The 70,794-nt window shown below is 52.3% G+C and overlaps 2 protein-coding genes across 4 annotated transcripts; one reads left to right on the forward strand and one right to left on the reverse strand.

The window, feature by feature from the left end:
• Positions 1-13,201: 13,201 nt before the first annotated feature.
• Positions 13,202-17,100, forward strand: LOC541969 (R2R3 Myb transcription factor MYB-IF35). Of its 2 annotated transcripts, none has more exons than XM_023301942.2 (3): positions 13,202-13,543; positions 13,627-13,756; positions 15,921-17,100. In XM_023301942.2, exons 1-3 carry the CDS (start codon positions 13,411-13,413, stop codon positions 16,720-16,722), a joined length of 1,065 nt encoding a protein of 354 aa, XP_023157710.1. In that variant the 5' UTR covers positions 13,202-13,410; the 3' UTR covers positions 16,723-17,100. The 2 variants fall into 2 exon arrangements, with proteins under 2 accessions (XP_023157710.1, NP_001105092.1); NM_001111622.1 differs by having other exon boundaries at positions 13,411-13,543; positions 15,948-16,722.
• Positions 17,101-17,656: 556 nt separating this feature from the next.
• Positions 17,657-20,120, reverse strand: LOC103650103 (uncharacterized). Of its 2 annotated transcripts, none has more exons than XM_008675760.2 (2): positions 19,181-20,120; positions 17,657-17,899 (listed from the first exon to the last, which is right to left on the reverse strand). In XM_008675760.2, the coding sequence occupies exons 1-2, from the start codon at positions 20,048-20,050 to the stop codon at positions 17,834-17,836; spliced, it is 936 nt and encodes a 311-aa protein (XP_008673982.1). In that variant the 5' UTR covers positions 20,051-20,120; the 3' UTR covers positions 17,657-17,833. The 2 variants fall into 2 exon arrangements, with proteins under 2 accessions (XP_008673982.1, XP_008673983.1); XM_008675761.3 differs by having other exon boundaries at positions 17,663-17,875.
• Positions 20,121-70,794: the final 50,674 nt, after the last annotated feature.

Consider the following 70,794-nt stretch of genomic DNA (forward strand, 5'->3'; position numbering starts at 1 on the left):
TTTTGCCATGAAGTGATCGTTCCTGGTCGAAGGGAGGAATACCAGGTTTGAGCAACACTCCTGACAGCCATAACAAAAGATTTGGCCATGACTGCAGCATTGCCACCATACGAAGATACTGTTGCTTCGTAGCTCATCAAAAGCTGCTTCGGGTCTGAGTGGCCATCGAATATGGGAAGCTGGGGCGGCTTGTAGGACGGAGGCCAAGGTGTAGCCTGCAGCTCAGTGGACAGAGGAGAAGCATCATCAAAAACAAAATTCCCATGATGGAAATTGTCATACCAATCATCTTCGTTGAGGAAACCCTCCTGATGAAGGTCTTGGTGCTGAGGCCTTCGGTGTTGCTCATCCTGAGTAAGATGACGAACTTCTTCAGAGGCTTCGTCTATCTGCCTTTGCAGTTCAGCTAGCCTGGCCATCTTTTCCTTCTTCCTCTGCACCTGTTGATGAAGCATCTCCATGTCTCTGATTTCTTGGTCTATCTCATCCTCTGGCGGTGTCGGGCTAACAGCCTTCCTTTTCTGGCTTCGGGCCTCCCGAAGGGAGACTGTCTCCTGATTGTGGTCCAGCGGTTGCAGAGCTGCAGCCCCAGTTGCTGAAGCTTTCTTCGGCGCCATAGCGAAGGTTTGTGATCACCGGAGGTGTTCAAAAACTCAAAGAGTGGAAGTGAGTTCACCGGAGGTGGGCGCCAATGTTGGGACTTGTTCTCAAATGCTATGAGTTAAGAACAAGGCAACACAGAAAATGTTAACCGATAAAGTCCTTCGTCCTTCGAAGCATTATTTCCCTTAGGATATAATGATTTTCGGACGAAGGTTATGAAGGACGTACCTTCATAAACACGGCATATAATGGCGAAGAATGAATCATAAGGAATATGAAGGATAACATAGATAATTATATATGTATTATTAACTTATTTTTGCATTATTATTATGAAGAAACAGAAATGACATCGAATTACAAATGTACCTTCAGCTTGGAAGGAGATGAAAGTACAGGTGTGACGCAAAAGCAAATGCCAAATCAGCGTGAACAGTACGGGGGTACTGTTCACCTATTTATAGGCACGGGACACAGCCCATATAAAATTACATTCATGCCCTTTACATTTGGTAGTAATTCTATAGTAATCCACCGAGGTCTGAACAACCTTTTCATCTTTAAGTCGGTTTCTTTTTCTGCTACCACGCCGAAGCTTTCCTGCTCACATCTTCGGCGTTGTATCAACCTTCGTATTACTTTGGGCTTCTCCTACTGTGATATCGACTCGAGTCCGAAGATACCTGTTCACACATTATACTCCAGAAACACTGTTAAATCCTGTTTTTGAGGACCTTTGTAAGCCGAAGGCCCCCAACAGGCGCGACGGTCAATACGGCCAAAAATGGGCCGGCAGTATTGGCGGTGGCAGGCGGGCAGGAGCAGCGGTCACGTCGTCAGCCAAGCTTACGTCCCATCCAGGGACAGCGAGAGAAACCTCTCTCACGGCGTGAAGAAGGCGCGCCCGTGTTCCGTTCCTCGAACGGCTCGCGCACGCACAACGGCCGCCCCGCGAACCACTCGCCCCGTCGCATTAACTCCGCGGTGGGACAGGCGGCGCCTCTAGCAGGGGAAGCGAGCGACGCTTCACCTTCGCCATAACGACCGCGTCAAAAAAGGTACGCCACGTCATTCGATTTCGTATCCTTTTCCTTTTCCTCTTTCTCTCTCTTACAACAGGGACCGGGAAAGGGGGATACCCCGAAAAGGATCCTTCTCCGTGAAGGAAACAGGCTCCGAGCCTCCCTACTGATCAGAGGTTCAAAGGCTGGCCCCTCGGAGGGGTTTAACAGCCGCCTCAGAGCGCGTGGGCTCCACACCCACTACTGGTCAGAGGTTCGAAGGCCGGTCCCTAGAAAGGGTTCAACGGCCGCCTCAGGCCACTCGGGCTCCGCGCCCACTACTGATCAGGGGTTCGTAGGCTGGCCCTCGAAGGGTTCACAGCCGCCTCAGACATAGAGCGAGGGATGACCCTGGGTACGTTCGATACAAAACCAAGGCTTGGGCTACGCTCCCGAGGTACCCTAGGACATTTCCGAGACCAGCGGGAATGATCTTGTAACGGAATCCCATCAGAGGGAGGCATCGAGCCCTCGAACCCCGTCGACAGGGGACCGGGTCCGGCAGATCACCCACAGGTACTTTTGAGCGCGCCTCCGGGCCTCTAGCCGACCCCTAACAAATGGGGCACGAGCGTCCACTCGGATTACCCGCCAGCAGCTCACCGGAGACACCATGTTCGGCGCCCTCCGAGGGCAACATGGCGCTTTCCCCCCCCCCCCTCCTCCTTGTGGAAAGTCGACGCAGGGGCGTATGTAAAAAAGTCGAGTCTGCCCTTGACCGTCCTCTCGCCCTGTGCAGAGGCTCGGGGGCTGCTCTCGCAAACCTGGCTCCGGCCAAACTGTTGACAGCGTCAACATACCAGCCCGAGGACTTGGGACTCGACCGTGCACCCGGGCTACGGCCAGCTCGCATGAGGGAACGACCAGGCCAGCCGAAGCATTGCGCGAGGCATTAAGACCTCGGGGGAGTCAAACCACTCCTCCGAGGCCTCGGGGGCTACACCCGGCGGGTGCGCTCGCGCGCACCCACCGGAACAAAACGCAACCGAGAAAGGCTGGTCTCCTTGCAAAAAAAGTGCGACAAAAGCCTCCAAGCGAGTGTTAACACTCCCTTCGAGGCTCGGGGGCTACTGTCGGGGACCATAATTAGGGGTACCCTCAAGACTCCAAATTCTCAGCTGGTAACCCCCATCAGCACAAAGCTGCAAAGGCCTGATGGGTGCGACTAAGTCAGGGATCGATCCATTCGACGGACTCGATCACGCCTCGCCCGAGCCCAGCCTCGGGCAAGGGCAGCCGACCCTGGAGGATCTACGTCTCGCCCGAGGCCCCCCTCCAGCGACGAACATACTTCCGGCTCGCCCGAGGCCCAGTCTTCGCCAAGAAGCAACCCTGGCCAAATCGCCACGCCAACCGACCAAATCGCAGGGGCATTTAATGCAAAGGTGGCCTGACACCTTTATCCTGACGCACGTCCTCCAGTCGACAGAGCCGAAGTGACCACAGTCACTTCGCCTCTCCACTGACCGGCCTGACAGAAGGACAGTGTCGCCTGCGCCGCTCCGACTGCTGTGCCACTCGACAGAGTGAGGCTGACAGGCAGCCAGGCCCGGCCTCGGGCACCATAGAAAACTCCGCTCCGCCCGACCCAGGGCTCGGACTCGGGCTCAGCCCCGGAAGACAGCGAACTCCGCTCCGCCCGACCCAGGGCTCGGACTCGGGCTCAGCCCCGGAAGACGGCGAACTCCACTTCGCCCGACCCAGGGCTCGGACTCGGGCTCAGCCCCGGAAGACGGCGAACTCCGCTCCGCCCGACCCAGGGCTCGGACTCGGGCTCAGCCCCGGAAGACGGCGAACTCCGCTCCGCCCGACCAAGGGCTCGGACTCGGGCTCGGCCCCGGAAGACGGCGAACTCCGCTCCGCCCGACCTAGGGCTCGGACTCGGGCTCAGCCCCGGAAGACGACGAACTCCGCTTCGCCCGACCCCAGGGCTCGGACTCGGGCTCAGCCCCTGAAGACGACGAACTCCGCTTCGCCCGATCCCAGGGCTCAGACTCAACCCTGGCCTCCGCCGACGGTCTCCGCCTCGCCCGACCCAGGGGCTCGGACTCGACCTCGGCCTCGGAAGACAGACTCGACCTCGACCTCGGAGGAGCCTCCTCATCGCCCAACCTAGGGCACGGACCGACCGCGTCAACAGGAGGCGCCATCATTACCCTACCCCAAGCTGACTTAGGCTACGGGGAACAAGACCGGCGTCCTATCTGGCTCGCTCCGCCAAACAAGTAATGATGGCGCCCCGCACGCTCTATGACGACGGTGGCTCTCAGCCCCCTTACGGAAGCAAGAGGACGTCAGCAAGGACTCGACAGCCCCGACAGCTGTCCTTCCGCTAGGCTCCAGCGCTCCTCCGACGGCCACGACACCACATGAACCGGGTGCCAAAACCTCTCCGGCTGCCACGATGGCGTGTACTTAGGGCGCTAGCTCTCCTCCGGTAGACACGTTAGCACTCTGCTACACCCCCCACTGTACACCTGGATCCTTTCCTTGCGCCTATAAAAGGGAGGACCAGGGCCCTCTTAGAAAGGGTTGGCCGCGCAGGGAAGAGGACGGGACAGGCGCTTGCGTGAGGCCGCTCGCTCCCCTCCCGCGTGAACGCTTGTAACCCCCTACTGCAAGCGCACCCGACCTGGGCGCGGGACAAACATGAAGGCCGCGGGATTTCCACCTCTCTCTCTCGCTCCGGCTGCCTTTTTTTCCCCCTTCGCACTCCGTCTCGCGCCGACCCATCTGGGCTGGGGCACGCGACGATATTTCACTCGTCGGCCCAGGGACCCCCCGGTCTCGAAACGCCGACACGTCCGGAGCCATGCAGTGAAGGAACCGTTCGTGCAGCGAAGTCGCGGACCGTCCGTGCCACCGCAGAGGGCACCGCCAGGCGGTACACCCCTAGTTTTTGGTGCCAGATCGGCGTCAACACACTTTTTGGTAACTCCGCTAGGGAATAAGAGGGACAAGAGGTGTGACCTAGCAAAGATCGATCATAGATGGTCGGTTCAAATTATCACACAGATGCTTCCCTGGCCCCCCAGCAACATCGTAAAGTCGTCGATTGAAAAATTGTTTGCGGAAGAACTAAAGAAACTGGATGACTACAAGAGACAGTTGATGGCGGAGGTCGAGGCGAATTTCTTGCTGATCTCAAAGTTGACCGACACAAGAAGCTCGTCCGACAGACGAAGGAGTGTGACCTGGCATCTCTTTGACCCGTTGCGCCTGCACGCAATGTAAGTGAAACAGACAATGTCCAATCTCTGAGGGTTTATGTAGATGAACAACGGGTGCAAGTAAAGTAGTTAATAGGGGATATGCAGAATGATTTCAAAAGGACGACACGCGTATTTGAAAAATCTATTATCCCCGATTTCCTGTCGCACAATTTTCATATTAGAGGCACTACGTAGGATTCATCGGCTGCAAATAGGCACAGTCCTAGCCGCTTTATGGAATGCCGATGAATTCCTATACCGAACAACCACGGTCTCCACCACATGCGTGGGAAAAATCTACACCCTACGCACGGCCAGACCGTCCCGTCTTGAGTCCGAACTATCCAACCCTACACACGGACCATCCGAGCATACCACTGGACCGTCTGGATATTATATCAAACCTTCCGAGATAGGGTATGCAGCGCGAATTATTATCAACAACCCGCCTACTCATCCCCGCATAACTTCTCTCTACCTCAAAATCGTGGTACGATTCCATCAACACATGGTTACGAGTCCTTTTCGGTCCCCAGAAGGCTGAAAAAATCTAACGTCCAACACGGGGCACCTAATCACCCCGTGTAATAAGAAGCACACACGACCGGGCCCGAACCATCCATGCACGAACGTGAGGGCATTTTGGTAAGCCGTTGATGAGCATTAGGACTGCAGAGATGTCCAAATGCTGAGAGATCCGAAGACATGCACGGGTCATCATGCATGTACATTCGCAGGGGTGATGACTGATGAAGGTATGCATGGTTGCTTAATTAGAAGGGGAATTTGGATCCATACCATTAAAAGATCACCACTTTGGATCCATACCATTACTATCTCACTTACATGTGGGTCCACATGAGTCAATGACATGTGGGGTCCATGGTATATATCTAAAGTTTAGATCTTTTAATGGTATAGATCCAATTGTTCCTTAGAAAAAAATGGGACTATTGTCTTACATATATATTGATGACTGTTGATGTAAAATCATGCATAGGGCTCGCTCTTGTTTTATCTTCTGGCTCCCAAGCTAGTATTTCTTTCTTTTTTTAAAAAAAAGAGGAATAACAGCAGGATCAAGTGATGCAGAAGAAACCGTGCTCTCTATATGCTCTCGCTGGACTACTACGATGGCGACCACACATCCCTCTCGAACAGAGAGAGATTAATCAGCAAACCACATGGGATCGTCGATGCACCTGACAGCTGGAGCTGCGGCTGCAGTGCTTAAATCTAGAGAACAACCGTCTAAAACTCACTGATCGATTAGATGAAGGGAGGGAGGGCGGCTAATAAGAAACAGGGGTCACTGCCAAGAGAGTTGGCGACAGGTAGGAAATGCATGTCTACCACCCTTTCTCCAATCAAGTAGCAATCCGGCATTAAGGCGGGAATTCAATTCGTAATATTTGGGATCTTCTCGGGACCGCTAGCTAGCTATCTTTCGTCGAGCTCGCTTAATCAGCTGGGCCACAACCAGAAATGCGTGCCCAGAAGAAGAAGAAAAACCCCTGTTGAAACCGTGTAACGTACTTTACCACATACAACTATCTGTCTTAACTTATGATCCACAGCATTTTTTTTTGCGTCTTTTGCTCCCTGCCAGATGGTAAGGGCACGCGTGGCGTATCTCGTACGTAGTCATAATAATCCCATAAAAAAGCAGTTATTTTCCATCACGGAAAAAACATTTGATGATGTGGATTCCACTGCGACCGTGCATAGCATAATATGAGTTGTCAAAGTGTATTACTTATATATATATTCGTATTACTCCCTCCATCCCAAATTAAAAAGTGTTTTATTTAATTAATGGATTCATACAATACTTGAAGTATGAGTTTTATATATGTGTATAGGTTCATCTTCACTCATTTGAGTATAGACATAAAAATCAAGAGCTAAAACGAGTACTATTATGGAACGGAGAGAGTAGAAATTTGAAGCCACGATTTACGGAGGCTTAGTTTGAGGTAATACAAGCTAAATTTTCCCTCCCGAATCCAAGTCAAACATATATATATCTCTACTACTTATTAAGCCGGTAAGGGTAGCCTGCCATTTTCTGTTCTGCCTTTTTTCATTTCCTGTTTTGCCCTCATCTCTGGGTTCTGTCCGGCAGTAGCGGAGGGCAAAGAAAAATGTGTATGGCTCAAAAAATGAAATCTGCAAGAATTGTGAATTGAACTCAAGACCTGGTGCTAGATTAGAGACAACATATCCACCACACCACGTCTTATTTTGATGTTATAGTAGAAGATATGAGAGTTATTAAAAGTAAGGTATGGCTGATGCCACACTAAGCCATAATGGCTCCTCCGCTGTTGTTGTCTGGCAAACCATCACATTCTGTGACGTGGGACGTCGAGCAACTCCTGACTTGGGGCACTCCGGTCCCATGTGACAAAATCCCCCATTCCCATTCAGCCATTCCTATCGTGCAAGCCATCACACACTCCGGACGTTGGGCCCACATTGCAGACTATGGGCGCCCACATGACAGCCACCCTTAGTTTTGCACACACCGGACCCACGTCTGCTCGCGCAAAAAGTTGCCTCAATTTGACACTGGCAGGAGCATTTGACCACGATTGCTTTCTCTGAAGAAGGAAGGCTTATAAGCCGGTAGAAGCTATGTTGGTTGGTCGGTATGGTCATAAAAATGTGCAAGCCGTGACGACGACATAGGTCGCGTGGGCTGTGTTTCTTTGGTGCGGCCCAAGTAGCTGCCAGGAGGCCGCACGCTTCTTACCCTGACCCAGCTTGGCTTTAGGGTCAGTCTCCCTTGCTTTCTCTGCCCAGCGAGCCCTCGCCCTCTAGCTCTTCCTGCTAGCGCCGTCTCCGTCCCGTGCTCTCCTGTTCATCATCGATCTCAGCCATCTCAGGAGCACCAGCTCACTCCCAGATGCCCGCGCAAAGGAATCCCCCATGATCTCCCTCCAAACTACCCACTCCCTCCACGATCTCCCCCTCTAGCTCATGATCCCTCCGCCCGCCCCCACCCCCCGCCTGCCACACCCACGGGCGCAACAAGCCAACAACCCACACTCGGCCCCGCTACCCCGATCCATCGCCATAAATCCGCTACCTCCTCCTTGAGTCCTACTTGATTGCTCCATGCTCGACCGGTCGACCGGACGAAAGGGCAGCTCCGACCGTGACCACAGCGCGATGTGCGACGAGTGAGGGCGGTGGCGGGGGTTGCGACCAACGACGGAGAGCCACACAAAGAAGCCCGTCAGCGATGTTTTCCTCAAGGTTCGCTCGCTCATTCCTTCCTTCCTTGTGCTATTGGCGTGTGATCCTAGATAGCGCTCTCTTGATTTCATCCTTATCCACGTGAATCCTGGATCACACTGCATGCAGATCGGATTACTGGAAGGCCAGACCAGCTGCTCGCATTCACTGGTGCACGGTGTGGGAGCTGAGAGCTCCGTTCCTATGGTCGGGCTCCACCTCTCTTGGGCCCTTGTGCAGATACGCAGAGGTAGTGTCCCCTAATTTGTTTGTCATGTCCCCTAATTTGTTTGTCAGAGCTACTTGAGGATGTCAATGAGGTATGGCTCCGCTGGTTCATCAGTATTCAGTAATTATAAGGCATTATGGGTTAGCATGCTCTCTCTCCTACTAAGCTAGCTAAATGTGGTTATCAGGTCTCAATAAGTATCCATTTTTAAAAGTATAAATTGTTATAGCCATACACGCAAGTCTTTATTTTGGAAATAACCAAAGGTTCTGAACCTGCATTGTGCTAACTCGTCAATCATTCCTGAAATGCGATTCCTTTTTTCATTCAGAGTTCGGTTGGACAAATTAAGATGGATTGAGATCTTAGTTGTTAAGGTAGAAGCAAAAGCACCACCACTGAATCCTATACTTTAAACGATGATAGCAGCAGTTGCGGTCTTCGATATCTTAGTGTGTTACTTGGTGATAGCAGCAGCTGTGATCTCCAATATTCTAGGGCATGTTTGCCTCCCTCTTCTAAACTTAGAGATCTAAAAGCTTTAGAATGTTTTAGCTTTCTTTTGATGTCCAAGTCTCTAATGTAAGGTGGGCTAAAGGTTAAAGCCAACTTTAGACCACCTGATGCATATAAGAAAGAAGGGTCCACATGCACCATTCTCTGTGGATAGCAAAATCGAGCTCGATGTCCTTGAAGATTGATCGAGATAATATTAGTCAGTACTGAATTTAATTTTAATGACAAGTTTGTAATGGGTAGGATAATAAGGGATATGTTACAGGTTGTTGGTTTCTTGGATGAATATGCTGCTGCATAGGGTTAGGCCTGAAAGGAGAAACAAAACATGATTGGTTTTTGTAGCTCTCCTCCCCTCATCTCTCCATGGGATTGGAATATATATAACTTTGTGAGTTTATATGGAAAGCAATAGATATTGTTTATTTCCTCTCTTCTCTCCTCTCCTCTCCTCTCTATGCCATATTACTGCTTTTAAACTAAGGCGACACTGCTAGAGGCACTATTATATGTCAAGTTCATATATTGAGAATTTGAACTCTAGCCTATTGATGATGATAATTGTTCATTGTCTGAAATTCCTCTATTTGACCTCTATATATGTCTGAAATTCCTAAACAACATTATGTCCATGTTTGTGTGTTAATATTTTTTGGTCATTATGTCATGAGTTTGTGTTAATAATCTGAATACTAAAGCATGTGGTAGGCACCATTATGTCTAAAATTCCTATACACATTGCTTATGATTGTTTGAGGATTACACCTGTCTTGAGTTTTTATATTAATAATCTGAATAGTAAGGTTCGTTGTACCTTGTAACACCTGAGTTTAGTTGTTGGCTCTGAATTTTGAAAAAAAGATTTTTTTTACCAAATACAACATCAGATGTAATTTTACTACTGTGATTAAGTTATATCACATATTCACGAGAAATTTGCTATTTTGCCACTCTCAATTTTGGCTGCCTGTTATTATGCCATCCCGTGTCTATGACTGGTGGGACCGTCTGTGTCTATGATTTGTGGGTCCGATGGCATACTGGCGAAGCCCACAAATGATAATGGCAAAATTGCCAATGGCTCCATATTCACAGTAGTATTATTGTGTTCTTCAAGCAAGTCAATTACAGTGAGCTTTTAGTCATGAATTTACAGTAGTCTATGAAAGATCATTCTTGAATTTTTGCCTTTAAATTGTCTTGTTAAATCTTGTATACTACACTACTAGGTGAGTGCTCGTGCGTCACAGACCCGAGTTTCTCTTCAACGTCATCCCGGACGGCTCGTGGATGTCGTCCTCTATCTCATAACAGTATAACACATATTTGTATATATAAGTTATCGATCTATTATATGATCCCGTTGCAACGCACGAGCACTGAGCTAGTAGTTACAAGAAGCTCCAGCTACCCTGGGTCGCACCCAACAACCAGGTGCATGCGGTTTGGTGCCTCCTCCTGCCATGCACCAGGTCAAACCTCCCCTCCAATCGGATTCACCCCCACACGCTGCGTATTTGTTTCTACTTGCATGCACGAAAATTTTGAAAGACATACACACAAATTTAGGAAATAGATTGACATGCATGGAAATAAAAAAATCTGATCTGAATGCTTTATTTCGTCCATAAATATAAGATCTCTATAACAACCATGCAGCTAGACTCGTTATAAACATTTTATGATATTTACTCATACTAAGTATGCTACACTATGTAGTTATTTATGCAATGCGGTACGCTGCGTAGAAAATCAGTTTACTGCTGCATGTGCACAAATTTAAAATGGCAAGAATGTGTATTGAGAGGAAATGGATTGACATACATGGAAACAAAAAATCTTATTTAAATGCTTTATTCCCCCGTAAATATAGGATATCTACAATAGTAATGCAACTAAGTTCGTTGGAACTGGTTTATGACATATACTGATACTAATTATGGTACACGGTGTAGACATTTATGCATTGTAGTACACCGTGTAAAAAATATGTTTCCTGCTCTATGCGCACAAATTTAGGATGGCAAGAATGTGAGTTGAAAGGAAATTGATAGGCATGCATGCAAACAAAAAATCTGATTTAAATATTTTATTTCGTTCATAAAAGTAGGATCTCTACAACAGCCATGGAGCTAGGATCGTTGGAACCAGTTGATGCCATATACTGATACTAATTATGCTACACGGTATAGATATTTATGCAGTGTGGAACATCGCGTAAAAAATCTGTTTCTTGCTGCATGCGCACAAATTTATGATGACGAGTATGTGCGTTGAAAGAAAATAGATTGACATGCATGGAAACAAAAAAAATCTGATTTTAATACTTAATTTCCTTCATAAATATAGGATCTCTCTAATAGCATGCATTTAGCCTCGTTAGAACCAGTTTATGATATATACTGATACTAATTATAGTACATGGTGAAGGTATTTATGCACTACGGTACACTGTGTAAAAAACTGTTTTTTGTTGCATGCCACGAATTTAGGATGTCAAGAATGTGATTTTAAATTAAATGGATTGACATGCATGGAAACAAAAAAAAATGATTTTCAATTATGCTTTATTTCGTCCATAAATATATGATCTCTCCAACAGTCATGTAGTTAGGCTCGTTAGAACCAGTTTATGATATATACTGATACTAATTATGCTACATGTCGAAGATATTTATGCATTGCGGTACACTACGTAAAAATCAATAAACATTAACATAAAATGTGAATAAAAATACCATAATCATACAAAAGATGGAAGAAGAGATACGAACTCATAATATATCATAAAAGTCTATTGAAGGCATAAATATATATAAAAATAGCATAAATCAGGGCCGTCGATCCGCCACCGTTCGCGCCTAGAGAAGTCCGTCGTCGTCGCGGGAGGTGGGATGCCAGCTTGCGCCACTCCGGGACGCGCGCGCCTCTGGGATCCGTCGTCGCGTGCGCACCTCCCTCAGGGCCACCATCGCGCCTCGCGCAACCGTCGTCGCCACCGAGCCTAGGGTGCGCCGCCGCCGCTCATACGCTTCGAGAGCGTCGCCACCGGTCACCCGCCTCAGGGCGCCACCGCCGCTGGCCACCGGGATCGCTGCTGCTCGCACGTCCGAGGAAATCGCCGCCGCCGCCATTGCTAAAATCTAATCACTGGCAGCCTAGAGGTGTTTTTATAGTCGTCCGAACCTGATGCGACTGAACTGGATGACACCGTTGATCGAGTCAGTGCTTCCTCTAGTTATTGTAAGCACATGGCTCCAAATATACAAACTATATATATAACCAAACAAACAAGATTTTGTGCTGCTGTTGGTCACTGAAAGATGCCACAAGGCCATCATGCATGGGGGGACGCACATCCGCACATGTAGACTGCCTCTGCCCTCTCTGCGTGCATGCATGGGTTTGCAGAATCAGAGAAAGCACGTGGGGAAAACTGCACTCCGTCCGGGCCCAGCCAGCAATCACCCCAAATCGTAAAAACGAGGCATCAAAAGGCCGCACATATTCTGTTTCTGGGCACGTGAAAAAGCTGTCCGGCTTTCCGGAGCAAAAGAGAAGGGGAAAAAAAGCGAAAGGGGAGCAAGCATGCAAGTGACTGGAGTGAGTAGGAGATTTGTAATTCGGTAAATCCAAGCTCTGCTGCTGGTACAGCCTAGCTAACTGATTGATTAGCTAGTGTCCGGAATGTGACACAAGTTGCACATGCACCTACGCACAAGAAGGGCTAGGATCTTGTGTCACACGTATAGGGGCATGTGGTTTCTCTGCCCTTTTGTTTGAGGCCTTCGCTTTTACCCTTTTTGCCATACTGAACAAGACATGAGAAGACGCATCGTATCGTGTATGCATTAAAAAAAATAACAAAAAAGCTTACAGTTTTATTTGATTACTCGTGTTTCCTAGGTGAAGTTGGAAACTACTACAGGTAGACATTGAGAGCGAGGATACCGACGAGAATTGAAAGAGCTAAAATGTTTATACTATTTAGTTTTAAATAGAAAGATAATTTTAGCTCACTCCGATCCCTTCCGATGTTCTTAGCTTCAAACAAACCGAATATTCTTACTTGTAGACAAACCGCTAGGGCCTAGGGCGACGAAAACCCCTCCAATTACGAGCGTGTCTCTCGTGGACCTCCGGGGGTGCACGTAACGACGGGGTGCCCCCCCCCCCCCCCCCCCCCCCGGTCTTCTGTGACATTCCACGTGTCAGGCCCAGGGCCATGAATTCTCTGCGCAGACGAGCCGCGCCCACGACTTTTTGTTGTTACGTGCCCCCGGTGAAACGTCCCACGCACCTTTCCTGGTGTGCCATGTGTATGTATATAATGTGTGTAAAAGGTAGTATATGCACGGCACGGACGACACCAGCAGCAGAGCCCCGAGCAATCCCTTCTCGCCCTTTTCACTTTTCAGATCCAGCCAGCCAGCCAGCCATCCCACTCCGCACCGCATTCCTCGCAGTGGCAGAGCTTGCAGCGGTGGTCTCTTCCCCTTCCTCCTGTCTCCTCCTCGCTCGATCTCCTCTCCCAAGCAGCGAGAAGCGGATGGGGAGGGCGCCGTGCTGCGAGAAGGTGGGGCTGAAGAAGGGGAGGTGGACCAAGGAGGAGGACGAGGTCCTGGCGAGGTACATCAAGGAGCACGGGGAAGGATCGTGGAGGTCACTGCCCAAGAATGCCGGTACGGATCGAAGTGGCGAGTTTGTTATATTAGCTAGCTCTGTGTGTTGGCAATAGGGGGGCTGAGGCTGGTTTTGCTGGCAGGGCTGCTGCGGTGCGGGAAGAGCTGCAGGCTGCGGTGGATCAACTACCTGCGGGCGGGTCTCAAGAGGGGGAACATCTCGGAGGAGGAGGAGGACATGATCATCAAGCTCCACGCCACGCTTGGCAACAGGTACCTGTCCATGCCTATCTATCTATCTACTATCTGGCATTCGATTCCTTCAACCTCGAGCTGCTTGGGCCGTGTCCACAGTCCATCTTTTCTCTTTGATTAATTCCTGCGCTTAATCAACTCCATCCATGCTCTGGGCCGCTTCAGGGTTCAGAGTTCTTGCACGGTACGTAGTAGGGGGACGAAAAACCCTGTGCGCTTTATTATGCCACCGACCGACAGTGGCGAATCTAGGTCCAATTTACTTGATATTTTTTTTTTTCTCTCTCTCTCTCCATCTGGTGCAAAGTGAGAACGGGAGGGCATGTGCCAAGAAGCTCTGTTCCCCCCTTCCACTGAAAGAGAAGGAACCAAAATCAAATGGCAGAGGAACACGGAGTTGCCAAAACCAGGCCGCGCGTAGATGCCCCTCCCCCTCCCTTCAATTGTTCATTCAGATAGAGCCTGTTTGACTAGTATGCTATCTTTGTTCCATCAAAAAAAATATAGATGGTTGAAATGTAGTTTTAGAGACTAGAAGAGGTGCGGAAAAGGTCGCGGTTTTAGCAATGCCATTCCAGGATGTCCAGTTAGTGTCGTGGTGCACCCGCCGTCTTGCCGGCCGGCTAGGTAGAAACGTGGTCAAGACACATTTCTTTCTAGACGGAGACGGAAGAGGAGGAAGCCGCCCCCCCGTGTGCTTTCATGGACAGGATGGTCGAGCAAGCAAAAACCCTGCACACTGGACGGTCACCTTTGTCAATGGCCACTTTTTGTCATGGGGCGAGTGAGTGCACGGTACTTTTCTACGTCCGCCCTCGTTGGCCTCGTGCGCGCACGTAGAATGTGCCGCCATCGCCATGGAAAAGAAGAGGGCAGCCGCAGCGCAGGGAATTATTTCTTCGGTTTCTCTTTCCTCCGCGCCTCAATCGTTGGTCATTCCCATTGGCGGATTAAAAACAATCCTAAGGGCTAGTTTAGAAACCTCGTTTTCCCATGAGATTTTTATTTTTTTAAGGAAAATTATTCATTTTCTCTTATAAAAATAGGAATCCCTTAGAAAAATAGTGTTCCCAAAACACTATTTTCTAAGGGTTTTTCGTTTTTCCAAGATAAATTAGTTCATTTTTTTTGAAAAATTGGAAATTTCATGGAAAAATGGTGTTGGCAAACTAGTCCTAAATCTGCAACTTTAATAATCCTTCGTTCTGTCATTATTAGTACCCCTACTCGTTTTAGCTCTGTTTTTTTTTAATTTGAGATATAGACATAAAAAGAACCTAAATTCAGACGTCTAAACAAATTTTACCGAGTTGCAAAATGAATGAATCAGGACCCCCCTAAATTTAGCTCTGCTGCAGGCCGCTGGCAAGGCATGTAGGGCAGGGCAGTCGTTTGCCACGCGGTCCGGCTCGCTTAACACGTGGTTTGAATATATATTTTTTACTCAGACACGCGATAGAAAAAAGATGCCGGAGTTAGGGAGAGAAAAAGAAAGGGGAATATTCCTTGTCCAGCGAAGAGCTAGGCCACACCCACACGATATGGACTGCACTGCACGTACTGGGATATTCGGTATCCTGGTCACCCCGGCATTATTTGGACAATATATATATGTAGGGGCGGGTCCGCGATCCCAAAGTCGGACGCGCTACGTGTTATTTGGACGCCTGGAACCTCTCTCGTTTCTCACGTGGGACTATCGTACCCCTACTCTACGTGTATCTATATCGTGCTCGTCACATGACACGCACACCACTTGTCGGTAGACAGACATCGGCCCCCAAGAACCGAAGTGCTACGCCCTCTCCCCGACCACTGCACACTGGTGCCTGTCGCACTGTATGAGAGATGCGTGGCTCGGCAAATTCGGAGCGGATTAATGTCGTCACCAAGAAACTAGAAACCACTTGCGTTCGTCACCTTTCATGGACCGCAGCAGCTGCAGCAATCCTGCCAACGGAAACGCGCGCACATGGTGCATTAGTTCGCGCTGGACGCCGCTGCGATCCTTCATTTCGTTTCGTTTATTTACTATACTCGCGCGCGCCGCAGCTAGCTATGGTTGTTAGATCACCAGCACGCGTATTGATTGCCACATGTGCCTGCCGCCTGGACTGGACCTGCAGTGCAGCTCCTGTCCTGTGCACGCCTCTCCTGCTGTTCTAGTCTCATCAACCTCAAGTTTCATTCTTCTTTCTTCTCCCCGCAGGTGGTCCCTGATCGCCGGTCACTTGCCCGGTCGAACAGACAACGAGATCAAAAACTACTGGAACTCGCACCTGAGCAGGCGGGCGGCCGACTTCCGCGACGGCGTCGTCGTCGACATCGACCTCAGCAAGCTGCCCGGCGGCGGGAAACGGCGCGGCGGCCGGGCCAGCCGGGGCGCCGTCGTGGCCGCGGCCAAGGAGAAGAAGGCCAAGGAGAAGGACGACAGGGGCAATAGCAAGGTCGCAGAAGCGGAGCAGCAGCTCAGGGACACGGAGGACGACGACGGCGGCAGCGTCTCCACGCCGAGGCCTCAGTCTGATGACTGCGGCACCGCCCAGAGCGAAGAGGAGCAAGCGCAGGCCAGCGCCAGCGGCCTGACATCCGATGGGCATGGGCCCGAGGAGGAGGAGGAGGAGGACCCGCTGGCTCTGAGCGAGGAGATGGTGAGTGCGCTTCTGGCCCCGGAAAGCCCAAAGCTGGAGGTGGGCCCCGATGGCTCGTGCATGGACAGCTACAGTGGCCCTCCGTCAGGGGAAAGCGGCTGTGGGTCCAGTGGGCCTTCTGGCGACGTGGCCCAGGACCTGGACCTAGACGACGACAAGGCCATCATGGACTGGGACTTGATGGGGCTGGACATCTCGACCGCCGGTGACATGTGGGACCAGCTGGTGTGGGACTACGACGAAACGTTGGTCACGGAACCGGAAGGAGGGGAGGAAGGGCACCAGCAGCAGGACGATGTCATGTCAGACCTCTTCTTCCTGGACAATCTCTAGGAGGTGCGAGGATAGCATGGGCATGGCTGCCGTGATGCTTTATGCTTTTTAATTTGATCCGGTACTTGTAGGTTTTTGGGTGTGTTCAGTTCAGAGATGAGTGGCGGTGTCAGAGACGAGATAAGGGGAGTGCTCCAGTGACATCTTTGTTTGCTGGCCGGATCTCACGAACCCGTAGAATGGCAAGAATGTAGAAAAATAAGCACGCAATATCACTTGGAAACCTTTCATCAGTAGAGCCTGTCTAACATCTACAGACGGAGAAATGCAAAAAAAAAAAAAAAAGGTTGCTGGGATTGCCATAGTCTGCTAATCCTTAGGTCTTTTCTTTTGACAAACACGATTGCTTTATTAATTGATTCAAGTCATGATTACAATCGCCGAGAGCCTCAACTCCCAGAGCCAGACTGGAAGTGTTTCCATCATTCCTTGTATATCTACTGGAGAAAACGGATAGATTTTATACAAGTTAGGCTGCATAGCTCAGGCTCGTAGCAAGCCAAAAATCCATCTCAACCTATTTCAATAAACTCCAATCTACATGGAACAATTCACAAAATTAAAATAACCGAACAAGGTCTAAGTGCAGTAACATTGATTTCACCTTCACGTTGGACAAAAACAACTTGCTGGGAAAGCATGTTGAGAAGAAGTTTTTTTTAAAAGCGGCCAATACGCTGGTTTTTCATTAAGGTCCCATTTGTTTCGTTGAAATTGAATTCTACTCTAATAATCATAATTTAAACATAAACTAATTAAGTTAATATATTTGAATACATAATATATTTGTATATTGTCCTAAATCATATAAGAAAGATAGTTATATACTATATTTATTTTATAGAGAAACAGGTATAAAAGTAACATGTAAATCTATAGAATCAATTGTACATTAGAAAATAACATGTAAATCTATAGAATCAATTTTCATCTCTCACCCTTTGAATTTGAGATAGACTTATATATAAACCTTAGAAAGACGTGCAATGTCACATTCTAAAAAAATAGCTTAGATTCCAATTGCTCAAAAAGTTGAGAAGGGAAGAATTTGGAAATATAATAGGTGGAATTACTCATTTTCGATCACCGCCTACAAAATAGGGTGAAGCCATTATCGTTGTTGAATCTGGGAGAACTGTGGTATCCTGAATTCCTGATTACAACCAAGAACATGACCCTGCATGAGTAGATGACAGGGAAATACTAAATAAAACCTACAGTGAAAGAAGAGAGACAATTTCACTTGATTTTGGACCTTTCAAAGGGACGCCTAGCAGCGGTGAATCTAGAGAAAACAGTTTTCACCATGACCAAGTTGCGGGGATTAACATTACCAGGTACACACTCATTTGCTGACTGTTTGGCTGGATTTCTCAAATTGGCACAAACTTCAGAATGTTCCACAGCCTAATGTTTCTAATCTCCTGGTTCCTACTTCCTACCAATGTTCATCTTTGTTGATACTTTAGAATTAGCAAGGCTGGCATGGACTACCCATTATCGTTCGTGAAACAGGGAAAACAACCATTCAGATTACAACTGACAAGATGAACACAAAAACATATGTGTTGGGAGGTATCTCTGAAATTTATCAAACAGCAGAAATTTTAATACAACTCAAACTTCTCAGCAGATCGGACTAAATTAATGTTTGTACATCGAAACTAACAGTGCAATGGACTGCAAGGGTCAACATTGCAAGTAGGCCCTACTCATCTGTTGAATGTTTCGTGTTGGATTTTCCTAATCAGTCTAGCCAGATCATCTCACGGAATCAAATCAGCATATAATCCATAACATAATAGAATTGTTAAGGATGTAATGAACTACCTCTTATCATTCGTGAAACAGGGGGGACTCTAGATTTCAGGTTATAACTGACAACACCATTCATGATGAGCACATGAACATGTGTTGGAAAACACTTCTAAAATGTTTCACTAATCGGTCTAGTCAGTTCATCTCACACAATAAACATAGCACAGAATTCAGAACGGAGATGCTTTTGTCCATATTTCAGAATGAACATGCGTATCATGGACTACCCATTATTTTTAGGGAGTAGGAAGAACTGTACATTCTTCAGGTTAAAAATGACAACACATGAACACATATGTATTAGAAAATACATCTGAAATTGTTGAGGCAAATGCAATTTCACTTCAAAGTTTTCAGCACATCAGCCGCCTAAGCCATGTTCATTGGCTGAACTTTTCACACAAGATTTCACGAAGGCTAAAGCAGTTTCATCAGCACACCACACAGTTTAATTTGTAAGAATTCAGCACGGAATGTGTCTGGCACCTTAATCAGCTCAAATAACAACACAATGTAGTTTACTACTAATGCTGGATGAATGTTGCAGCAAATAGTTCAAACTACACCACTTGACACGTCATCTAGTTTAGTTCAGTAGTCATTATTTAGTAATAAGTGCGGTTTCGATAACTTAGCGTACCGGTGTTTGTTGCTGGTTCGGAGTCTTCTTGGATCTTTTTCCGTTCCTCCTCTTCCCTCCCTTTCTCTTCTGGGCAACAGCAGATTGAGCAACCTCGGTTGCGGTTACCATCGTGGTCGTCACCCTGCAACATCTGTTCTCACCGTCCGCAACCGCGGGCATATTTGATTTGATTCCCTCGGCTTGACTTCCACCGGAGTCACAGCTCTTATTGTTGGAGGTTCTGATCGAGGAGCCGCAGCCCTCTCCCACGTTGAGCTCGCCGAAGACCTTCCTCTGGTTGTCCACCGTCTGGACTCGCCGCGACGGCCCAGGCCCTTCCCCGGCACACTTCCTCTTGCTTCCGCCCCAAGCGCTGTGGCTAACCGTCGGCGGCAACGGCGTGGAGAAGGCAGCGCGCTGCCCCCTCGGGTGCGGCGTTCGTCCGGCGCCCGCGGCATCCTGGTCCCGCGGAGCACCACGCGCGGGCGTCGCCCCGTGCGCCGCGACGGTCCCCTTGCTCGTGGCCGTAGCGGCCGCGTGCTTCTGGCTGCGGCGCGGGCGCGGGGCGGTTCGGAGGCGGAGATCCAGCTCGCAGTCGCGCGCGCGCCAGTCGACGCCCTTCTCGGCCAACACCACCTCCCGCGGCCGCGCCGCGCCGAACGGGTCCGCCTTGACCTTCTCCCTCTCCATTTCCGACCGCCGGTGCTCCACCCCCAGCGGCCGCGCTCCGCCGAACGGGTCCGCCTTGATCTGCTCCCTCTCCGTGTCCCACCGCCGCCGCTCCTCCTCCTCCTGCTCCAGCTCCTCACGCTCGACCTCGTCAGCCCAGGAGAAGCCGAATCGGATCCCTCGCTTGGAGCCACCGCAGTCGCTGCTCATGTTCTCCATCGCTTTCTTTTCCTCTCAAATCCGAGCGAGTCGGCTGTTTCAAGTTTTGAAATGGGGTGCGGGTGGTGGGGCCCGGCTTGAAACGGTCGGTAACTGCACGGCCGCGCTGTGCGTCGGACGTTTTAAAATTCCACACTAAATTATTATTAATTTATTATTGTGAAGTCATTTGCAAAAAATATATTTTATATAGATTTTTTACACATATTAGCGAGGAATTTAAAATAATATTTTCATTTAATTAGCATTTAAAGAAACTGTTCGGCAATACTTTTTAAATAAAATCTTTGTTTCTAGCTGTTAGAAAAAAAGAAAGTTTATAAAAAACTCTAACAAACCACGATTTAAATAAAATCTTTGCTATGCACTAAGACTTGCGATCAGATCCCAATTCCACAACGCTGCTCGTTACTCCACTTTAGGCCATGTTTGGTTTCTTTAGTATAGGGACTAAAGTTTAGTTAGGGGACTAAAGTTTAGTCCCTAACATATTTGGTTCTAGGAGCTAAAAATAAAAAGAATATACTAAATGACTCACAAGAAGACTAAAATGACCTTTAACATTCTCCTGCTATTAGTACAATTGAATTAAATGAGGGGTAAATGTGGAATTAATATGGTTTAGTCCCTTTTATCACATATGTAAAGGACTAAAGACTAAATCATTTTAGTTCATATTTTAGTCCTAGTGTTTGGCAAAAAAGGGACTAAGGGCCCGTTTGGCAAAGCTCCAGCTCCTGCTTCTTTAGCTCCAGATCCTAATCCTTGTGAGGAGCTGATCCTCCTGATTCTCCTAGAGAATCAGAATTATTTTTAAAACCGTTTGGCAAGTAAATTGATTCTTGTCTGCTGAGAGTTGGTGGTCTGTGGCGATTGTCTGTTTTACCCTTTGCAGTTCAACTTTGTTACAAACCAATAAGTAGAATGCATATACAGAAAAAATTATGAAACAATAACATATAAAATATTCTCATCATAGTAGTGCATAAAATGGTCTCAAATGTTTAATCCATAAATTGGCTCGTTATGTTTTTGTCCAATGGCAATTGCGGGTAATTTCGATCAAACTTTAAGGGGAGGTCTATATTTGGTTGGTTGAGGAGCTGTTTTAAGGGAGGGTGGAGCAGGTTTTTTTAATCCCACCTTTCTTCACAAAAATGACTCCCAATCTTTCGGCTCCACACGAGAATCAGTTTAAAAAAATACCCGTTTGGCACGACTCCTCTAGATCCTCGCTTAGAATCAGGAGCTGGAGCTGTGCCAAACGGGCCCTTAAATGAGACTAAAAACTAGAGACTAATCTTTAGTCTTTCTAACCAAACACCCCCTTACTCTCGATATTAGGTCATGTACAATTTGAGCCCTTCATGTTGTCTTCTAAGTTCAAAAGTTAGTGAATAGACTGCAAGATTTAATTCTGAATTTTAGATCTTTAATATGGTTCACACAACAATATGTATAGAGAATATTGTAGAGAAGAACTCTTTACAAACTGCGTGACTTTTGATTTTTTTTTCACTTATCGTTAGAGACCCCTCTAATAAATGAGCTTGTACATGCTCTTACTCTAATTATTCACTAATGCATGGCTTAGATCTTTAGGTACAATAAAAATGTGAAATTAAGATACTCTTAATTGTTTGACCTAGCATAAATTTTCTAAAATATTAACTTTTGTCATATAGTTTTAAAAATGAAAGACTATGTAACATCCTCGTATAATCTTGGAATGTGTGTGAATAGCTCTTGTTTAGAAGATGACTTTTATATTTCTTATATTAAAATGTAAAAGACTTCCTCCATCCTTAAAAATGCAACTATTTCTTTTCAAGGAGATAAATATTTGAACTTTATTAAATTATACAAAAACTACTAAATTTTATATAACAAAGTAAGTATTATTGGATTAATAAGAAAATATATTTTTACAACAAATTTAATTTTAAGACATAAAATGATAGTATTATTTACTATAGATTTGATCAAACTTGAACCAATTTGAATAACACGAATCCCATGATTACCTTATTTTTTAGGTAGAGGGAGCAATATACTTAGCTCATACTCTCTTTGTTCCCTATGTTAAGGTCACAAAGGTTTATCCTAAGTCAATGTTTTAAAACTTTGACCAACAATATCTATAAAAAGTATTTATATTTTAAATTATAGAAATTATATATTGTGATAGATATTTTAATAATAAATCTAACAATATTATTTTTATTTAGACATTATTTTATGATTATTTTGTTATTAACGGTCAAAGTTGAAAACATTTGACTTAGGACATACCTTAGTGACCGTAAGATAGGGAACAGAGGGAGTAAACCACTATTGGAATTGGCCTTAGTGTCGAGGATATGATCTCTGTCGGGGACCATAATTAGGGGTACCCTCAAGGCTCCTAATTCTCAGCTGGTAACCCCATCAGCATAAAGCTGCAAAGGCCTGATGGGTGCGATCAAGTCAGGGATCAGTCCATACGAGGGACTCGATCACGCCTCGCCCGAGCCTGGCCTCGGACAAGGGCAGCTGACCCCGAAGGATCTCCATCTCGCCCAAGGCCCCCCTCCAGCGGCGAACGTGTTCCCGGCTCGCCCGAGGCCCTGTCTTCGCCAAGAAGCAACCCTGACCAAATCGCCGCACCGACCGACCAAGTCGCAGAAGCATTTAATGCAAAGGTGGTTTGACACCTTTATCCTGACGCGCGCCCCCCAGAGCCGAAGTGACCGCCGTCACTTCGCCGCTCCCCTGACCGGCCTGGCAGAAAGACAGCGCCGCCTGCGCCGCTCCGACTGCGGTGCCACTTGACAGAGTGAGGCTGACAGGCAGTCAGGCCCGGCCGCAGGCACCATAGGAAACTCCGCTCCGCCCGACCCAGGGCTCGGACTCGGGCTAAGCCCCGGAAGACGGCGAATTCCGCTCCGCCCGACCAAGGGCTCGGACTCGGGCTAAGCCCCGGAAGACGGCGAACTCCGCTCCGCCCGACCCAGGGCTCGGACTCGGGCTAAGCCCCTGTCGGCGTTTCGAGACCGGGGGGTCCCCGAGCCGACGAGTGAGTGTGCCGCGTGCCCCAGCCCAGATGGGTCGAGCGCGTGGGCGAGCGCGAAGGGGGGAGAAGCGAGGTGGCCGGAGACGGACGTGAGAGAGGTGGAGATCCCGCGGCCTTCGTGTTCGTCCCGCGCCCAGGTCGGTTGCGCTTGCAGTAGGGGGGTTACAAGCGTCCACGCGGGTGAGGGAAGCGAGCGGCCCTAAGAGAGCGCCTGTCCCGTCCTCGTCCCGCGCGGCCAACCTTCTCTAAGAAGGCCCTGGTCCTTCCTTTTATAGGCGTAAGGAGAGGATCCAGGTGTACAATGGGGGTGTAGCAGAGTGCTACGTGTCTAGCGGAGGGAGAGCTAGCGCCCTAAGTACATGCCAATGTGGCAGCCGGAGAGATCTTGGCACCCTGCTGGCGTGATGTCGTGGCTGTCGGAGGAGCAACGGAGCCTGGCGGAGGGACAGCTGTTGGAGCGGTCGAGTCCTTGCTGACGTCCACCTGCTTCCGTAAGAGAGCTGAGAGCCGCCGTCGTCACAGAGCTTGTGGGGCGCCATCATTGCCCATCTGGCGGAGCTAGCCAGATGGGACACCGGTCTTGTTCTCCATGACCCGAGTCGGCTCGGGGTAGGATGATGATGGCGCTTCCTATTGACGTGGCGGGCCTGTGCCCTAGGTCGGGCGATGTGGGGGCTCCTCCGAAGCCGAGGTCGAGTCTGTCTTCCGTGGCCGAGGCCGAGCCCGAGCCCCCGGGTCGGGCGAGGCGGAGATCGTTCGGCAGAGGCCCGGGCGGAGTCCGAGCCCTGGGGTCGGGCGAAGCGGAGTTCGTCGTCTTCCGGGTCTTAGCCCGAGTTCGAGCCCTGGGGTCGGGCGGAGCGGAGTTCGCCGTCTTCCGGGTCTGAGCCCGAGTCCGAGCCCTGGGATCGGGCGGAGCGGAGTTCGTCGTCTTCCGGGTCTGAGCCCGAGTTCGAGCCCTGGGGTCGGGCGAAGCGGAGTTCGCCGTCTTCCGGGTCTTAGCCCGAGTCCGAGCCCTGGGGTCGGGCGGAGCGGAGTTCGCCGTCTTCCGAATCTTAGCCCGAGTCCGAGCCCTGGGGTCGGGCGGAGCGGAGTTCGTCGTCTTCCGGGTCTGAGCCCGAGTCCGAGCCCTGGGGTCGGGGGGAGCGGAGTTCGCCGTCTTCCGGGGCTGAGCCCGAGTCCGAGCCCTGGGTCGGGCAGAGCGGAGCTTCCTATGGCGCCTTTGGCAAGGCCTGACTGCCTGTCAGACTCACTCTGTTGAGTGGCACTGCAGTCGGAGTGGCGCAGGCGGCGCTGTCCTTCTGTCAGACCGGTCAGTGGTGCGGCGGAGTGACGGCGGTCACTTCGGCTCTGCCGGGGGGCGCGCGTCAGGATAAAGGTGTCAGGCCACCTTTGCGTTAAATGCTCCTGCAACTCGGTCAGTCGGTGCGGCGATTTGGTCAGGGTTGCTTCTCAGCGAAGCCAAGGCCTCGGGCGAGCCGGAGATGCGTCCGCCGTTAAAAAGGGGGGCCTCGGGCGAGACGGAAGTCCCTCGAGGTCGGCTACCCTTGGCCGAGGCTAGGCTCGGGCGAAGCGTGATCGAGTCACTCGTATGGACTGATCCCTGACTTAATCGCACCCATCAGGCCTCTGCAGCTTTATGCTGATGGGGGTTACCAGCTGAGAATTAGGCGTCTTGAGGGTACCCCTAATTATGGTCCCCGACAGTAGCCCCCGAGCCTCGAAGGGAGTGTTAGCACTCGCTTGGAGGCTTTCGTCGCACTTTTTTGCAAGGGGACCAGCCTTTCTCGGTTGCATTTTGTTCCGGTGGGTGCGCGCGAGCGCACCCGCCGGGTGTAGCCCCCGAGGCCTCGGAGGAGTGGTTTCACTCCTTCGAGGTCTTAATGCCTTACGTAATGCTTCGGCTGGTCTGGTTGTTCCCTCATGCAAACTGGCCGTAGCCCGGGTGCACGGTCGGGGCCCAAGCTCTCGGGCTGGTATGTTGACGCTGTCAACGGTCTGGCCGGAGCCGGGTTTGCGAGAGCAGCCCCCGAGCCTCCGCACAGGTCGAGAGGACGATCAGGGACAGACTCGGTTTTTTTACATACGCCCCTGCGTCGCCTTTCCGCAAGGAGGAGGGGGGGAGAGCGCCATGTTACCCTCGACGGGCACCGAACATGGTGTCTCCGGTGAGCTGCAAGCGGGTGATCCGAGTGGACGTCCGTGCCCTGTTCGTTGGGGGTCGACTAGGGCCCCAGAGGCACGCCCAAAAGTACCTGCGGGTGATCTGCCGGACCCAGTCCCCTGGCGACGGGGTCCGAGGGCTCGATGCCTCCCTCCGATGGGATTCCGTTACAAGATCGTTCCCGCTGGTCTCGGAAATGTCCCAGGGTACCTCGGGAGCGCAGCCCGAGCCTCGGTTATGTATCGAACGTACCCCTGGTCATCCCTCGCTCGGTGTCTGAGGCGATTGTGAACCCTTCGGGGGCCAGCCTTCGAACCCTTGATCAGTAATGGGCGCGGAGCCCGAGTAGCCTGAGGCGGCCATGGAGCCCTTCGGGGGGCCGGCCTTCGAACCCCTGACCAGTAGTGGGTGTCGGGCCCACGCGATCTGAGGCGACTGTTGAACCCTTCGGAGGGCCAGCCTTCGAACCTCTGATCAGTAGGGGGGGCTCGGAGCCCGGTTCCTTCGCAGAGAAGGATCCTTTTTGGGGTATCCCCCTTTCCCGGTCCCTGTTGCAAGAGATAGAGAAAGAGGAAAAAAGGAAAAGGATACGAAATCGAACGACGTGGCGTACCTTTTTTGGCGCGGTAATTACGGCGAAGGCGAAGCGTCGCCCGCCGCTCCTGCCAGAGGCGCCGCCTGTCCTGCCGCGGAGTTAATGCAACGGGGCGAGTGGTTGGCGGGGCGGCCGTTGCGCGTGCGCGAGCCGTTCGAGGAACGGATCACGGGCGCACCATCTTCACGCCGTGGGAGGAGGCTCTCTTGCTGTCCCTGGATGGGACGTGAGCCTGGCTGACGACGTGACCGCTGCTGGAGCAGGTGACGGCGCGCCGTTCGTCGGCCTTCCGTCGCTCCGCAGGCCTTCCCCCTCGGAGTGGGGTTGTTCGTACCTGCGGAGGGGGAACCAGAGTTCCGTTTGTAATGGCACTTCGAATGCCAGTGTTTTTGTTCATTGTGGCTGTCGAGGCCTGAACATGTATGTAATTTCGGCACGGAGCCGTGTTTTTCCTTATTTTCGAGCGCTAAGTCTCGCCTGTTGATTATCTGAAACGCTTCACCAAGCGTGAGTCGCCCCGTGTCAAGGTGACAAGTGAGGTATCCGTATCCCGGAGGCGTAGGAGTCCCTCGGCTCGATCGGCCTTGTTGTCTGAGGCTCCTCTAGCTCAGTTAAAGGGACCCCTTGGCCACTCTTCGATGAGCCGAGGCCAGGGGTAGCGATATCAGTACGAACAGAGGCGGAGTTGGCTCGAAAATGGGAACCTGGTTGGCCGGAGCCTAGCCGGGTTGCCCGTCAGCAGGGCTGACACCGGAGTTGATCAGCCGAGGCCTCGGGTCGGGCTGGCGCCCTTGGAAGATGGTTGGCCGAGGCCCCAGGGGTAACCAGCTGAGCCGCCTACTCGGGTCGGATTCCCGGAGAAGTCCCCGGACCGCGTCGCCGTCCGAGGCTGGGTCGGATCTCGCTGAAGGCGTCGTCGATGCCGAGGGTGCTACAGCCCCCTTCCAGCGTGAAGATCCGAGCCTGCAGGATCAGATGGTCTTGTAGCGTGTGCCTTCTGCGGCCGCCGAGGCCAGAAAACACACCCTCGCTGCGTTGTAAAGCCGCGTCTCTTTTCCTCTTATTCTGAGCATCTGGACTTTCTGTCGGTAACAGGGATGTTTGTGTGGGCGAGAGTTGCTTCTCGCGGAAGGTGATGAGTGAGGTATCCGTATCCCAGAGGCGTGGGAGTCCCTCGGCTCGGTCGGCCTTGCCGCTTACGCGTACTTTCGCCCGTCCACGAGGCCCTATCACCGATTCAGTCGAGAAGGCTTGAAGGACCGCCTCGGCAGAAGAGCTTCCGAACGTGAAGACTTGTTCGGTCCGCGGAATCACTTTATCCGAACGCGAGTTACTTATCGCAGAAGGTGATGAGTGAGGTATCCGTATCCTGGAGGCGTAGGAGTCCCTCGGCTCGGTCAGCCTTGGCTGCTTACGTGTACTCTGTCGTTTCCAGGATCCGCTTTTCGAAGTAGTCAAAAAGCACGAAAGAAATTCTGCTAAAAAGAGATCCTTTTTCGAGGAAAATTTCGACGCGGAGGGGGTCTCCCCCCTTTTAGCCCCCGAGGGAGGGTCGGGCTTTGCCGAGGCGAGGCCGACCCTTCCTTGATGACTAAACTTTGCGTGGGTGCGAGGTATATGAACAACTTGAAAACATCTTAAGGGTAGAAGCGACGTAGCTGTTTGATGTTCCAAGCGTTGCCGTAGATCTCGCCTTGATTGTTGGCCAGCTTGTATGTTCCGGGCTTCAGGACTTTGGCGATGACGAATGGCCCCTCCCAGGGGGGCGTGAGCTTGTGCCTCCCTCGGGCGTCTTGCCGCAGCCGAAGCACCAGATCGCCCACCTGGAGGTCTCGGGACCGGACCCCTCGGGCGTGGTAGCGTCGCAGGGACTGCTGGTACCGCGCCGAGTGTAGTAAGGCCTTGTCCCGAGCCTCTTCCAGCTGGTCCAGCGATTCTTCTCGGCTAGCTTGGTTGCTTTGATCGTTGTAGGCCCTCGTCCTCGGGGAGCCGTATTCCAGGTCAGTGGGTAAGATGGCCTCGGCCCCGTAGACCAGGAAGAACGGCGTGAAACCCGTGGCTCGGCTCGGCGTCGTCCTCAGGCTCCAGACCACCGAGGGGAGTTCCTTCATCCATCGCTTGCCGAACTTGTTGAGGCCGTTGTAAATCCGAGGCTTGAGCCCTTGTAGAATCATGCCGTTGGCACGCTCTACTAGCCCATTCGACATGGGATGAGCCACGGCAGCCCAGTCCACCCGGATGTGGTGATCCTCACAAAAATCCAAGAATTTTCTGCCGGTGAACTGGGTACCGTTGTCGGTGATGATGGAGTTTGGGACCCCGAAGCGATGGATGATGTTGGTGAAGAACGCCACCGCCTGCTCGGACCTGATGCTGTTTAGGGGTCGGACCTCGATCCACTTGGAGAATTTGTCGATGGTGACCAGCAGGTGCGTGTAGCCCCCAAGCGCCTTCTGCAAGGGACCGACGAGGTCTAGACCCCATACAGCGAAGGGCCAGGTGATGGGTATCGTCTGCAGAGCCTGAGCGGGCAGGTGGGTCTGCTTCGCATAGAATTGGCACCCTTCGCAGGTGCGGACAATTCTAGTGGCGTCAGCCACCGCCGTTGGCCAGTAGAAGCCTTGCCGGAAGGCATTCCCGACAAGGGCTCGAGGCGCTGCATGATGGCCGCAAGCCCCTGAGTGTATTTCTTGCAGGAGTTCCTGACCTTCGGCGATGGAGATGCATCGCTGGAGGATGCCCGAGGGGCTCCGGTGGTAGAGCTCCTCCTCATCGCCCAGCAAGACGAACGACTTGGCGCGTCGAGTTACCCGCCGAGCCTCGGCTTGGTCGAGGGGTAGCTCTCCCTGGCGAAGATATCGCAGGTACGGGGCCTGCCAATTTCGATCAGGTGTGGCCCCGCTCTGCTCCTCCTCGACGTGCAGTGGCTCGGCCCCTGGGGCCGAGGGTACCTCGGGCCGAACCGAGGGCGCCTCGGGCTGAGCCGAGGGTGCCTCGGGCTCGGGCGAGTCGTCGACCTTGACGGAGGGTTGGTGCAGATCCCGGGAGAAGACGTCCGGGGGGACCGTCATTCGCCCCGAGGCTATTTTAGCCAGCTCGTCTGCAGTTTTGTTGTAGCGCCGAGCGATGTGGTTGAGCTCGAGCCCAAAGAACTTGTCTTCCAGGCGCCGAACCTCATCGCAGTAGGCCTCCATCTTTGGGTCACGGCAGTGGGAGTTCTTCATGACTTGGTCGATGACGAGCTGCGAGTCACCGCGGGCGTCGAGGCGTCTGACCCCTAGCTCGATGGCGATCCGCAACCCGTTGACCAGAGCTTCGTACTCGGCCACATTGTTGGACGCCGGGAAATGGAGGCGTAGCACGTAGCGTAGGTGCTTCCCGAGGGGTGAGATGAAGAGCAGGCCCGCGCCGGCTCCCGTCTTCATTAGCGACCCGTCGAAAAACATGGTCCAGAGCTCCGGTTGGATCAGGGCCGTCGGCAGCTGGGTGTCGACCCATTCAGCTACGAAGTCCGCCAACACCTGGGACTTGATGGCTTTCCGAGGGGCGAACGAGATCATTTCGCCCATGATTTCCACTGCCCACTTTGCGATCCTGCCCGAGGCCTCTCGGCACTAGATGATCTCCCCCAGGGGGAAGGATGACACCACAGTTACCGGATGAGACTCGAAGTAGTGTCGTAACTTCCGCCTTGTCAGGATCACAACATACAGCAGCTTCTGAACTTGCGGGTAGCGGATCTTGGTCTCGGACAATACTTCGCTAACGAAGTAGACTGGCCTCTGAACGGGCAATGCATGCCCTTCTTCTTGCCTCTCGACTACAATCGCGGCGCTAACCACCTGAGTGGTAGCGGCGACGTAGACCAAGAGGGCTTCTCCATCAGCTGGGGGCACCAAGATAGGCGCCTTTGTAAGGAGCGCCTTCAGGTTCCCGAGGGCTTCCTCGGCCTCAGGGGTCCAAGCGAAACTCTCGGCCTTCCTTAAGAGGCGGTACAGAAGCAGACCTCTTTCGCCGAGGCGTGAGATGAAGCGGCTCAGGGCCGCGAGGCATCCCATGACCCTCTGTACGCCTTTTAAGTCCTTGATGGGTCCCATGCTGGTGATAGCTGCGATCTTCTCCGGGTTGGCTTCGATGCCTCGCTCGGAGACGATGAACCCCAGGAGCATGCCCCGGGGCACCCCGAAGACACACTTCTCAGGATTGAGCTTGACTCCTTTCGCCTTGAGACATCGGAATGTCACTCCAAGGTCGGAGAGGAGGTCGGAAGCCTTCCTTGTCTTGACTACGATGTCATCGACGTAGGCCTCGACTGTGCGACCGATGTGTTCGCCGAACACATGGTTCATGCACCGCTGGTACGTCGCGCCCGCATTCCTCAGACCGAACGGCATGGTGACATAGCAGTACATGCCGAACGGCGTGATGAAAGAAGTCGCGAGTTGGTCGGACTCTTTCATCCGGATCTGGTGATACCCTGAGTAGGCATCGAGGAAGGACAGGGTTTCGCACCCAGCAGTGGAATCCACGATTTGATCGATGCGAGGCAGAGGGTAGGGAACCTTCAGACATGCTTTGTTGAGACCAGTGTAGTCTACACACATCCGCCATTTCCCCCCTTTTTTTCCTCACAAGCACAGGGTTGGCAAGCCATTCGGGATGGAATACCTCTTTGATGAACCCCGCTGCCATTAGCTTGTGGATCTCCTCGCCTATCGCTCTGCGCTTCTCCTCGTCGAATCGGCGCAGAGGCTGCCTGACGGGTCGGGCTCCGGCCCGAATATCCAGCGAGTGCTCGGCGACATCCCTCGGTATGCCAGGCATGTCCGAGGGACTCCACGCAAAGACGTCGGCGTTTGCGCGGAGAAAGTCGACGAGCACTGCTTCCTATTTGGGGTCGAGCCCGGAACCAATCCGGATCTGCTTGGAGGTGTCGCCACTGGGGTCGAGTGGGACGGCCTTAACCGTCTCCGCTGGCTCGAAGTTGCCGGCATGACGCTTCACGTCTGGCACCTCTTGGGAGAGGTTCTCCAGGTCGACGATGAGGGCCTCGGACTCGGCGAGGGCCTCGACGTACTCCACGCACTCCACGTCGCATTCGAACGCGTGTTTGTACGTGGGGCCGACGGTGATGACCCCGTTGGGGCCCGACATCTTGAGCTTCAGGTAGGTGTAGTTGGGGACGGCCATGAACTTCGCGTAGCATGGCCTTCCCAGTACCGCGTGGTAGGTTCCTCGGAACCCGACCACTTCGAACGTCAAGGTCTCCCTTCGGAAGTTGGAGGGCGTTCCGAAGCAGACGGGGAGGTCGAGTCGTCCGAGGGGCTGGACGCGCTTCCCAGGGATGATCCCGTGGAAGGGCGCAGCGCTTGCTCGGACGGAGGACAGATCGACGCGCAGGAGCTTGAGGGTCTCGACGTAGATGATGTTGAGGCAGCTGCCCCCATCCATCAGGACCTTGGTGAGCCTGACGTTGCCGACGATGGGGTCGACGACGAGCGGGTATTTCCCCGGGCTCGGCACATGGTCGGGGTGGTCAGCCTGGTCGAAGGTGATGGGCTTGTCGGACCAGTCTAGGTAGACTGGCGCCGCCACCTTCACCGAGCAGACCTCCCGACACTCTTGCTTGCGATGCCGAGCCGAGGTATTTGCCGCATGCCCACCGTAGATCATGAAGCAGTCGCGGACCTCGGGGAACTCTCCTGCTTGGTGATCTTCTTTCTTGTCGTCGTCGTGGGCCCTGCCACCCTCCGCGGGTGGCCCAGCCCTGTGGAAGTGGCGCCGAAGCATGACGCACTCCTCGAGAGTGTGCTTAACGGGCCCCTGATGGTAGGGGCACGGCTCCTTGAGCATCTTGTCGAAGAGGTTAGCACCTCCGGGGGGCTTCCGAGGGTTCTTGTACTCGGCGGCGGCGACAAGGTCCGCGTCAGCGGCGTCGCGTTTCGATTGCGACTTCTTCTTGCCCTTCTTCTTGGCGCCGCACGGAGTAGACGCCTCGGGAGCCTCTTCCGATGGGCGGCCCTGGGGTTGCTTGTCCTTTCGGAAGATAGCCTCAACCGCCTCCTGGCCAGAGGCGAACTTGGTGGCGATGTCCATCAGCTCGCTCGCCCTGGTGGGGGTCTTGCGACCCAACTTACTCACCAGGTCGCGGCAGGTGGTGCCGGCAAGGAACGCGCCGATGACATCCGAGTCGGTGATGTTGGGCAGCTCGGTGCGCTGCTTCGAGAATCGCCGGATGTAGTCCCGGAGCGACTCTCCCGGCTGTTGCCGGCAGCTCCGAAGGTCCCAGGAATTTCCGGGGCGCATGTACGTGCCCTGGAAATTGCCGGTGAAGGCTTGGACCAAGTCGTCCCAGTTGGAGATCTGCCCCGGAGGCAGGTGCTCCAACCAGGCGCGAGCAGTGTCGGAGAGGAACAGGGGAAGGTTGCGGATGATGAGGTTGTCGTCGTCCGTTCCACCCAGTTGGCAGGCCAGGCGGTAGTCCGCGAGCCACAGTTCCGGCCTCGTTTCCCCCGAGTACTTTGTGATAGTAGTCGGGGGTCGGAACCGGGTCGGGAACGGCGCCCGTCGGATGGCCCGACTGAAGGCCTGCGGACCGGGTGGTTCGGGCGAGGGACTCCGATCCTCCCCGCTGTCGTAGCGCCCCCCGCGCCTGGGGTGGTAGCCTCGGCGCACCCTTTCGTCGAGGTGGGCCCGACGGTCGCGTCGATGGTGCTCGTTGCCGAGGTGGTCCGGGGCCGCAGGCGCGGTGTTGCGCGTGCGCCCGGTGTAGACCGAGGCTTCCCGCATAAATCGGGAAGTCGCGGCGTGAGGCTCCGAGGGGTATCCCTGCCTTCGGGAGGCAGTGCTCTCGGCCCGTCGGGCCGCAGCGCCTTCCAGGAGATTCTTGAGCTCTCCCTGGATTCGCCGACCCTCGGTGGTTGATGGCTCCGGCATCGTGCGGAGGAGCATCGCTGCGGCTGCCAGGTTCTGACCAACCCCGCTGGATGCGGGGCGGCCTGAGCCTGACATCGTTGGCGACGTGGTGCTGGAGACCTTGGGGCAGGTGACGTATTTCTCCGGCCGGGGGTTGGCCCGCCCATGCCTGCCCGACGTCCCGGCGGATCGTCTCAAGCGCCCCTGTTCCCTCGTCGAGCCTGGCCTGCGCCCCGCGGACTTGCTCGAGCTGTGGGTTGTGACCCCCCGCCGGAACGGGGACCACAGCTAGCTCCCGCGGGATGTCGGCGCGAGGCGCCGGCCTAGGAAAATCACCGTCCTCCGGCATGCCAAGATGGTTGCCTTCGGAGGGATCCCCTAGCTCGACGTGGAAACATTCGCGGCTTGGGCCGCAGTCCTCGTCGTCAAGGCTGCGGCTTCCGTCGGAACAGTCGGAGAGGCAGTAGTCACATGCGGTCATGAAGTCCCGCATGGCACTGAGGTTGCCAAATCCAGAGAAATCCCAACAGATGCTGGGATCGTCATCTTCCCCGGACCCAGAGGGCCCGTAGGTCGAGACGTTCGTCAATCGGTCCCAAGGCGACCGCATACGAAACCCCAGTGGGGTTGCACTCGCCTCAATGAGAGCGCCCGCCAAAGCGGGGTCGCTTGGCGGGTTGAGGCCGAGTCGAAATGACGTAAGATGGGAGTTAGTCAGTATCTTTTGGTCGACGAGGAGCGACGTAGTCACATCGGGGACTGGTTGCACCGTCGTCTCAGGTACGAGGGCGACGTCCTGCAAGCTCTCCACGAGTGCGCCGGCGTCGTCTTCTTGCTCGGGATCAGCGTGTCGCGGGGGGACGGCGCCTGCCTTCGTCTCGAACGAGAGGTCGACGCCCGGCGTGCCCTCCGTTGGGGCGCAGGGAACGTCGATTCGCTCGACGGCCGACGAAGCGCGGCCTCCCGCTTGGCCTTGGTTGCCCCGCCTCCTCCTCCGTTGGCAGGGGAGAGGACGGGGCGAGCTCGAACGTTGTTCTTCCACCACGCGGGGAAGATGTCGTCGGTTCCGCCGCCGGTGGGCGGGTTGTCGGCCGCCATTGTCGTTGTCGCGCGGCGGTGGAAGGAGTATCATGTCGTAGCTGCCGTCGAACGACATGAACTCGAGACTCCCGAAACGGAGCACCGTCCCGGGCCGGAGAGGTTGCTGGAGACTGCCCATCTGGAGCTTGACGGGAAGCTGTTCGTCAGCACGCAGCAGGCCCCTACCTGACGCGCCAACTGTCGGCGTTTCGAGACCGGGGGGTCCCCGAGCCGACGAGTGAGTGTGCCGCGTGCCCCAGCCCAGATGGGTCGAGCACGTGGGCGAGCGCGAAGGGGGGAGAAGTGAGGTGGCCGGAGACGGGCGTGAGAGAGGTGGAGATCCCGCGGCCTTCGTGTTCGTCCCGCGCCCAGGTCGGGTGCGCTTGCAGTAGGGGGGTTACAAGCGTCCACGCGGGTGAGGGAAGCGAGCGGCCCTAAGAGAGCGCCTGTCCCGTCCTCGTCCCGCGCGGCCAACCTTCTCTAAGAAGGCCCTGGTCCTTCCTTTTATAGGCATAAGGAGAGGATCCAGGTGTACAATGGGGGTGTAGCAGAGTGCTACGTGTCTAGCGGAGGGAGAGCTAGCGCCCTAAGTACATGCCAATGTGGCAGCCGGAGAGATCTTGGCACCCTGCTGGCGTGATGTCGTGGCTGTCGGAGGAGCAACGGAGCCAGGCGGAGGGACAGCTGTTGGAGCGGTCGAGTCCTTGCTGACGTCCACCAGCTTCCGTAAGAGAGCTGAGAGCCGCCGTCGTCACAGAGCTTGTGGGGCGCCATCATTGCCCATCTGGCGGAGCTAGCCAGATGGGACACCGGTCTTGTTCTCCATGACCCGAGTCGGCTCGGGGTAGGATGATGATGGCGCTTCCTGTTGACGTGGCGGGCCTGTGCCCTAGGTCGGGCGACGTGGGGGCTCCTCCGAAGCCGAGGTCGAGTCTGTCTTCCGTGGCCGAGGCCGAGCCCGAGCCCCCGGGTCGGGCGAGGCGGAGATCGTTCGGCAGAGGCCCGGGCGGAGTCCGAGCCCTGGGGTCGGGCGAAGCGGAGTTCGTCGTCTTCCGGGTCTTAGCCCGAGTCCGAGCCCTGGGGTCGGGCGGAGCGGAGTTCGCCGTCTTCTGGGTCTGAGCCCGAGTCCGAGCCCTGGGGTCGGGCGGAGCGGAGTTCGTCGTCTTCCGGGTCTGAGCCCGAGTCCGAGCCCTGGGGTTGGGCGAAGCGGAGTTCGCCGTCTTCCGGGTCTTAGCCCGAGTCCGAGCCCTGGGGTCGGGCGGAGCGGAGTTCGCCGTCTTCCGGGTCTTAGCCCGAGTCCGAGCCCTAGGGTCGGGCGGAGCGGAGTTCATCGTCTTCCGGGTCTGAGCCCGAGTCCGAGCCCTGGGGTCGGGCGGAGCGGAGTTCGCCGTCTTCCGGGGCTGAGCCCGAGTCCGAGCCCTGGGTCGGGCGGAGCGGAGCTTCCTATGGCGCCTTTGGCAAGGCCTGACTGCCTGTCAGACTCACTCTATTGAGTGGCACTGCAGTCGGAGTGGCGCAGGCGGCGCTGTCCTTCTGTCAGACCGGTCAGTGGTGCGGCGGAGTGACGGCGGTCACTTCGGCTCTGCCGGGGGGCGCGCGTCAGGATAAAGGTGTCAGGCCACCTTTGCGTTAAATGCTCCTGCAACTCGGTCAGTCGGTGCGGCGATTTGGTCAGGGTTGCTTCTCAGCGAAGCCAAGGCCTCGGGCGAGCCGGAGATGCGTCCGCCGTTAAAAAGGGGGGCCTCGGGCGAGACGGAAGTCCCTCGAGGTCGGCTGCCCTTGGCCGAGGCTAGGCTCGGGCGAAGCGTGATCGAGTCACTCGTATGGACTGATCCCTGACTTAATCGCACCCATCAGGCCTCTGCAGCTTTATGCTGATGGGGGTTACCAGCTGAGAATTAGGCGTCTTGAGGGTACCCCTAATTATGGTCCCCGACAGCCCCGGAAGACGGCGAACTCCGCTCCGCCCGACCCAGGGCTCGGACTCGGGCTAAGCCCCGGAAGACGGCGAACTCCGCTCCGTCCGACCCAGGGCTCGGACTCGGGCTCGGCCCCAGAAGACAACGAACTCCGCTTCGCCCGACCCCAGGGCTCGGACTCCACCCCGCATCAGCCGGCGATCTCCGCTCCGCCTGACCCAGGGCTCGGACTCGGGCTCGGCCCCAGAAGACGACGAACTCCACTTCGCCCGACCCCAGGGCTCGGACTCCGCCCCGGCATCAGCCGACGATCTCCGCCTCGCCCGAACCAGGGGCTCGGACTCGACCTCGGCCACGGAAGACAGACTCGACCTCGGCTTCGGAGGAGCTTCCACGTCGCCCAACCTAGGGCGCAGACCAGCCACGACAACAGGAGGCGCCATCATCACCCTACCCCGAACTGACTCGGGCCACGGGGAACAAGACCGGCGTCCCATCTGGCTCGCTCCGCCAGATAGGCAATGATGGTGCCCCGCATACTCTGTGACGACGGCGGCTCTCAGCCCCCTTACGGAAGCAAGAGGACGTCAGCAAGGACTCAACAGCTCCGACAGCTGTCCCTCCGCTAGGCTCCATCGCTCCTCCGACGGCCACGACATCACACCAGCTGGGTGCCAAAATCTCTCCGGCTGCCACAACGGCATGTACTTAGGGCACTAGCTCTCCTCCGCTAGACACGTAGCACTCTGCTACACCCCCCATTGTACACCTGGATCCTCTCCTTACGCCTATAAAAGGAAGGACCAGGGCCCTCTTAGAGAGGGTCGGCCGCGCGGGGACGAGGACGAGACAGGCGCTCGCGTGAGGCCGCTCGCTCCCTCTCCCGCGTGGACGCTTGTAACCCCCTATTGCAAGCGCACCCGACCTGGGCGCGGGACGAACACGAAGGCCGCGGGATTCACACCTCTCTCACGCCGGTCTCTGGCCACCTCGCTTCCCCCCTTCGCGCTCGGCCTCACGCTCGACCCATCTGGGCTGGGGCACGCGGCGACATTCACTCGTCGGCCTAGGGACCCCCCGGTCTCGAAACGCCGATAGTTGGCGCGCCAGGTAGGGGCCTGCTGCGTGTTGATGAACAGCTTCCCGTCAAGCTCCAGATGGGCAGTCTCTAGCAACCTCTCCAACCCGAGACGGTGCTCCGTTTCGGGAGCCTTGAGTTCATGTCCCTCGACGGCAGCTACGACATGATACTCCTTCCAGCGCCGTGGGACAACGACAATGGCGGCCGACAGCCCGCCCGCCGGCGGCGGAATCGACGACGTCTTCCCCGCGTGGTGGAAGAACAACATTCGAGCTCACCCCGTCCTCTCCCCCACCGACGGAGGAGGAGGCGGGACAACCAAGGCCAAGCAGGAGGCAGCGCCTCGTCGGCTATCGAGCGAGTCGACGACACCAGCACCCCAACGGGGGGCGCACCGGGCATCGACCCCGCGCTTGAGACGAAGACGAGCGTCGTCTTCCCGCAACGTGCCGATTCCGGGCAAACGGTCGACGCCAGCGCGCTCGCGAAAGGCTTGCTGGATGTCACCCTTGTACCTGAGACAACGGCGCAGTCAGTCCCCGACGTGACCTCATCACCGCCCGTCGACCAAAAGGTACCGACCGATTCCCATCCCACGTCTTTCGGATTCAGCCTCGACCCGCCTAGCGGCTTCGCTTTGGCGGGTGCTCACGTAGAGGCGAGTCCAAACCCTCTGAGGTTTCGTATGCGGTCACCTTGGGACCGGCTGACGGACGTCTCGACCTATGGGCCCTCTGGGTCCGAGGAAGACGACGAGCCCAACATCTGTTGGGATTTCTCTGGACTTGGCAATCCCAGTGCCATGCGGGACTTCATGATCGCATGCGACTACTGCCTTTCCGACTGTTCCGATGGTAGCCGTAGCCTCGGCGACGAGGACTGCGGCCCATGTCGCGAATGCTTCCACGTCGATCTGGGGGGTCCCTCCGAAGGCAACCATCTCGGCATGCCGGAGGACGGTGATCTCCCTAGGCCGGTGCCTCGCGTTGACATCCCACGGGAGCTAGCTGTGGTCCCCGTTCAGGCGGGGGGCCATGACCCACAGCTCGAGCAAATCCGCGAGGTACAGGCCAGGCTCGACGAGGGAGGAGGAGCGCTTGAGCCGATCCGTCGGGACGTCGGGCAGGCATGGGCGGGCCAACCTCCGGCCGGAGAAATACGTCATCTGCCCTAGGGCCTCCAGCACCGCATCACCGACGACGTCAGGTTCAGGCCGCCACCCGCATCTAGCGGGGTCGGCTAGAACCTGGCGGTAGCGGCAATGCTTCTCCGCGCGATGCCGGAGCCATCAACCACCGAGGGGCGGCGAATCCAGGGAGAGCTCAAGAATCTCCTAGAAGGCGCCGCGGTCCGACGGGCTGAGAGCTCCGCCTCTCGAAGGCAGGGGTACCCCTCGGAACCTCATGCCGCGACTTCCCGATTCATGCGGGAAGCCTCGGTCTGCCCCGGGCGCACACGCAACACAGCGCCTGCGGCCCCGGGTCGCCTCGGCAACGAGCACCATCACCGCGACCGTCGGCCCCACCTCGTCGAGAGGGTGCGCCGAGGCTACCACCCCAGGCGTGGGGGACGCTACGACAGCGGGGAGGATCGGAGTCCCTCGCCCGAGCCACCCGGTCCGCAGGCCTTCAGCCGAGCCATACGACGGGCGCTGTTCCTGACCCGGTTCCGACCCCCGACTACTATCACAAAGTACTCGGGGGAGACGAGACCGGAACTGTGGCTCGCGGACTACCGTCTGGCCTGTCAATTGGGTGGAACGAACGATGACAACCTCATCATCTGCAACCTCCCCCTGTTCCTCTCCGACACCGCTCGCGCCTGATTAGAGCACCTGCCTCCGGGGCAGATCTCCAACTGGGACGACCTGGTCCAAGCTTTTGCCGGGAATTTCCAGGGTACATACGTGCGCCCTGGGAATTCCTGGGACCTTCGAAGCTGCCGACAGCACACGGGAGAGTCTCTCCGGGACTACATCCGGCGATTCTCGAAGCAGCGCACCGAGCTGCCCAACATCACCGACTCGGATGTCATCGGCGCGTTCCTCGCTGGCACCACCTGCCGCGACCTGGTGAGCAAGCTGGGTCGCAAGACCCCCACCAGGGCGAGCGAGCTGATGGACATCGCCACCAAGTTCGCCTCCGGCCAGGAGGCGGTCGAGGATATCTTCCGGAAGGACAAGCAGCCCCAGGGCCGCCCTTCGGAAGATGCCCCCGAGGCGTCAACTCAGCGCGGCGCCAAGAAGAAGGGCAAGAAGAAGTCGCAAGCGAAACGCGACGCCGCCGACGCGGACCTTGTCGCCGCCGCCGAGTACAAGAACCCTCGGAAGCCCCCCGGAGGTGCCAACCTCTTCGACAAGATGCTCAAGGAGCCGTGCCCCTATCACCAGGGGCCCGTCAAGCACACCCTTGAGGAGTGCGTCATGCTTCGGCGCCACTTCCACAGAGCCGGGCCACCCGTGGAGGGTGGCAAGGCTCGCGACGACGACAGGAAGGAAGATCACCAGGTAGGAGAGTTCCCCGAGGTCCGCGACTGCTTCATGATCTATGGTGGGCAAGCGGCGAACGCCTCGGCTCGGCACCGCAAGCAAGAGCGCCGGGAGGTCTGTTCGGTGAAGGTTGCGGCGCCAGTCTACCTAGACTGGTCCGACAAGCCCATCACCTTCGACCAAGCCGACCACCCCGACCATGTGCCGAGCCCGGGGAAATACCCGCTCGTCGTCGACCCCGTCATCGGCGACGTCAGGCTCACCAAGGTCCTCATGGACGGAGGCAGCAGCCTCAACATCATCTACGCCGAGACCCTCGGGCTCCTGCGTGTCGATCTGTCCTCTGTCCGGGCAGGCGCTGCACCCTTCCATGGGATCATTCCCGGGAAGCGCGTCCAGCCCCTCGGACAGCTCGACCTTCCTGTCTGCTTTGGAACACCCTCCAACTTCCGAAGGGAGACCCTGACGTTCGAGGTGGTTGGGTTCCGAGGAACCTACCACGCGGTACTGGGGAGGCCATGCTACGCGAAGTTCATGGCCGTCCCCAACTACACCTACCTGAAGCTCAAGATGTCGGGCCCCAACGGGGTCATCACCGTCGGCTCCACGTACAAACACGCGTTCGAATGCGACGTGAAGTGCGTGGAGTACGCCGAGGCCCTCGCCGAGTCCGAGGCCCTCATCGCCGACCTGGAGAGCCTCTCGAAGGAGGTGCTAGACGTGAAGCGTCATGCCAGCAACTTTGAGCCAGCGGAGATGGTTAAGTCCGTCCCCCTCGACCCCAGCAGTGACGCCTCCAAGCAAGTCCGGATCGGCTCCGAGCTCGGTCCCAAATAGGAAGCAGTGCTCGTCGACTTTCTCCACGTGAACGCCAACGTCTTCGCGTGGAGTCCCTCGGACATGCCCAACATACCGAGGGATGTCGCCGAGCACTCGCTGGACATCCGAGCTGGAGCCCGACCCGTCAAGCAGCCTCTGCGCCGATTCGACGAGGAGAAGCGCAGAGTCATAGGCGAGGAGATCCACAAGCTAATGGCGGCAGGGTTCATCAAGGAGGTATTCCATCCCGAATGGCTTGCCAACCCTGTGCTTGTGAGAAAGAAAGGGGGGAAATGGCGGATGTGTGTAGACTACACTGGTCTCAACAAAGCATGTCCGAAGGTTCCCTACCCTCTGCCTCGCATCGACCAAATCGTGGATTCCACTTCTGGGTGCGAAACCCTGTCTTTCCTCGATGCCTACTCGGGGTATCACCAAATCAGGATGAAAGAGTCCGACCAGCTCGCGACTTCTTTCATCACACCCTTCGGCATGTACTGCTATGTCACCATGCCGTTTGGCTTGAGGAATGCGGGCGCGACATACCAGCGGTGCATGAACCATGTGTTCAGTGAACACATTGGCCGCACGGTCGAGGCCTACGTCGATGACATCGTAGTCAAGACGAGGAAAGCCTCCGACCTCCTTTCCGACCTTGAAGTGACATTCCGATGCCTCAAGGTGAAGGGCGTCAAGCTCAATCCCGAAAAGTGTGTTTTCGGGGTGCCCCGAGGCATGCTCTTGGGGTTCATCGTCTCCGAGCGGGGCATCGAAGCCAACCCGGAGAAGATCGCAGCCATCACCAGCATGGGGCCCATCAAGGACTTGAAAGGCGTACAGAGGGTCATGGGATGCCTCGCGGCTCTGAGCCGCTTCATCTCACGCCTCGGCGAAAGAGGTCTACCTCTGTACCGCCTCTTAAGGAAGGCCGAGCGCTTCACTTGGACCCCTGAGGCTGAGGAAGCCCTCGTGAACCTAAAGGCGCTCCTCACGAAGGCGCCTATCTTGGTACCCCCAGCTGCCGGAGAAGCCCTCTTGGTCTACGTCGCCGCGACCACTCAGGTGGTTAGCGCCGCGATTATGGTCGAGAGGCAAGAAGAGGGGCATGCATTGCCCGTTCAGAGGCCAGTCTACTTCGTCAGCGAGGTACTGTCCGAAACCAAGATCCGCTACCCACAAGTTCAGAAGCTGCTGTACGCGGTGATCCTAACGCGGCGGAAGCTGCGACACTACTTCGAGTCTCATCCGGTAACTGTGGTGTCATCCTTCCCCCTGGGGGAGATCATCCAGTGCCGAGAGGCCTCGGGTAGGATTGCAAAGTGGGCGGTGGAAATCATGGGCGAGACAATCTCGTTCGCTCCTCGGAAGGCCATCAAGTCCCAGGTCTTGGCGGACTTCGTAGCTGAATGGGTCGACACTCAGCTCCCAACAGCTCCGATCCAGCCGGAGCTCTGGACCATGTTCTTCGATGGGTCGCTGATGAAGACAGGAGCCGGCGCAGGCCTACTCTTCATCTCGCCCCTCGGGAAGCACCTACGCTACGTGCTACGCCTCCATTTCCCGGCGTCCAACAATGTGGCCGAGTATGAGGCTCTGGTCAACGGGTTGCGGATCGCCATCGAGCTAGGGGTCCGACGCCTCGACGCTCGCGGTGACTCGCAGCTCGTCATCGACCAAGTCATGAAGAACTCCCACTGCCGCGACCCGAAGATGGAGGCCTACTGCGATGAGGTTCGGCGCCTGGAAGACAAGTTCTACGGGCTCGAGCTCAACCACATCGCTCGGCGCTACAACGAGACTGCGGACGAGCTGGCTAAAATAGCCTCAGGGCAAACAACGGTTCCTCCGGACGTCTTCTCCCGAGATCTGTGTCAGCCCTCCGTCAAGATCGATGACATGCCCGAGCCTGAGGCACCCTCGGCCCAGCCCGAGGTATCCTCGGCGCAGTCCGAGGCGCCCTCGGCTCTGCCCGAGGCACCCTCGGCCCCGCCTGAGGTACCCTCGGCACAGTCTGAGGCACCCTCGGCTCGGCTCGAGGCACCCTCGGCTTGGCTCGAGGCACCCTCGGTTCGGTCCGAGGTACCCTCGGCCCCCGAGGGCGAGACGCTGCACGTTGGGGGGGAGCGAAGTGGAGTCACGCCTGATCAAAGCTGGCAGACCCCGTACCTGCAATATCTCCACCAAGGAGAGCTACCCTCCGACCGAGCCGAAGCTCGGCGACTGGCGCGGCGCGCCAAGTCGTTCGTCTTGCTGGGAGATAAGAAGGAGCTCTACCACCGCAGCCCCTCGGGCATCCTCCAGCGATGCATCTCCATCGCCGAAGGTCAGGAACTCCTGCGAGAGATACACTCGGGGGCTTGCGGCCATCACGCAGCGCCTCGAGCCCTTGTCGGGAATGCTTTCCGACAAGGCTTCTACTGGCCGACGGCGGTGGCCGACGCCACTAAAATTGTCCGCACCTGCGAGGGGTGTCAGTTCTACACAAGGCAGACCCACCTGCCCGCTCAGGCTCTGCAGACGATACCCATCACCTGGCCTTTCGCTGTGTGGGGTCTGGATCTCGTCGGCCCCTTGCAGAAGGCACCCGGGGGCTACATGCACCTGCTGGTCGCCATCGACAAATTCTCCAAGTGGATCGAGGTCCGACCCTTGAACAGCATCAGGTCCGAGCAGGCGGTGGCGTTCTTCACCAACATCATCCATCGCTTCGGGGTCCCGAACTCCATCATCACCGACAACGGCACCCAGTTCACCGGCAGAAAGTTCCTGGACTTCTGCGAGGATCACCACATCCGGGTGGACTGGGCCGCCGTGGCTCATCCCATGTCAAATGGGCAAGTAGAGCGTGCCAACGACATGATTCTACAAGGGCTCAAGCCTCGGATCTACAACGACCTCAACAAGTTCGGCAAGCGATGGATGAAGGAACTCCCCTCGGTGGTCTGGAGTCTGAGGACAACGCCGAGCCAAGCCACGGGCTTCACGCTGTTCTTCCTAGTCTACGGGGCCGAGGCCGTCTTGCCCGCAGACCTAGAATACGGCTCCCCGAGGACAAGGGCCTATGCCGACCAGAGCAACCAAGCTAGTCGAGAAGACTCGCTGGACCAGCTGGAGGAGGCTCGGGACAAGGCCTTACTACGCTCGGCGCGGTACCAGCAGTCCCTGCGACGCTACCACGCCCGAGGGGTCCGGTCCTGAGACCTCCAGGTGGGCGACCTGGTGCTTCGGCTGCGACAAGACGCCCGAGGGCGGCACAAGCTCACGCCCCCCTGGGAGGGGCCGTTCGTCATCGCCAAAATTCTGAAGCCCGGAACGTACAAGCTGGCCAACAGTCAAGGCGAGGTCTACAACAACGCTTGGAACATCCAACAGCTACGTCGCTTCTACCCTTAAGATGTTTTCAAGTTGTTCATATACCTCGCACCCACGCAAAGTTTAGTCGTCAAGGAAGGGTCGGCCTCGCCCTGGCAAAGCCCGACCCTCCCTCGGGGGCTAAAAGGGGGGGAACCCCCTCTGCGTCGAAATTTTCCTCGAAAAAAGATCTTTTCTGCCAGAATGTCTTTCGTGCTTTTTGACTACTTCGAAAGCGGACCCTGAAAACGACGGAGTACACGTAAGCAGCCAAGGCTGACCGAGCCGAGGGACTCCTACGCCTCCGGGATATGGATACCTCACTCATCACCTTCTGCGATAAGTAACTCACGTTCGGATAAGTAATTCCGCGGACCGAACAAGTCTTCTCGTTTGGAAGCTCTTCTGCCGAAGCGATTCTTCGAGCCTTCCCGACTGCGTCGGTAACAGAACCCCAAGGACGGGTAAGAGTGCGCGTAAGCGGCAAGGCTGACCGAGCCGAGGGACTCCTACGCCTCCAGGATACGGATACCTCACTCATCACCTTCCGCGAGAAGCAACTCTCGCTCGCATAAACATTTCTGTTACCAACAAAAAAGTCCAGATACTCGAAGCAAGAGGAAAAGAGACGCAGCTTTACAACACGGCGAAGGTGTGTTTTGGCCTCGGCGGCCGCAGGAAACACACGCTACAAGACAATCCGATCCTGCAGGCTCGGATCTTGACGGCTGAAGGGAGCAGCAGCACCCTCGGCGTCAGCAACATCTTCGGCGAGGCCCGACCTAACCTCGGACGGCGATGTGGTCCGAAGATCTCCACTCTGAAGGACGACGTCATCGCCACGCCCGGGCCATCGCTGCCAGGGTCTTCTCTGGGAATCCGGCCCGAGCAGGCGGCTCGGCCGGTCACCCCGGGGCCTCGGCCAGCTGTCCTCCAAGGACGTCAGCCCGACCCGAGGCCTCGGCTGGTCAATCCCGGCGTCGGTCCCGCTAACGGACGGCCCGACCAGGCTCCGGCCGACCAGGTCTTCTCACCGAGCCAACTCTGCCTCCGTTCGTGCTGACACCGCTACCCCTGGCCTCGGCTCATCGGAGAGCGGCCGAGGGGTTCCTTTAACTAAGCTAGAGAAGCCTCGGACAACAAGGCCGACCGAGCCGAGGGACTCCTACGCCTCCGGGATACGGATACCTCACTCGTCACCTTTACACGGGGCGACTCACGCTTGGTGAAGCGGTTCAGACAACCAACAGGCGAGTCTTAGCGCTCGAAAATGAGGAAAAAACACGGCTCCATGCCGAAAATACATACATGTTCAGGCCCCGACAGCCACAATGAACAAAAACACTGGCATTCAAAGTGCCATTACAAACGGAACTCCGGTTCCACCTCCGCAGGTACGAACAACCCCACTCGATGGGGGGGAGCCTGCGGAGCAACAGAAGACCGACGGACGGCTCACCGTCGCCCGCTCCAGCAGCAGCGACAACGACCCCCTCTACGGGTGGCCGAACTGCAGCGGCGATGGCCTCAGGGCGAACGCCGCTGCAACCCCGCCCTCGCCCACGCCGACGCTCGAGGGGCGAGGACAAGTACAAAGGGCCGGAGGCCCGAAGCGCGGATGGTGGCGGTGATCCCATCGGCGACGGGGACTTCTCGAGCCGCCTCCGCCTCGGCACCAACGGCAGGGGCCGTCAGCCCGCCGGCAGATCCCCACTCGGATCCTCCCGGACGAGCAGGGCACCGACCTCCGCGTGGAGGCACCGTACCGGTGCAAAGGCAGGACCGCCCCAGAACACGAACGCTGCCCTAGCAGCGCGCGACATCTTGGGCGGTCCTCCCGTGCACACGGCGCGGCAGCCGCCTTCCGGCAGGAGGGGGCACCGGGGGCCAAGCCGACGAACCCGACGCGCTGGGGCTGACGACGCCTGTCGTCGATCGGCCCCGCGTTGTCAAAGTCCGACCCGCCCGCAGGGCCAGCGAGCGCCCTCTCCCTCGAACGCCGCAGGAGAGGGTGACCCACAAACCCGCGCGGGAGGTAGAGCTCCGGCTCAGCCCGGCCTCCACCCCAGCGAGGATGATGAACATCCTTGAAGCTGAGGGTGGGACCAAGATCGCAGGCCGGCTTGCTTCTCCCCACCCAGGGGCTGGTGGTCACCGTCTTGGGTGACCGCCGGCGGGGGGGGGGGGGGGGGGGGGTACAGCCGGGCTGGCTGATGAAAATCCTTGAAGCCGAACGATGGCTGAAAGGTACCAACTCCCACGGAGTTGCATTCCTCCAACGACGAGGCGGAAAGATGGCGGATATCCCCCATCCGGGGGCTTGGAAGGTGGAAAGACACGATGCATAAGGGAGCGCGAAGACATGGTTGCCTTCCAAGGGGGTCACCCTCCTTTTAAAGGCGGCTCTCCCTACTTGCGTCCCCAGCCGTCATGGGCTGAGTCTTCTCCAACACACTCCAAGGTCCTCCCCTACGGCGCGGGGGCTGGGTCCCACACGTCATGCAAGCCGGCTCAGAGCAGAAGAAGCCAAACCGCCGCGCGCGGTGCGTACAACCGCCCAGCGGTTACAAGCGACTCTCCACTTTTGCCCAGACCAACGGGCGAAAGGGGCGGGCAGCCATGCAGGCGGCATGCAACCGCGCCAAGTGGGCGCACTTCTCCGACTCCCAACACGCCCAGCATGGAGGCCCAGGCCCACGCGTCATGCAACCGGCGCGCCGAATGCTTCGTGCATGCAACAACACCGCCACTTGCGCCACTACCGCGCCTCCTCGACTGCGGAACCAATACCACGACTCGAGGCGACCCAGCGCACGACCCAGCAGCGCCAGCCTGGCGCGGTGGTCAATGCGGCCAAAAATGGGCCGGCAGTAATGGCGGTGGCAGGCGGGCAGGAGCAGCGGCCACGTCGTCAGCCAAGCTCACGTCCCGTCCGGGGGCAGCGAGAGAACCCTCTCTCACGGCGTGAAGACAACGCACCCGTGATCCGTTCCTCGAATGGCTCGCGCACGCGCAACGGCCGCCCCGCCAACCACTCGCCCCGTCGCATTAACTCCGCGGCGGGACAGGCGGCACCCCTGGCAGGAGAAGCGGGCGACGCTTCTCCTTCGCCATAATGACCGCATCAAAAAAGGTACGCCACGTCATTCGATTTCGTATCCTTTTCCTTTTTTCCTCTTTCTCTCTCTTGCAACAGGGACCGGGAAAGGGGGATACCCCGAAAAGGATCCTTCCCCGTGAAGGAACCAGGCTCTGAGCCTCCCTACTGATCAGAGGTTCGAAGGCTGGCCCCTCGGAAGGGTTCGACAGCCGCCTCAGATCGCGTGGGCTCTATACCCACTACTGGTCAGAGGTTCGAAGGCCGGCCCCTCGGAAGGGTTCAACGGCCGCCTCAGGCTACTCGGGCTCCGCGCCCACTACTGAGCAGGGGTTCGAAGGCTGGCCCCGAAGGGTTCACAGCCGCCTCAGACGCCGAGCGAGGGATGACCATGGGTACGTTCGATACATAACCAAGGCTCGGGCTGCGCTCCCGAGGTACCCTAGGACATTTCCGAGACCAGCGGGAACGATCTTGTAACGGAATCCCATCGGAGGGAGGCATCGAGCCCTCGGACCCCGTCACCAGGGGACCGGGTCCGGCAGATCACCCGCAGGTACTTTTGGGCGTGCCTCTGGGCCCCTAGCCGACCCCAACGAACGGGGCACGGACGTCCACTCGGATTACCCGCTTGCAGCTCACCGGAGACACCATGTTCGGCGCCCATCGAGGGCAACATGGCGCTTTCCCCCCCTCCTCCTTGCGGAAAGGCGACGCAGGGGCGTATGTAAAAAAGTCGAGTCTGTCCCTGATCGTCCTCTCGCCCTGTGCAGAGGCTCGGGGGCTGCTCTCGCAAACCCGGCTCCGGCCGAACCGTTGACGGCGTCAACATACCAGCCCGAGAACTTGGGACCCGACCGTACACCCGGGCTACGGCCAGCTCGCATGAGGGACGACCAGACCAACCAAAGCATTGCGTGAGGCATTAAGACCTCGGAGGAGTGAAACCACTCCTCCGAGGCCTCGGGGGCTACACCCGATGGGTGCGCTCGCGCGCACCCACCGGAACAAAACGCAACCGAGAAAGGCTGGTCCCCTTGCAAAAAAGTGCGACGAAAGCCTCCAAGCGAGTGCCAACACTCCCTTCGAGGCTCGGGGGCTACTGTCGGGGACCATAATTAGGGGTACCCTCAAGGCTCCTAATTCTCAGCTGGTAACCCCCATCAGCATAAAGCTGCAAAGGCCTGATGGATGCGATCAAGTCAGGGATCAGTCCATACGAGGGACTCGATCACGCCTCGCCCGAGCCTGGCCTCGGACAAGGGGAGCTGACCCCGGAGGATCTCCGTCTCGCCCGAGGCCCCCCTCCAGCGGCGAACGTGTTCCCGGCTCGCCCGAGGCCCTGTCTTCGCCAAGAAGCAACCCTGACCAAATCGCCGCACCGACCGACCAAGTCGCAGGAGCATTTAATGCAAAGGTGGTCTGACACCTTTATCCTGACGCGCGCCCCCCAGAGCCGAAGTGACCGCCGTCACTTTGCCGCTCCCCTGACCGGCCTGGCAAAAAGACAGCGCCGCCTGCGCCGCTCCGACTGCGGTGCCACTTGATAGAGTGAGGCTGACAGGCAGTCAGGCCCGGCCGCAGGCACCATAGGAAACTCCGCTCCGCCTGACCCAGGGCTCGGACTCGGGCTAAGCCCCGAAAGACGGCGAATTCCGCTCCGCCCGACCAAGGGCTCGGACTCGGGCTAAGCCCCGGAAGACGGCGAACTCCGCTCCGCCCGACCCAGGGCTCGGACTCGGGCTAAGCCCCGGAAGACGGCGAACTCCGCTCCGCCCGACCCAGGTCTCGGACTCGGGCTAAGCCCCGGAAGACGGCGAACTCCGCTCCGCCCGACCTAGGGCTCGGACTCGGGCTAAGCCCCGGAAGACGGCGAACTCCGCTCCGCCCGACCCAGGGCTCGGACTCGGGCTCGGCCCCAGAAGACGACGAACTCCGCTTCGCCAGACCCCAGGGCTCGGACTCCGCCCCGGCATCAGCCGGCGATCTCCGCTCCGCCCGACCGAGGGCTCGGACTCGGGCTCGGCCCCAGAAGACGACGAACTCCGCTTCGCCCGACCCCAGGGCTCGGACTCCGCCCCGACATCAGCCGGCGATCTCCGCCTCGCCCGAACCAGGGGCTCGGACTCGACCTCGGCCACGGAAGACAGACTCGACCTCGGCTTCGGAGGAGCTTCCACATCGCCCAACCTAGGGCGCAGACCAGCCACGACAACAGGAGGCGCCATCATCACTTTTACTGGACTGTTCACTTTTACTGTTCTGTTGTAGACGACCGTTGGTGCTGTGTAGCTGTTACTCCGCTGGCACACCTCATAGCGGAGTGGCTCCCAGAATTCCCGAAGGTGGCAAGTTCAGAGTTGGGTTCCCTGGTGCACCGGACACTGTCCGGTGGCACACCTGACAGTCCGGTGCGCCAGACCAGGGCACACTTCGGTAGTCTTTTGCTCTTTTTATTTGAACCGTTTCTTGGTCTTTTTATTGGTTTGTTGTGAACCTTTGGCACCTGTAGAACTCATAATCTAGAGCAAACTAGTTAGTCCAATTAATTTGTGTTGGGCAATTCAACCACCAAAATTCATATAGGAAAAGGTGTAAGCCTATTTCCCTTTCAATCTCCCCCTTTTTGGTGATTGATACCAACACAAACCAAAGCAAATATAAAAGTGCAAAATTGAACTAGTTTGCATAAGGTAAGTGCAAAGGTTGCTTGGAATGAAACCAATAATTATTTCTTCTAGATATGCATGGATGGCTTTCTTCTTATTTAAAATTTTGGACCACACTTGCACCACTTGTTTTGTTTTGCAATGTTTTGGAAATTCTTTTTCAAAACCTTTTGCAAATAGTCAAAGGTATATGAATAAGATTTTGAGAAGCATTTTCAAGATTTGAAATTTTCTCCCCCTGTTTCAAATGCTTTTCATTTGACTAAACAAAACTCCCCTTAATGAAATCCTCCTCTTAGTGTTCAAGAGGGTTTTAGATATTAATTTTGAAGAGGGTATACCAATTTGAAATTATATAAAAAATAAGATACCAATTGAAAAATCTTTTCTTAACCTAAATTTGAAAACTACATTTTTGAAATTGGTGGTGGTGTGGTCCTTTTGCTTTGGGCTAATACTTTCTCCCCCTTTGGCATGAATCGCCAAAAATGGATACTTGTGAGTGAAATGTAATCCCTTATTCAAACTTTCTCCCCCTTCGGTAAATAATAAAGGAGTGAAGATTATACCAAATTGGAGAGTGTTGTGGAGCGACGGCGAAGGATGAATGATTCGTTGGAGTGGAGTGGAAGCCTTGTCTTCGCCGAAGACTCCATTTCCCCTTTCAATCTATGGCTTAGCATAAAATGCACTTGAAGAACACATTAGTCATAGTATATGAAAGAGATGATCAAAGGTATATAAATGAGCTATGTGTGCAAAACATCAATCAAAATTCCTAGAATCAAGAATATTTAGCTCATGCCTAAGTTTGGTAAAAGTTTTCTCATCTAATGGCTTGGTAAATATATCGGCTAATTGTTCTTTGGTGTTAATATATGCAATCTCGATATCACCCCGTTGTTGGTGATCTCTCAAAAAGTGATACCGAATGGCTATGTGTTTAGTGTGGCTATGCTCAACGGGATTATCCGCCATGCGGATTGCACTCTCATTATCACATAGGAGAGGGACTTCGGTTAATTTGTAACCATAGTCCCTAAGGGTTTGCCTCATCCAAAGCAATTGCGCGCAACAATGGCCTGCGGCAATATACTCGGCTTCGGCGGTAGAAAGAGCTACCAAATTTTGTTTCTTGGAAGCCCAAGACACCAGAGATCTTCCCAAGAACTGGCAAGTCCCTAATGTGCTCTTTCTATCAATCTTACACCCTGCCCAATCAGCATCTGAATATCCAATTAAATCAAAAGTGGATCCCCTGGGGTACCAAAGGCCAAACTTAGGAGTATAAACTAAATATCTCAAGATTCGTTTTATGGCCCTAAGGTGAACTTCCTTAGGATCGGCTTGGAATCTTGCACACATGCATACGGAAAACATTATATCCGGTCGAGATGCACATAAATAGAGTAAGGATCCTATCATCGACCGGTATACCTTTTGATCTACGGATTTACCTCCCGTGTCGAGGTCGAGATGCCCATTAGTTCCCATGGGTGTCTTGATGGGCTTGGCATCCTTCATTCCAAACTTGGTGAGTATGTCTTGAATGTACTTCGTTTGGCTAATGAAGGTGCCTTCTTGGAGTTGCTTTACTTGAAATCCTAAGAAATACTTCAACTCCCCCATCATAGACATCTCGAATTTTTGTATCAAGATCCTACTAAACTCTTCACAAGTAGATTTGTTAGTAGACCCAAATATGATATCATCAACATAAATTTGGCATACAAACAAATCATTTGCAATTGTTTTAGTAAAGTGAGTAGGATCGGCTTTTCCGACTTTGAAGTCATTAGATATAAGAAAATCTCTTAGGCATTCATACCATGCTCTTGGGGCTTGCTTGAGCCCATAAAGCGTCTTAGAGAGTTTATACACATGGTTAGGGTACTCACTATCTTCAAAGCCGGGAGGTTGCTCAACGTAGACCTCCTCCTTGATTGGTCCATTGAGGAAGGCACTTTTCACGTCCATTTGGTAAAGCTTAAAGCCATGGTAAGTAGCATAGGCAAGTAATATACGAATTGACGCAAGCCTAGCTACGGGTGCATAGGTTTCACCGAAATCCAAACCTTCAACTTGTGAATATCCCTTTGCCACAAGTCGGGCTTTGTTCCTTGTCACCACACCATGCTCATCTTGCTTGTTGCGGAAGACCCACTTGGTTCCTACAACATTTTGATTAGGACGTGGAACTAAATGCCATACCTCATTCCTCGTGAAGTTGTTGAGCTCCTCTTGCATTGCCAACACCCAATCCGAATCCCATAATGCATCTTCTTATGAATATCGTCGAGGATGGAGTTCACAGGGTGATCTTGTTGTATTGCTTGATGGACTCTTGGGTGTGGCGGTCTTGGACCATCGTTGTTGGGGGTATGCTTCGTAGCCGAAGATCCTGAAGAAAGAAACACCTTCGGCAGATCCTCTCAAAAGCAGTGCCGAAGCTATCACTCATAAAGCTTCGGTATAGTGACATGACTCAAGACGAAGGAGTGAACCGACTTAAAGATGAAATGACCAATAGACCCATGATAGTTTGTGTCATGATTGTAATCGATTATAAAGGGCATAAATGTAATTTCACATAGGCTGCGCCCTGTGCCTATAAATAGATGAACAGTACCCCCATACTGTTCACGCAATCTTGTAATCGCTTGCACGCGACACTTGGATTATTGCCTTCTATCAAGACGAAGGTATAAATGTGATTAAATGTTATGTTTTAATATTTAAGTTTGTATAATGAAATATACGAATAAGTTTATGTGTTTTGATTTATTATTCCTTCATGTTTTATATCTTATATTTCATCTTTCATTATTTCACAACTCTAATCACGAAGGTATGACCTTCGTGATTTTTGCTCATGACCTTCGTCCAAAGTTCATTATATCCTTGGGGAGATAATGCTTCAATGGACGAAGGGCATTAACATTTAACATTTTATGTTGCCTTGTTCTTAATACGAAGCATTTGAGAACAAGTCCCCAACATTGGCGCCCACCTCCGGTGAACTCACTTCCACTTTCTGAGCTGATGGCTTCGTTCAACAACCAAGCTGAAGCTGCTTCGGCTACGAAGCTGGTGCTACCGATAACAGGCGGTTCATGTTCAGAGCCGGCCAACAAGAAGAAGGAGGAGGAGGCTCAGAGAAGGGTACAACATGTCGGGGTGCAGGGACCCTTCATCAAGTCGAAATGGTCCCACATCCCAATTACCTTCTCCCAGGAGGACCTTCAGCTCAAGGATTACCCTCACAATGATGCTATGGTCATTTCTTGTGTCATCAAGGGATTTCTGGTCCACAATGTTCTGGTTGATATGGGCAGTGTAGCAGATATTATATTTGCCAAGGCCTTCAGACAGATGCAAGAGCCAGAGGATAAGATTCATGATGCTACACACCCTCTTTGTGGCTTCGGATGAAGGCAAATCGTAGCACTCGACACGATCACGATGCCAGTGACCTTTAGATTTCTCAACAATACAAGGACTGAGCAAGTTGTGTTTGATATTGTCGACATGGATTACCCCTACAATGCAATCATTGGTCGTGGGACACTCAATGCTTTTGAAGCAATTCTTCATCCAGCATATCTATGCATGAAGATACCTTCAGATCAAGGGCCTATTGCTATTCATGGAAGTCAGGAAGCTGCCAAAAAGGCTGAAGGAATCTGGACAGATTCAAAAGCAATCCATAATATAGATGGAGCCGAAGCTTGTGAGCAGTATAAGTACAGAAGGGAGAAGGCTGCTTCGACCGATCAACCGAAGCCCATGCTTCTATGTGAAGATATAGCAGAGCAGAAGGTATTGCTGGGATCTCAATTATCTGAGGAGCAGGAGAAAACTCTAATAAGGTTTTTGTTCAACAACAAAGATGTCTTCGCATGGTCAGCCAACGATCTCTGTGGTGTCAATAGGGACGTCATTGAACATTCACTCAATGTCGATCCATCCTTCAGACCCAGAAAGCAGAGGCTTCGGAAAATGTCTGATGACAAAGCCGAAGGTGCTCGGAATGAAGTGAAAAGACTTCTTAGTGCTAGAGTCATCAGAGAAGTAAAATACCTAGAATGTCTAGCCAACACTGTTATGGTGAAGAAGGCCAATGGTAAATGGAGAATGTGCATTGATTTTATTGATCTGAACAAGGCTTGTCCAAAGGATGAGTTCCCATTACCAAGAATAGATTCTCTAGTAGATGCAGCAGCTTCGTCAGAGCTCATGAGTATACTAGATTGTTATTCATGCTACCACCAAATCTGGATGAAGAAGGAAGATGAGCCAAAGACCAGCTTCATAACCCCTAGTGGTACATATTGTTATCTTCGGATGCCTAAGGGGCTCAAGAATGCTGGAGGAAGATTCAGTAGAATGACAGCCAAAGTCCTTCACTCTCAGAGAGGCATAAATGTGCTAACATATGTTGATGATATCATAGTAAAGAGCACGAAGCAGGAAAATCACATTGCTGATCTGCAGGAAACATTTGCTAATTTTAGGCAAGCTGGCCTGATATTAAATCCAGAAAAATGTGTCTTCGGAGTAAAGAAGGGAAAATTCCTTGGTTGTCTAGTTTCAACGAAGGGAATCGAAGCTAATCCGAACAAAATTGAAGCTATTCTTCGGATGGAGCCGCCAATCACAAAGAAGGGGGCTCAACGGCTGACAGGAAGACTAGCATCTTTGAATCGATTCATATCTAGATCAGCAGAGAGAAATTTACCATTCTTTGAAGTGCTGAAGTCGGCCGAAGTCTTTCAATGGGGATCAGCTCAACAGAAAGCCTTCGAAGAGCTGAAGCAATACCTGATAGATCTAACAACGCTAACTCCACCCACGCCAGGGGCTCCTCTGCTATTGTATGTGGCAACTTCGCACTCTGCAGTAAGTGTGGCGCTTGTACAGGAGAAGCTTGAAGGACAAACTAAAAAGCAAGTCCCAGTATATTTTGTCTCCGAAGTATTAAGCTTATCAAAGAAAAATTACACAGAATTGGAGAAAGTGTTGTATGCTGTATTAATGGCCTCCAGGAAGCTTCGGCATTATTTTCAAGCTTACCATATAATTGTTCCTTCATCACAGCCTCTGAAGGATATTATGAGGAACAGAGAAGCTACTGGAAGGGTTGGAAAGTGGGCCGCGGAGCTCAATGAATTCACCATTGACTACGTGTACAGGTCTTCAATTCAATCTCAGGCGCTAGCAGACTTCATCGCTGATTGGACGCTAGGGCTCACGAAGAAGGGACAAGCAAAGATACCGAAGCTTGGACGGTGTTTTGTGATGGTTCTTGGGGAACCTTCGGTGTAGGAGCAACTGTGGTCCTAGTGGCACCTTCAAAAGTCAAAACATGTTTTGCAGTCAAACTGGATTTCAGTTGCATAAATAATATTGCTGAGTACGAAGCACTTCTATTGGGGCTTTGGAAACTAGGGGCAATGGGAATAAGAAGGGCCATCCTAAAGACCGATTCTCAAGTTATTGCTGGCCATGTGGATAAGAGCAACAAGGCACGAGATCCGAAGCTTGAAAAATATCTGGATGCAGTCCGAAGGTTGGAAGCTTCCTTCAAAAGTTTTTCCGTCAAGAATATTCCAAGAGGTGAAAATGAGCATGCAGATTTGCTAGCCAAATCAGCGGCTCAGGGGCTCCCCCTACCCTCCGAAGTATTTTTTGAAGCAATAAAAGCACCTTCGGTTGAGCTCATGGAGAGGGCAGTGCTTACTATTTCTCCAGTTCACAGTGATGACTGGAGAACTGAAATAATATCTTTCCTTCAAGGCAACTGTCTTTCAAGTGACGAAGCTTATAACAAAAGAATGGAGGCAAGAACAAGACCATATGTAATAATAGAAGGGGAATTGTATAAACATGGAGTTTGCTCACCACTCCTTAAGTGTTTATCAAGAGCTGAAGGTATGGAATTAATGAAAGAGATACATGCAGGTCTGTGTGGATCTCACATTGGATCTAGGCCCTTGTTGGGAAAAGTTTTTCGACAAGGATTTTATTGGTCGAAGGCAGCTTCGGATGCAACAGAATTAGTCCAAAAATGCGAAGGCTGTCAAAAATGTGCAAGAGATCAGAAGCAAACTTCATCTCTCACTCAATTAATACAACCCACTTGACCGTTGCAAAGGTGGGGCCTCGATTTACTAGGCCCACTTCCATCAGCACAAGGAAATCTAAAATATGTTGTGGTGGCGGTAGAGTATTTTTCCAAGTGGATTGAGGTGAAGCCTTTAGCCACAATAACTTCGGTCACTGTCCAGGAATTTTTCTGGCAAAATATTGTTTATCACTTCGGAGTGCCGAAGGCTGTTACTGTGGACAACGGGACACAATTTGAGGCTGAAGCTTTCAAAGAATTCTGTGAACAAATTGGCATGAAGATTCATTTTGCATTGGTCAGACATCCAGAGTCAAATGGACTTGTTGAAAGAGCTAATGGCATTATAATGACGGGAATAATGAAGTTAATCTTCAATCAGCCCAGAGGAAAGTGGCTAGATGAATTGATCAAAGTGGTGTGGAGCCACAACACAACAATATCAAGGTCAACAGGCTTTACACCATTCAAATTACTGTTTGGTGACGAAGCAATAACCCCAGAAGAAGCTAAGGCAGGATCAATAAGAACAGTGGCTTTGGCAGAGGCCGAAGCTGATTGTTCTGTGGCAAAAGATGCTATAGAAGGGATCAGGCTTCAGGCCGTCGAGAACATCAATAAATATCAAGCCGAAAGAATAAAGTGGCGTGACAGAAAAGTTCGGCTAAAGAACATTAAGCCAGGGCATTTGGTGCTTCGGAGAGTTGCCAACCCAGATACAGTAGGCAAGCTACAGTTGAAGTGGGAAGGACCTTTTCTAGTAGTATCTTCGTCAAGACCCGGCTCTTACAGACTGAAGGATATGGACGACAACGACATTCCTAGATCTTGGAATGCGGATGAACTTTAGCGATATTATGGTTAGCTTGATGTAACCTTTTTATTTTTCCTATGGCACCTTTTCCTTTCCGAAGGGGGAGAAAGGTTTTTAATGGGGCCATAGCATGTAATTTCCCTTTTTCTTATTCAGCTCTACGAGAGCAAAATCCCCCAAAAATGTAAATGTAAAAACTGAGCATGCACCATCGAGTGCAGGTAAAAAAGAAAAAACAGGGAGAAGCTCGAAAGTCGTCCCTAAGGGGATGCAGAGCACGACGAAGCTACAAAAAGCCGTTCCTAAGGGAGCACAGCGTAAGTTTTCTGCTCAAAATTCGTTCCAAAGGGAATGCAGAGCTTACAACGAAAAGTCAACGCTGATTCCGCCGAAATATAAGGCGAAGCGCGAAAAGTCAACGCGATACTGCTGAAATAGAAGGCGAAGAAGTTCAAAAGACGTTCCTAAGGGGATGCAGAACTTACAGCGAGGAGTCAGCGCTGATACACCGAAAAATAAGCGGTGAAGCCGAAAAATAAGCGGCAAAGAGACTTCGATCATTCCCAAGGGAATGAAGGCTATGGTTGTGGCTTTATATGTGTGTTTGGACATTCATTTGCACGACACATTACATCATACATTTGCATTCATAAACATTCATTTAGACATACATAGGATCATCATCATCATAACATACAGACACAGGCAGATGCTTCGACTCTAAAAATAAGGCTTCGACAAAAGGAGAAAAAGAAGCAGTTTTATGCTTCGTTGTGTACGAAAAGAAGGGAAGGTATTTTTCACCTTCGGCTCAAAAAATGCTAGTTTCGTCCACAGCAAAGCAATTCAATGCAAGTACAAGTTTTGTTCACATCGAAGCACTTCATACGTTGATGGAAAGGTAAAAATATATTACAAGGTATGGACAAAATTTACAGAGTAAAATCTAATTCTTAGATTACAATATTCTTTACAAAGGTTATTACAAGAGTTCTTAGAGTTTTTTCCACAGCTATCTATTCAAGCTTCATCATTATCTGTTAAGCTTCGGCTTTGTGCTCTTCAGCTTCGTCAATTTGCTCCTCAGCTTCATCATCCTGTACATATTAAAGTATTATAAGGAAAATTCAAGTTTAAAGAAAAAGGTAAGCACAAGGTATGATTTTGTTACCGGCTTAAGATGACTTCGAGCTTCGTCACCAGCTATGCTTCGTCCACCCTTCGTCCATACTAGTTTTATAAATCTGTTTCCTATGCTTCGGGCAAGACTGGGAATATCAACCAGATCTGCTGGTGATAAACTAAAGTTGGGCCTATTGACAATCTTTCCATGTGTGCAACCAGATTTTAGGAAGGCGACAGCTGTGCCCCGAGAAGCTACCAGGGCACAAAAATCACCATGTCCGGCTATAATTTCATCAAGGTCATCAATTTCACCCTCGATATGATCGAAGGCCTCTAGCAAGTCTTTAGTCGAAGGACTAAATTTTTCACAGCTGGCTCCAACCGAATTGAAGATCTGCTTCAGCCGTTGTACACATCGACTATTGAACTCCAGACATTTATTTTGAAGCTCTGTCAATGATTTTTGCAGATTCGAACTTTTCTCGACCTCAGTCTTAAATTTGGCATTTAACTTCTGCTTCTCCTGTTCGAAGCTTTCTGACTTTGAGAGAAGCTCCGTATTTAACTTTGCAATTTTAGCTTCAGCTTCTGCCAATAAACGTTCTGTTGTCTGAAGCTCGAAATCCTTCTTTTCAAGAGCAGCTGCTTGATCTTTTAATTTGGTTTCTAAACCCTCAATTATAACTTCATGTTTTTTATCTTCAAGATCTTGTTGCATTCTCAAAGCTTTACTCAACAGCATACTCTGTGCACAAGCAACCTTCGTTAGAAAACACCTTCGCTGTTCAAAACAATAAAAAGTCGAAGAAAAGTTTTTACCTTGAAATTAGAATAGAATAAACTACCGACAAGATGTTGTCGTCGGTAGCGGCTTATGTCAGTCTCAAGCTTCGGGAAACCAATACTCTTTGACAGAGTACCGATAACCTTCGCTCCGATTTGATCTCGGACGCAGCCATATTTTTCATCGTCAACACCGCCGAAGAGTAGTGCCCCTGGTTGATACCCGCAGGATATGGCGTATTCTCTTAACTCTTCTTTCTCAGCCTCCGACAATTCTTGCCCAATTAAGTTTTGAAAATTAAAGTTTTCTTCTTCCGAAGCTTCTTCAACTATTTCCTTCTCCTTCTCAGGTACTGTAGCTATGGCTTCTTCAGCGGCTGCGGCAGCTTCTTCTGTGGCCATGTCCAGAAGTATCTTATCAATGTTAGAAAGTGTGCTTTCTAAAGGTATATCTTTGGTTGTGGCAGCTTCGGCAGCTGCAGCTTCAGTAGGTGCAGCTTTGGTAGCTGTTGCGCTCTCAACAGCTGGTGCCTTCGAAGCCGAAGCTACTGCTGGTGTCCCTTCAATAACTTTGTCACTGTAACAATTCTTCGTTTTTTCGGCCCAGCTGCTTTCTTCGTTATCGAGGGCTCCTTTTCCTTCTGAAAAAGCTTCGTCAGATTCGGCCCCAGTGGACTTAGCTTGATAGGCAAAGGTTCAGTCATTACCTTTAAGATTTCCTCCATGTCGGTGGCAGAAGGTGTTGCAACAGTTTATTCTTCTATATTAGTTGCCTTCTGCTTCGGAGTCGCAGCCTTTCTTTTCTTCGAAGCATCTGTCTTCGGCTCAAGCCTCAGCTTTCTCTTTTTCAGTTTTTCTTCATCATCTTTCACCAATTTAGCATCTTATTTATTCAGGACGCTGGCAACTCTCTTTCTCTTCTATCCTTCAGCGCCTCGATCCAGTCGCTCATAGTCAGGATACTCAAAGTTCAGAGCATCCATTACCTGGTTTAACCTTCGTTTCGGACGAGTGCCGAAGGCTGCAGTCATTAGTTGATCTTCTTTTTTAGAATAATTGCCAAGAATGTCATTGCACATAACTTCAGTTGTGTCTAATCATTCTTGACAAGGTACTTTGAAATGTTTCTTGAATTTATAATAGTAGGGTAGCCGAACAAGTTCCCCCTTTTTCTTTTCTCCCTTGAGCTTCGGCATGTCCCACTCTTTCAAAGTTGGGAACACTCTAAAAGCCAAGAATTCTTGCACCAGATCCCTAGTGCCAATATGCTCCGCAATAACTCGAAATTCGCCCAGTGCAATTTGGCTTGGACTCTTCGATGTCATGTTGCACTGGTGTCACACCCGACTTTAAGGAACAAAGCCAGGTGTATCTCATACATGCGCCAAGAAGACAACATATATAATAACAGAGTGTATAGAGATAAATGTCATAAAACATCAGAGTATTTATTACATAGCGGAAGACTTATTACAAAATAAAAGAATAAACATAAAACGAACTAAGGATCGTTGGCGCCAATGTCAACTGAGAAACGCCACCTAGATCAGATCATACTCCTCGCCTTGTGGCTCCTCCTGAACCACCTGCTCTTCTCCTGTGGGGGGGGTGTGAGACAGCAAGAGTGAGCTCACATACGTTCATCGCTCAACAAGTCGTGGGGAATAATGTGACATGAACTCACCAAAGGTGGGAGCTCATGGAGTGTAAGGCTTATCAAAGAGAATGGTTACAGCTGAGCATTGCTTTTAAGTAGTTGGTCAAAATTTTATTAGCAATTACTAAGTGTAAGTAAATACCAAACCATAAGTAAAGTAATAGAACAAATTAATAATAAACCCATGCATATGCAAATGACAAAATTGAATTTAAGTTCCATAATTTAATCATCAGAGAGTCCTGAGCTGCTCATGACCGTGAGCTCGGCTAGTATACCAGTTTTACACTCTGCAGAGGTTGTACCCTTTACCCACAAGTCATGCTACCCATCTGCCAAGGGGTCGCGAATCCCATACACCTCTACCTAGGAAGCGCGGCAGGGCAACACTACGAGGCCTTTACAAAGTTCCACTAGCTTCCGAAAACCCGCTACAGTTTATAGGAAGTTCCAATGCAGGGTTCCTGGCTGACCGCCATCGCAGCAAAATCAACCAGGGACCTCCCTACACTGACCACTCCCCTACTGCCCTTGCCCCTTTCGGGTAAGGTAGTCTTCCACTAGCTTTCCTAATTAGTCAGCCAAGGGCGTCCCATTAAACCCTTGTGGTGGCACGTGTTACTCAAGTTAAGCTCTATGTTCCAATTAACATTAATGAACTTGACATGAACATAAACAGAATAACAAGAATAATTGGAACATAGATATAATAAATGATTATCCCAAAACCATATAAAGCAATAGCAAGCTACCCAAATGATTCAGGGGTAAACAAGGTAATGAGATAAACAAAACTAGGGTGACCTATTGGGTCCCATCAAAATTAACCTATGCATGGATAAGTGATATTAAAGAACATTATTGGGTAAAATGTGGTCAAGGGCACAACTTGCCTTCAATGAGCTCCTGCTCAGCTACTTCAACCTGCTGCTCACCAGGATCCTCGGTCACGGGCTCTTCTACTCGCCACAATACAAACAAGCACAGTGCATATAGAGAAATTAACATTACACCAATCATGTAAACAAAATACACAGTAATAATCTACATATTAAAATAAAATTCTAGGAACAGGAATCATAATTTTTGGAGTTATAGAATTTAAGTTATGGATTTTCAAAGGTTTTATGTGTTTAAAATAGGATTAAGTGTGAAATAAATTTTCTTATTGTTTTCATGACATAACAGAGACTCTAGGTGATAAAGAATAAAATTACAAAATTTTAGGAACTGTAATGGATTAATTTGGAGTTCATATGTATTTTCTATGAATTATCAAAGTTCTAGCAATTATTTTGTATTAAAAAGTAATTTCTATAATTAAATAACTGAATTTAAAGAACTATGGACTAGGCCTCAATTTCTGTAAATGCCAGGGGCCTCGGGACAAGAAACCCGAGACACAGTCAACAGTTACAATGGACCGCGGGTTGTTTCCCTAAAAACAGAGGGGTCTAAGTGCAACTACGCAGCTGAGGGAAGTGCGGATAGATTCCGACCGTCAGATCCGAGATGAGCGCTCCTGATTAGATCCACCCATTACGAACCGGTACGTAGCATGGTCACTCGGATCAAGATCTGACGGCCCTGGTTTAATGACTCCTAAAGCGATGACCACCAGCCGATCCGAAATCAACGGCGCGCAATGACTCTACGTCGAGCCCCGATCCTAGCCGTTGGTTATCTAATCAAGGGCCCACGCGTCATCACCTTCCTCCACCAGACCGCGACGCCGGCGCGACCGACCGTGCGGCGGCAAGACCGCCGGTGCTGCAAAACCGGCTACCCCGTACACTATTTGCTAATTAACTCGCCCCTCGCACCCCTGAGGACTCCCTGAACTCCAATCTACAACCAATTTTGGACAACACCGAGTACATGATTCGGTACACGGTGCGCCGCGGCGCCATTGCCCTATGCCCACTCGCCCGAGCCCCCAGCGAGCGCCCCACCTCAATTCAACGAAACCAGACGCGAAGGTGAATAGTACGAACATAGTGGAGGCGCCATTACCTTGATTAACGCGGTGCCAACACCTATCCACCAAGCGCGGCGGAGACCACCGTCCGGTGACGAATTCCGGTCGCCCCGGGTCGCCCACACGCGCGGAGTAGCCACGAAATCACTCCTCGCAGCTCCCTTGATTACCCCCTAGCACTAACGGGTCAAGGTCACACGACGTAGAGAGGGGGTAGTCGCGACGGCTCTGCTCAACAATGGTGGCGGCTCTCTGCGCAATCTGAGGAAGCGGCTAGGGGATAAGAAGGGGAGAGGGCTTTAGCTCGCCATTTATTGGCCGAGTGTGCGGGAGACAAATCCGCCAAGCAGTTGCGCCAGCTGACCGAGAACTCCGTGGTGGCAGCGATCGGGCGTCCGAAATCGGCGGGGAGAAGACGACGTTTGTTACGGGGCTCGAGTGGGAGGAGAGACTGGCGTTCCGGTCCCACGTGTAAGCGACTCAAGCGAGGTAGTCACACAGCGAGCGCGCGGCTGGCGATATGACGAGGTGGGACCCAGGCGTCAGCGACCGAGTACAGAAAACGCAGGCGCAGAGCGGATGACATGCGGGCCCCGCGGTGTCGGCGCCGACCCTGTAACTGGGCTGCGCGGCCGCGAAAGGAGACGAGGATGTGGGCCGAAAACACGGGATTTGGGCCCAGTCGAGCGCTTTTCCTTTTCCTTTTATGTTTTCCTTTTCCTTTTAGTTTTCAAATTCCATTTTAAATTCAGATTTAAATTCAAATCTTGTGCCAGTTTATCCTCAATTTATATTGTGAAATAAAAAGTACCAATCTTAGAAGTATAATCACATATATGTTGTTTATATTTTATACCCTTTATTCCTTTTCTCCATATTTCTAAAGTCCCCTTTAACTCTTAAATTCTCATCTAGGTATTAATGTATTCTCTTTATTTTATATATTTATATATTTTTTTTGTATAGTCACAAAATACACTCCACAAACACAATATCCAGCATGATGCATAATTTTGATGGCATATATTCTTTTATTAATTATTTGCTTTTGAATATGGTGTTCACATAGGATGATGCATAAAGGTTAAACCCACATAAGGAGAAATTATTTCTCTATTGGTATTATTTCTAGCAAATTACAAAGTGGGTGTTACAACTGGGGCCTGGTTTCTCCAAAGATTAATTCCAGTGGACTTTGGACCAGCTTGTCCTTTTCTTCATCAACTTTGACGTAAAACCATTCAGTCTTCCAGCCAGCTGGCCACTTGGTACGATAGCTGATAACTGGAAATTTCGTATTTTTGCGATAGGCAAAATTGTAGCAGCCGAAGTTTTCATGCAGCCCATCTTCTCTAGCTTTTGTTTGATAATGAAGCTCATGTACTCGGCAGAAGCCTTCGGCAAATGATTCTACCCCCTGGCTTCGGAGGGCCGAGATGTAGACACTAAGCCTAACAATGGCGTTAGGAGTTAGTTGATGAAGATAAATCCCAAACTTCTTCAAAACATCAGCAATCATCCCATTCAAAGGAAATCTTAATCCTGCTTTAAAGAAACTTTTGAACACTACCACCTCATCCTTTTTTGGCTTCGGAGTAATTTTCTCTTCGCCAAAACGAACCAGCTCCTTTTTTGCTTCACTGAAATAGCCCAACTTCATCAGCTTAGACATATCACCTTCGTAATGGTGGATTTCCCAAACTCCAGGTGGCTGGGTTTAGATGGCACGACGCTGTAATCATCTTCAGATTCAATTTCCTCAGCATCAACCTGCTCAGCTTCAGCGGCAGGCGCATCCTCCGATACTACCAGCCCTGATCGTTTCATCACTTCAGAGATTGGAGCGGTTTCGGCACCTTCGGCTTCCTCTCCGTCGCGAGTAACCCTAGCTATTGAGCGTATCCTAGCCATTTGATGATTGAATTTCTTGATTTTTTACGAAGTTGAAAATTTTTAACTTTGCCGAAGCTCTTTCTTGTTACGAAGCTTGAGCAAAATGAATAGCTTTGGTTGAGGACGCAGTAAGCAAGCTTCGGCTATGGTCAAATTTTTGGCAGCAAAACAGTGCAATAGCAATGAATGCTGTGGTAACTTCACACCTACCCGTCTGTTTATATAGTGCCGCGGGTGGGAAGGTAAATCGTCAAGTCTTCCGCACCGGACAAACAGCCGCCCGCACCCACTGAACGGTGGGCCACAGAGCCTGAGAAGGTGAATCGCCAGGACGCGCGTAACTGCTGCATGGTGGGGTCACCTCGCGCTCGGATTATTTTAATCGTTTCTTGGTAACGAGCTCAGGGAAGGTGTTTTTCGGATCTTCGGCATCCCGAAGCCTAGGAGACTTTTTCACGGATCAAGCTCGTTACGAAAAACGATCTAGTACCACAAAGGGGCTACTGTTGGGGGTATGCTTCGTAGCCGAAGATCCTGAAGAAAGAAACACCTTCGGCAGATCCTCTCAAAAGCAGTGCCGAAGCTATCACTCATAAAGCTTCGGCATAGTGACATGACTCAAGACGAAGGAGTGAACCGACTTAAAGATGAAATGACCAATAGACCCATGATAGTTTGTGTCATGATTGTAATCGATTATAAAGGGCATAAATGTAATTTCACACAGGCTGCGCCCTGTGCCTATAAATAGATGAACAGTACCCTCGTACTGTTCACACAATCTTGTAATCACTTGCATGCGACACTTGGATTATTGCCTTCTGTCAAGACAAAGGTATAAATGTGATTAAATGTTATGTTTTAATATTTAAGTTTGTATAATGAAATATACGAATAAGTTTATGTGTTTTGATTTATTATTCCTTCATGTTTTATATCTTATATTTCTTCTTTCATTATTTCACAACTCTAATCACGAAGGTATGACCTTCGTGATTTTTGCTCATGACCTTCGTCCAAAGTTCATTATATCCTTGGGGAGATAAAGCTTCAATGGACGAAGGGCATTAACATTTAACATTTTATGTTGCCTTGTTCTTAATACAAAGCATTTGAGAACAAGTCCCCAACAGTCATCATCTTCCTTGTCTTGATCATTGGCGTCTCCCCCTTGATCATTGCCCTCCTCTTGAGGTGGCTCATCTTCTTGATCTTCATTTTAATCCTCTTGAGCTTGATCCTCATCTTGAGTTGGTGGAGATGCTTGCATAGAGGAAGATGGTTGATCTTGTGCTTGTGGAGGTTCTTCGGATTCCTTAGGACACACATCCCCAATGGACATGTTCATTAGCGCTACGCACAGAGCCTCTTCATCATCTAGCTCATCAAGATCAACTTGCTCTACTTGAGAGCCGTTAGTCTCATCAAACACAATGTCACAAGAAACTTCAACTAGTCCAGTGGACTTGTTAAAGACTCCATATGCCCTTGTGTTTGAATCATAACCAAGTAAAAAGCCTTCTACAGCCTTAGGAGCAAATTTAGATTTTCTACCTCTTTTAACAAGAATAAAATATTTGCTACCAAAGACTCTAAAATATGAAACATTGGGCTTTTTACTGGTTAGGAGTTCATATGATGTCTTCTTGAGGATTCGGTGAAGGTAGAGGCGGTTGATGGCGTAGCAAGCGGTGTTGATTGCTTCCGCCCAAAATCGGTCCAAAGTCTTGTACTCATCAAGCATGGTCCTCGCCATGTCAAGTAGAGTTATATTCTTCCTCTCCACTACACCATTTTGTTGTGGCGTGTAGGGAGAAGAGAACTCATGCTTGATGCCCTCATCCTCAAGGAAGCCTTCAATTTGAGAGTTCTTGAACTCCGTCCCGTTGTCGCTTCTAATCTTTTTGATCCTTAAGCCGAACTCATTTTGTGCCTGTCTCAAGAATCCCTTTAGAGTCTCTTGGGTTTGAGATTTTTCCTGCAAGAAGAATACCCAAGTGAAGCGAGAATAATCATCCACAATAACTAGACAGTACTTACTCCCGCCGATGCTTATGTAAGCTATCGAGCCGAATAGGTCCATGTGGAGTAGCTCAAGCGGCCTGTCAGTCGTCATGATGTTCTTGTGTGGATGATGAACACCAACTTGCTTTCCTGCTTGACATGCGCTACAAACCCTGTCTTTCTCAAAATGAACATTGGTTAGTACCAAAATGTGCTCTCCCTTTAGAAGCTTATGAAGATTCTTCATCCCAACATGGGCTAGTCGGCGGTGCCAGAGCCAACCCATGTTAGTCTTAGCAATTAAGCAAGTGTCGAGTTCAGCTCTATTAAAATCAACTAAGTATAGCTGACCCTCTAACACTCCCTTAAATGCTACTGAATCATCACTTCTTCTAAAGACAGTAACACCTATATCCGTAAAAAGATAGTTGTAGCCCATTTTACATAATTGAGAAACAGAAAGCAAATTGTAATCTAAAGAGTCTACAAGAAAAACATTAGAAATGGAATGGTCAGGAGATATAGCAATTTTACCCAGTCCTTTGACCAAACCATGATTTCCATCCCCGAATGTGATAGCTCGTTGGGGATCATGGTTTTTCTCGTAGGAGGAGAACATCCTTTTCTCCCCTGTCATGTGGTTCGTGCACCCGCTATCAATGATCCAACTTGAGCCTCGGGATGCATAAACCTTCTTCTTCTTGCCATCCTTTGCCATGAGGCACTTGTGGCCGACATTGGGGAAAAGAAGACCCTTGGTGACGGTGATGTTTGCGGCGTCCTCGTCGGAGGAGTCAGTGGAGCTCTCGTCGGAGTCCCATTCCCGGCAAACATGGGCATCGCCGCCCTTCTTCTTGTAGTACCTCTTCTTCTCCTTCTTCTTCCCCCTCTTGTCGTTGCCCCTGTCACTGTCACTAGAAATAGGACATTTTTCTATAAAGTGACCGGGCTTACCACACTTGTAGCACACCTTCTTGGAACGGGGCTTGTAATCTCTCCCCTTCCTTTGCTTGAGGATTTGGCGAAAGCTTTAGATGATTAAAGCCATCTCCTCGTTGTCGAGCTTGGAGGCGTCGATGGGAAGCCTACTTGGTGTAGACTCTTCCTTCTTCTCCTCCGTCGCTTTGAAGGCGACAGGTTGCACCTCGGGTGTGGAGGTGGCGCCTCGCTCAATGATTTGTTTGGAGCCTTTGATCATGAGTTCAAAGCTCACAAACTTTCCTATCACTTCCTTGGGAGACATTAGTTTATATCTTGGATCACCATGAATTAATTGAACTTGAGTAGGGTTAAGAAATACGAGTGATATAAGAATAACCTTGACCATTTCATGGTCATCCCATTTGGTGCCCCCGAGGTTGCGCACTTGGTTCACCAAGGTTTTGAGCCGGTTGTACATGGCTTGTGGCTCCTCCGCTTGGTTAAGCATAAATCGACCGAGCTCCCCCTCGATCGTTTCCATCTTGGTAATCTTGGTCACTTCGTCTCCTTCGTGCGCGGTCTTTAATACGTCCCAAATCTCTTTTGCACTTCTCAACCCTTGCACCTTATTATACTCCTCTCGACTTAGAGAGGTGAGGAGTATAGTAGTTGCTTGGGAATTAAAGTGTTGGATTTGGGCGACTTCGTCCGCATCATAATCTTCATCCCCCACGGATGGTACCTGTGCTCCAAATTCAACAATGTCCCATATGTTTGTGTGGAGTGAGGTTAGGTGATATTTCATCATTTCACTCCACCTAGAATAATCTTCACCGTTAAAAGCCGGTGGTTTGCCTAATGGAACGGAAAGTAATGGAGTATGTTTGGAAATGCAAGGATAGCGTAAGGGGATCTTACTAAACTTCTTGCGCTCATGGCGCTTAGAAGTGACGGACGTCGCGTCGGAGCCGGAGGTGGATGGCGACGAAGATTTGATCTCATAGTAGACCACCTTTTTCATCTTCTTCTTCTTGTCGCCACTCCGGTGCGACTTGACGCGGGGAGGTTGTCGGTGTTTTGGGTCCGACCGCACACCCGGGGTTGCCCCTCAAGGTGTTTTTAGGAGTAGGACGGTGTCAACGACTGTAGCAAAATGGTTCGTGCCGATCGCACGAGGGACAATGGACAAGATTTGCAGGTTCGGGCCGCTTAGAAGTGCGTAATACCCTACGTCCTGGTGAGTATATGAGCGTGGTTACAAGAGGGTTCTCTGATAGAGGGCGCAGAGAGTTTTACGTGGGTGGCTATGTCAAACAGGGTCCATCGTTCTGAAGGGGTGCCCCCTAGGCCTTATATACTCGACCGTGGGGCAGTACACGTGGATATGATAACAACAAGTAGCTGAAAGGTAGTGAATCTCCTGAGTTTATCCCTACATAACCCTCGCCGACTTATCCTCGCATGGTTCCATCGCATGGGGACTTCAGCACGGGAAAGTCGGGTCTCCGTTGCGATTTACTCGTTCGACGATGTGGGTCGTCCGGGCTTGCACCAATCTGGTCTCACGTCTTCTCTTCTTTGTTGGTTGTCTTTCCCCAGGCCCACGAAAGAATGACCTTACGAATTATTGGGCCCTCGGGCCTTTCGTGAGGCCTTTCACTTCTTTAGTGGACCCAGGGGATATCTATCCCCCACAAGCCCCCGATCTTTGAGTTGATTTAGAAGTAATCTACTCAAAGATCCAAGGTCCGAAAAATAATTTCCTGTTGCTTACTCTTGCTCTGATCACTCGTTCGACCGAAGTTTAGTTTTGAGCTTGTGCCTTAGAGGTCGGCAATTTGGATTGTAAGATTCTGGACTTTATTGGGTGCACCGGAGGTGCACCCAATGGGTGTAGCCCCCGACCTTTGAGTAGATTTTAGAAGATAATCTACTCGAAGGTCTTCTTCCCAAGGTTATCTCCATTCGCGCTCCTGCATCTCGGTTGAGGATTGGTCTTTTCAACCTTGCTCTACGCCTTAGAAGTCGACGTTATATCGGTTTAGAATGATACTCCATGGGGTGCACCGGAGGTGCACCCAATGGGTGTAGCCCCCGACTTTCAAATGGATTTTTTGAGGATAATCCATTCGAAGGTCTTCCTTTTGCTTGAAAAAATTGGCATGAAGCTATTCGCATTATGCTTTGGAAGTCAGCATTATGTCATCAAAACTTTGCTGCAGAGGTCAGCATATATTTTGTCTTTAGCAGCCGAGTTTGTAATCCATCCATATCTTGCTAGGTGGTGCAATTTATTTGCTTCTGTGATTGATTGGACGTTTGACGGACGTTCTCTGTCTAGTCTTCACGTCGCTTCTGTCGGCCATATCTTGTACTTTGCTGGCTATATTTGGCTTTCCTCTGATCCTTACTGATATCTCATTTTTGTCTTGAGGTATTCACTGCATGTCCTGCACGGATGTGACCGTTTTGAAAAATATACTGAAAATTCCTGGGCGTCCCCCCCCCCAATGGGTGTGGGCAAGGGACGGCTTGGTACGCTGAGTGTTTTAGCCGACTGCTTCTGAGTAGTAATGCGATGGGACGGCTAGTGTAATCATATCTTTTGCACTGTTGACTGGAGTCCCAATGGGTGTAGTGTTGCATGAAACGGCGTCCGCCGTCTGACGTGTCTTCAAATGGGTGGGAGTGCTTATTGAATGCCTTGCGACTGTTCAGCGACCGCGGTTGGAAGCGAGCGGTTGCTTTTCCCTTCTATAAATAACCCCTTTGCTTCTCTGGTTTTTTCGCATCTCTTCGTTGCTCTTTACTGCCTTCTTCTCCTCCCTTCTGTTTGCTTCCACCATGGGCAAGAACAACAAGCGCAAGCGTGAGCCGACTCCTCCATCGGAGGAGTTTGGTGACTCGGAATACTCAGAGGAGGAGTTCTCCTCTGAGTCCGAGGGGTCTCCGGCTCCCATCCCCCTGCGTGAGTCGTCTGATGACTCAGACGACTCCCAGGGGCTTGCGGCGGAGGTCTGGACGTACATCCGGGCCGTCGAGCGCTCCGGGCTCGAGGGCTCGGATGAGTCTGAGTTCTCCTCGAACGAGGAGGACTCGGACGGCGGCGAGGGCGAGGATGACGACGACGACGACGGCGACGACGACGACGGTGGCGACGGCGGCGGTGATGGCGGCAACGGCAGCGGAGGCAGCGGCGGCAAGGGCGGCACCAAGGGCGGCAGCAGCGTGGGCAGCACCGGAGGCGGCGGCGGCAAGGGCAGCGGCAGCAGGGCCAGTGGCTAAACGCCACTGGTCTTTAGATATTAGTATAGTTAGAATAATGTTGTAGTAATTAGTGTAGTTTAGTAGTAGTAGTAATGTAGAGTAGAAGTAGGGAAGCACCAACTCGCGAAGAGTTGGTTTGTAAACTCATTAACTTCCCTTTAATGAAGAACTGTCGTTGACCCCCCTTTTCGATGACTCGTTGTTGCTTTTTCTGAATGTTGAACTGATTCTTTTGATATAGTAGAAACAACGCCGAGCGATGTGAAGGTTGACATCAGCGTTTTAGAAGTAACACCAAGCAATCGAACACAAGACCAGCGTTTTAGAGGCAATGCCGAACGATAGAAGGTCGGCATCGGCATTTTAGAAGTAATGCCGAGCGACAGAATACGAGCCTGGCGTTATAGAGGCAACGCCGAGTGTTTAAAGGTCGACATCGGCATTTTAGAAGTAATGCCGAGCGATTTGGACACGAGGTCGGCATTTTAGAAGCAACGTCGAGTGATGGAAGGTCGGCGTCGGCATTTTAGAAGAAATTCCGAGCGATTGAACACGTGGTCGGCGTGTTAGAGGACACGCCGAGTGATTGGAGGTCGGCGTCGGCATTTTAGAGGCAACGCCGAGCGATTGAACACATGGTCGGCGTTTTAGAGGCAACGCCGAGTGATGGAAGGTCGGCGTCGGTATTTTAGAAGTAATGTCGAGCGATTGAACACGTGGTCGGCGTGTTAGAGGACACGCCGAGTGATTGGAGGTCGGCGTCGGCATTTTAGAGGCAACGCCGAGCGATTGAACACGTGGTCGACGTGTTAGAGGACACGCCGAGTGATAGCCAGCTTCACGAGTTACTTTGAGGATAATAACCGAGTGATGAAGTGGCACGTCGGCTTTCTTGGAAATAACTGTCGGATATCCACGTGGCATGCTGGGATTTCGGAAATAACCGCCGGG

The sequence above is a fragment of the Zea mays genome, chromosome 3 (genome assembly GCF_902167145.1).
Source record: "Zea mays cultivar B73 chromosome 3, Zm-B73-REFERENCE-NAM-5.0, whole genome shotgun sequence".
Classification (NCBI taxonomy): Eukaryota; Viridiplantae; Streptophyta; class Magnoliopsida; order Poales; family Poaceae; genus Zea; species Zea mays.

Bases quoted from the DNA above. Each gene is read 5' to 3' on its own strand.
- LOC541969 (XM_023301942.2), top strand. From the start codon at position 13,411: ATGGGGAGGGCGCCGTGCTGCGAGAAGGTGGGGCTGAAGAAGGGGAGG. The intron at 13,544-13,626 runs GTACGGATCGAA...TTTTGCTGGCAG, and splicing joins GTCACTGCCCAAGAATGCCG to GGCTGCTGCGGTGCGGGAAG. The intron at 13,757-15,920 runs GTACCTGTCCAT...ATCAACCTCAAG, and splicing joins CACGCCACGCTTGGCAACAG to TTTCATTCTTCTTTCTTCTC.
- LOC103650103 (XM_008675760.2), bottom strand. From the start codon at position 20,050: ATGGAGAACATGAGCAGCGACTGCGGTGGCTCCAAGCGAGGGATCCGA. The intron at 17,900-19,180 runs GTACGCTAAGTT...CTACTCATGCAG, and splicing joins CGAACCAGCAACAAACACCG to GGTCATGTTCTTGGTTGTAA.